At 34.8% G+C, this 72,089-nt stretch overlaps 2 protein-coding genes across 3 annotated transcripts; one reads left to right on the top strand and one right to left on the bottom strand.

Moving 5' to 3' along the window:
* The first annotated feature begins 50,204 nt into the window (after positions 1-50,204).
* Positions 50,205-56,032, top strand: LOC139857640 (uncharacterized). Of its 2 annotated transcripts, none has more exons than XM_071846468.1 (12): positions 50,205-50,318; positions 50,405-50,483; positions 52,127-52,214; positions 52,356-52,466; positions 52,791-52,922; positions 54,132-54,264; positions 54,408-54,446; positions 54,528-54,602; positions 55,054-55,113; positions 55,445-55,509; positions 55,603-55,693; positions 55,843-56,032. In XM_071846468.1, the coding sequence occupies exons 1-12, from the start codon at positions 50,232-50,234 to the stop codon at positions 55,885-55,887; spliced, it is 1,005 nt and encodes a 334-aa protein (XP_071702569.1). In that variant the 5' UTR covers positions 50,205-50,231; the 3' UTR covers positions 55,888-56,032. The 2 variants fall into 2 exon arrangements, with proteins under 2 accessions (XP_071702569.1, XP_071702561.1); XM_071846460.1 differs by having other exon boundaries at positions 52,356-52,505.
* Positions 56,033-56,444: 412 nt separating this feature from the next.
* On the bottom strand, positions 56,445-57,611 carry LOC139857655 (protein C2-DOMAIN ABA-RELATED 7-like). The gene is made up of 3 exons (XM_071846478.1): positions 57,277-57,611; positions 56,961-57,056; positions 56,445-56,839 (listed from the first exon to the last, which is right to left on the bottom strand). The coding sequence occupies exons 1-3, from the start codon at positions 57,385-57,387 to the stop codon at positions 56,555-56,557; spliced, it is 492 nt and encodes a 163-aa protein (XP_071702579.1). The 5' UTR covers positions 57,388-57,611; the 3' UTR covers positions 56,445-56,554.
* Positions 57,612-72,089: the final 14,478 nt, after the last annotated feature.

Below are 72,089 nucleotides of genomic sequence, written 5' to 3'. Positions count from 1 at the left end.
GTCGGGTGGTTTGGTTAGGCGGAGATATATATAAGGCTCGCCGAAAACCGACACCCGGGGCTCAAGATGCAACCCGATGAACTTTTGATTTAAAACTTATGGTTAATTATTAAACTTATGATATAAATAATGAATTTCATTATCATTTAATTACTTATGATATAAAAAGTAATTATTAAATTTTAAGACTTATGGTATATATTTATTATATCATTTAATTATTACTTATGATTTAATTAACATTTTAGTTAAACTTATGATTAATAATACTTTTATTATTAATGGAAAATACTTATGATAAGTATTAAACTTATATTATAAGATTATTATTATAAGACTTATAATAAGGACTAATTAATTATTTAATTATTATAAGGCTTAGTTATTATTTAATTATAATTTAATTATTAAATACTTATGATTTAATGATTATAATTAGAAACTTATGATATGATTAATAATTCATTATTAATTAATAATACTTATGATATGATTTAAAATTTATTATTAATTATTAATTAATAATACTTATATTATGACTAATATTTAATTAATTAATTAAATACTTATGTTATATTAATTATATCATTTAAACATATATTAACTTTAATATTTCATTTTAATTTAATTAAACTTATGTTATGACATAATTAGACATATTTAACTTTAATAAACATTATAACTTACATTATTATTACAACTTACACTTTTAAAATTAACGTTGACTATGTTTGACCAAGGTTAACTTTCGGTTGGCTTTGACTTTCAGTTGACTTTTGTTGACTTTCTAATTAAGGAAACTTTCCTAACTTATAAAATTTCCTAAAATAGCAACTTTCTAAATTTGGAAACTTTTCAAAAATAGAAACTTTCCAAAAATAGAAACTTTCCAAAAATGGAAACCTGCTAAAAATAGAAAGTGTGTGTCCTTAAGCTGTTCCGATCAAACCGATGCATGCTGAGTATTGTTCTATGACTACTTGCAACATGTACAATAGCTATCATACTAAGACTTGACCTAAGTTAGTTATTTATAGGTCGGCGTTGTGATCATTCCTGATCACTGTACTTCATTTGCTGTTCGCTTATTTGTGTTGGTTACTTCGTTACTATTATGGTGAGTTATAGTCCCGTTTTTACATACTTTTCAAAGTATATTTTTGGGATGTGATTACATGCATTTTATTTCACGTTTAGACACAAGTGACAATTAAATTTAAATTATTCATTGTGAGTTGGACAAAAATATTCCCTAGTCTGGTAACTGTAATCATTGGTTTCTACAACGCGAATCCTACGGATAGATCTATCGGGTTTGACAACCCCATTTCAAGCTAGTTGAAATGTCCCGTTCTTATTGATTAAAAACGTTCCATATTAATTGATTTCGTTGCGAGGTTTTGACCTCTATATGAGACGTTTTTCAAAGACTGCATTCATTTTTAAAACAAATCATAACCTTTATTTCATAAATAAAGGTTTTAAAAGCTTTACGTAGATTATCAAATAATGATAATCTAAAATATCCTGTTTACACACGACCATTACATAATGGTTTACAATACAAATATGTTACATCGAAATCAGTTTTTTGAATGCAGTTTTTACACAATATCATACAAACATGGACTCCAAATCTTGTCCTTATTTTAGTATGCAACAGCGGAAGCTCTTAGTATTCACCTGAGAATAAACATGCTTTAAACGTCAACAAAAATATTGGTGAGTTATAGGTTTAACCTATATATATCAAATTGTAACAATAGAACACAAGATTTCATATTTCAATACACATCCCATACATAGAGATAAAAATTATTCATATGGTGAACACCTGGTAACCGACATTAACAAGATGCATATATAAGAATATCCCCATCATTCCAGGACACCCTTTGGATATGATATAAATTTCGAAGTACTAAAGCATCTGGTACTTTGGATGGGGTTTGTTAGGCCCAATAGATCTATCTTTAGGATTCGCGTCAATTAGGGTGTCTGTTCCCTAATTCTTAGATTACCAGACTTAATAAAAAGGGGCATATTCGATTTCGATAATTTAACCATAGAATGTAGTTTCACGTACTTGTGTCTATTTTGTAAATCATTTATAAAACCTGCATGTATTCTCATCCCAAAAATATTAGATTTTAAAAGTGGGACTATAACTCACTTTCACAGATTTTTACTTCGTCGGGAAGTAAGACTTGGCCACTGGTTGATTCACGAACCTATAACAATATATACATATATATCAAAGTATGTTCAAAATATATTTACAACACTTTTAATATATTTTGATGTTTTAAGTTTATTAAGTCAGCTGTCCTCGTTAGTAACCTACAACTAGTTGTCCACAGTTAGATGTACAGAAATAAATCGATAAATATTATCTTGAATCAATCCACGACCCAGTGTATACGTATCTCAGTATTGATCACAACTCAAACTATATATATTTTGGAATCAACCTCAACCCTGTATAGCTAACTCCAACATTCACATATAGAGTGTCTATGGTTGTTCCGAAATATATATAGATGTGTCGACATGATAGGTCGAAACATTGTATACGTGTCTATGGTATCTCAAGATTACATAATATACAATACAAGTTGATTAAGTTATGGTTGGAATAGATTTGTTACCAATTTTCACGTAGCTAAAATGAGAAAAATTATCCAATCTTGTTTTACCCATAACTTCTTCATTTTAAATCCGTTTTGAGTGAATCAAATTGCTATGGTTTCATATTGAACTCTATTTTATGAATCTAAACAGAAAAAGTATAGGTTTATAGTCGGAAAAATAAGTTACAAGTAGTTTTTGTAAAGGTAGTCATTTCAGTCGAAAGAACGACGTCTAGATGACCATTTTAGAAAACATACTTCCACTTTGAGTTTAACCATAATTTTTGGATATAGTTTCATGTTCATAATAAAAATCATTTTCCCAGAATAACAACTTTTAAATCAAAGTTTATCATATTTTTTAATTAACTAACCCAAAACAGCCCGCGGTGTTACTACGACGGCGTAAATCCGATTTTACGGTGTTTTTCGTGTTTCCAGGTTTTAAATCATTAAGTTAGCATATAATATAGATATAGAACATGTGTTTAGTTGATTTTAAAAGTCAAGTTAGAAGGATTAACTTTTATTTGCGAGCAAGTTTAGAATTAACTAAACTATGTTCTAGTGATTATAAGTTTAAACCTTCGAATAAGATAGCTTTATATGTATGAATCGAATGATGTTATGAACCAATAGTACATACATCTAAAAGCTGTGTATTGTACGAGTACGAATACGGGTGCATACGAGTAGAATTGTTGATGAAACTGAACGAGGATGTAATTGTAAGCATTTTTGTTAAGTAGAAGTATTTTGATAAGTGTCTTGAAGTCTTTCAAAAGTGTATGAATACATATTAAAACACTACATGTATATACATTTTAACTGAGTCGTTAAGTCATCGTTAGTCGTTACATGTAAATGTTGTTTTGAAACCTTTAGGTTAACGATCTTGTTGAATGTTGTTAACCCATTGTTTATTATAACAAATGAGATGTTAAATTGTTATATTATCATGATATTATGATATATAATATATCTTAGTATGATATATATACAGTTAAATGTCGTTACAACGATAATCGTTACATATATGTCTCGTTTCGAAATCATTAAGTTAGTAGTCTTATTTTTACATATGTATTTCATTGTTAATACACTTAATAATATATTTACTTATCATTTAACATAATTAACCAAGTGTATCAATATCTTAATATGATTCATATGTACCTAGTAAGACGTTGTTATAACGATAATCGTTATATATATCGTTTTCGAGTTTCTTAAATTAATAGTCTCATTTTTTATGTATATAACTCATTGTTAAAATACCTAATGAGATACATACTTATAATAAAATCATGTTAACTATATATATAACTATATATATGTCATCGTATAGTTTTTACAAGTTTTAAAGTTCGTGAATCACCGGTCAACTTGGGTGGTCAATTGTCTATATGAAACCTATTTCAATTAATCAAGTATTAACAAGTTTGATTGCTTAACATGTTGGAAACACTTAATCATGTAAATAACAATTTCATTTAATATATATATAAACATGGAAAAGTTCGGGTCACTACAGTACCTACCCGTTAAATAAATTTCGTCCCGAAATTTTAAGCAGTTGGAGGTGTTGACGTATCTTCTGGAAATAAATGCGGGTATTTCTTCTTCATCTGATCTTCACGCTCCCAGGTGAACTCGTGTCCTCTACGAGCATTCCATCGAACCTTAACAATCGGTATCTTGTTTTGTTTAAGTCTCTTAACCTCACGATCCATTATTTCGACGGGTTCTTCAATGAATTGAAGTTTTTCATTGATTTGGATTTCGTCCAACGGAATAGTGAGATCTTCTTTAGCAAAACATTTCTTCAAATTTGAGACGTGAAAAGTGTTATGTACAGCCGCGAGTTGTTGAGGTAGCTCCAGTTGGTAAGCTACTGGTCCGACACGATCTATAATCTTGAATGGTCCAATGTACCTTGGATTTAGTTTCCCCCGTTTACCAAATCGAACAACGCCTTTCCAAGGTGAAATCTTAAGCATGACCATTTCTCCAATTTCAAACTCTATATCTTTTCTTTTACTGTCCGCGTAGCTCTTTTGTTGACTCTGGGCGGTTTTCAATCTTTGTTGAATTTGGATGATTTTCTCGGTAGTTTCTTGTATTATCTCCGGACCCGTAATCTGTCTATCCCCCACTTCACTCCAACAAATCGGAGACCTGCACTTTCTACCATAAAGTGCTTCAAACGGCGCCATCTCAATGCTTGAATGGTAGCTGTTTTTATAGGAAAATTCTGCTAACGGTAGATGTCGATCCCAACTGTTTCCGAAATCAATAACATAAGCTCGTAGCATGTCTTCAAGCGTTTGTATCGTCCTTTCGCTCTGCCCATCAGTTTATGGATGATAGGCAGTACTCATGTCTAGACGAGTTCCCAATGCTTGCTGTAATGTCTGCCAGAATCTTGAAATAAATCTGCCATCCCTATCAGAGATAATAGAGATTGGTATTCCATGTCTGGAGACGACTTCCTTCAAATACAGTCGTGCTAACTTCTCCATCTTGTCATCTTCTCTTATTGGCAGGAAGTGTGCTGATTTGGTGAGACGATTAACTATTACCCAAATAGTATCAAAACCACTTGTAGTCCTTGGCAATTTAGTGATGAAATCCATGGTAATGTTTTCCCATTTCCATTCCGGGATTCCGGGTTGTTGAAGTAGACCTGATGGTTTCTGATGCTCAGCTTTGACCTTAGAACACGTCAAACATTCTCCTACGTATTTAGCAACATCGGCTTTCATACCCGGCAACCAAAAATGTTTCTTGAGATCCTTGTACATCTTCCCCGTTCCAGGATGTATTGAGTATCTGGTTTTATGAGCTTCTCTAAGTACCATTTCTCTCATATATCCAAATTTTGGTACCCAAATCCTTTCAGCCCTATACCGGGTTCCGTTTTTCCGAATATTAAGATGCTTCTCCGATCCTTTGGGTATTTCATCCTTTAAATTTCCCTCTTTTAAAACTCCTTGTTGCGCCTCCTTTATTTGAGTAGTAAGGTTATTGTGAATCATTATATTCATAGATTTTACTCGAATGGGTTCTCTGTCCTTCCTGCTCAAGGCGTCGGCCACCACATTTGCCTTCCCCGGGTGGTAACGAATCTCAAAGTCGTAATCATTCAACAATTCAATCCACCTACGCTGCCTCATATTCAGTTGTTTCTGATTAAATATGTGTTGAAGACTTTTGTGGTCGGTATATATAATACTTTTGACCCCATATAAGTAGTGCCTCCAAGTCTTTAATGCAAAAACAACCGCGCCTAATTCCAAATCATGCGTCGTATAATTTTGTTTGTGAATCTTCAATTGTCTAGACGCATAAGCAATCACCTTCGTTCGTTGCATTAATACACAACCGGGACCTTGCTTTGATGCGTCACAATAAATTACAAAATCATCATTCCCTTCAGGCAATGACAATATAGGTGCCGTAGTTAGCTTTTTCTTCAATAACTGAAACGCTTTCTCTTGTTCATCCTTCCATTCAAATTTCTTCCCTTTATGCGTTAATACAGTCAAGGGTTTTGCTATTCTGGAAAAGTCTTAGATGAACCTTCTGTAGTAACCAGCTAGTCCTAAAAACTGGCATATGTGTTTCGGAGTTTTCGGGGTTTCCCACTTTTCAACAGTTTCTATCTTTGCCGGATCCACCTTAATACCTTCTTTGTTCACTATGTGACCGAGGAATTGAACTTCTTCCAACCAAAATGCACACTTTGAAAACTTAGCGTACAATTCTTCCTTCCTCAATACTTCTAACACCTTTCTCAAATGTTCACCGCGTTCTTGGTCATTCTTTGAGTAAATAAGTATGTCATCAATGAAAACAATGACAAAGTTGTCAAGGTATGGTCCACACACTCGGTTCATAAGGTCCATGAACACAGCTGGTGCATTAGTTAAACCAAATGGCATGACCATAAACTCGTAATGACCGTAACGTGTTCTGAAAGCAATCTTTGGAATATCATCTTCTTTCACCCGCATTTGATGATACCCGGAATGTAAGTCAATCTTTGAATAAACAGACGAGCCTTGTAGTTGATCAAATAAGTCGTCGATTCTCGGTAGTGGGTAGCGGTTCTTGATGGTAAGTTTGTTCAACTTTCGGTAGTCGATACACAACCTGAATGTACCATCTTTCTTCTTGACAAACAAAATAGGAGCTCCCCACGGTGATGTGCTTGGTCGAATGAAACCACGCTCTAAAAGTTCTTGTAATTGGCTTTGCAGTTCTTTCATCTTGCTGGGTGCGAGTTTGTAAGGAGCACGAGCTATTGGTGCAGCTCCTGGTACAAGATCTATTTGAAATTCAACGGATCGATGTGGGGGTAATCCCGGTAATTATTTCGAAAATACATCGGGAAATTCTTTTGTGACGGGAACATCATTGATGCTCTTTTCTTCAGTTTGTACTTTCTCGACGTGTGCTAGAACAGCATAGCAACCTTTTCTTATTAGTTTTTGTGCCTTCAAATTACTAATAAGATGTAGCTTCGTGTTGCCCTTTTCTCCGTACACCATTAAGGGTTTTCCTTTTTATCGTATAATGCAAATTGCATTTTTGTAACAAACAATCTCTGCTTTCACTTCTTTTAACCAGTCCATACCGATTATCACATCAAAACTCCCTAACTCTACTAGTATCAAGTCAATCTTAAATGTTTCGCTAACCAGTTTAATTTCTCGATTCCGACATATATTATCTGCTGAAATTAATTTACCATTTGCTAATTCGAGTAAAAATTTACTATCCAAAGGCGTCAATGGACAAATTAATTTAGCACAAAAATCTCTACTCATATAGCTTCTATCCGCACCCGAATCAAATAAAATGTAAGCAGATTTATTGTCAATAAGAAACGTACCCGTTACAAGCTCCGGGTCTTCCTGTGCCTCTGCCACATTAATATTGAAAACTCTTCCGCGGCCTTGTCCATTCGTGTTCTCCTGGTTCGGGCAATTTCTAATAATGTGGCCCGGTTTTCAACATTTATAACAAACTACATTGGCGTAACTTGCTCTGACACTACTTGCTCCGCCATTACTCGTTCCGACACCATTTGTTCCTTTCGTTCTGTTAACCCCTGGTCCGTAGACCTCACACTTCACCGCGCTATGACCATTTCTTTTACACTTGTTGCAAAATTTGGTGCAGAACCCCGAGTGATACTTTTCACACCTTTGGCATAGCTGCTTCTGATTGTTGTTGTTGTTGCGGTTGTTATTGTTGTTGGGATGATTGCTGTAGTTGTTGTTGTTGTTGTTGTTGTTGTTGTTGTTGGGCCATTTTTTGTAGTTGCGATAGATGTTGCGATTGTTGGGATAATTGTTGCGATTATTATTGTAATTACTGTTGTTGTTGTATTGGTGATTATTATCACCGTTTTCCTCCCACTTTCTTTTGACTTGCTTCATTGGCCTCTTCAGCCGTCTGTTCTTTAATTCTTTCCTCAATCTGGTTCACTAGTTTGTGAGCCATTCTACATGCCTGTTGTATGGAGGCGGGCTCATGTGAACTTATATCTTCTTGGATTATTTCCGGTAATCCTTTCACAAACGCGTCGATCTTCTCTTCCTCATCTTCGAACGCTCCCGGACACAATAGGCACAATTCTGTGAATCGTTTTTCGTACGTGGTAATATCAAATCCTTGGGTTCGTAACCCTCTAAGTTCTGTCTTGAGCTTATTGACCTCGGTTCTGGGACGGTACTTCTCGTTCATCAAGTGCTTGAATGCTGACCACGGTAGTGCGTACGCATCATCTTGTCCCAGTTGCTCTAGATAGGTATTCTACCATGTTAACGCAGAACCTGTGAAGGTATGCGTAGCGTACTTCACTTTGTCCTCTTCAGTACACTTACTTATGGCAAACACCGATTCGACCTTCTCGGTCCACCGTTTCAATCCGATCGGTCCTTCGGTTCCATCAAATTCTAAAGGTTTGCAGGCAGTGAATTCTTTGTAGGTGCATCCTACACGATTTCCTGTACTGCTAGATCCAAGGTTATTGTTGGTATATAGCGCAGCTTGTACTGCGGCTATGTTTGAAGCTAGAAAAGTACGGAATTCCTCTTCATTCATATTCACGGTGTGTCGAGTAGTCGGTGCCATTTCCTTCAAAATAGTCAAATGGAACAAGTTAATCATACAGAATATTAAGAGTAGTTAATAGTATTTCGTAGCATAATATGAACTCATTTATAAAAGCTTTTCCTTCATATTAGCATTTTATAAGTTTAAATTCGGGTAGTACCTACCCGTTAAGTTCATACTTAGTAGCTAATATACAATTCAACTACTACAATTCTATATGAAAAACTGATTATAATAATATTTCGCGTTCAAACTTTTATACAATATTTTACAAACTTACAAAACCGCTTATTTTACATAAAGCATGAAATATAGCACACAATAACTTTGATACAAGATAGTTGTGAAGATAATTCTAGCTAGTACACAAGTCGTTCAACAAAGGCAATAAAGACACGTAATTCATACGTCCAGAAACAAGTCATGCATTCTGGTTTTACTAGGACTACTTCCCATCCTTGGTCTTGTGGAACATAATCGTTATGGTCGTTGATAAGACAGCATGTTGTAACGTTGTCAAAGGGACGAGGGTTACGTAATGACCAACAGTCTCGTAATAACCTAAAAACCTCATTTCTTACCCCAATTACCGACTCCGTCACTTGTGGGAACGTTTTGTTTAATAGTTGTAGCCCGATGTTCTTTTTCTCACTTTGGTGAGAAGCGAACATTACTAACCCGTAAGCATAGCATGCTTCTTTATGTTGCATGTTAGCCGCTTTTTCTAAATCAGGAAGTCCTATATTCGGATACATTGAGTCAAAATAATTTCTTAACCCGTTGCGTAAAATAGCATTTGGGTTCTCCGCAATATATGCGTCAAAGTAAACACATCGTAACTTATGGGTTTCCCAATGTGATATCCCCCATCTTTCAAACGAAAGTCTCTTATAAACCAAGACATTCTTGGAACGTTCTTCGAATGTCTTACAAACTGATTTTGCCGTAAATAGTTGTGCCGAAGAATTCTGACCGACTCTAGATAAGATTTCATCAATCATGTCTCCGGGTAGGTCTCTTAAAATATTGGGTTGTCTATCCATTTTGTGTTTTTATACTGTAAAATAGACAAGAGTTAGATTCATAAAAAAAAATACATATTAATACAAGCAATTTTTACATATATCATAAAGCATAAGCACACTATATTACATATATTATACCACACGAATACAACTATCTTATTCCGACTCGCTCGTTTCTTCTTCTTTGGTTTTGGTTCGTTTTGCCAAGTTTCTAGGGATATATGATGTTCCCCTAATACGAGCTATCGTTTTCCACAACGGTTTAGAAAAACCTGGTGGTTTAGAGGTTCCCGGGTCATTGTTACAACTTAAGGGCTTCGGGGGTTGACGATACATATAAAGTTCATCGGGGTTGGAATTAGATTTCTCTATTTTTATGCCCTTTCCCTTATTATTTTCTTTTGCCTTTTTAAATTCAGTTGGGGTAATTTCTATAACATCATCGGAATTCTCGTCGGAATCCGATTCATCGGAGAATTGGTAATCCTCCCAATATTTTGCTTCCTTGGCGGAAACACCATTGACCATAATTAACCTTGGTTGGTTGGTTGAGGATTTTCTTTTACTTAACCATTTTATTATTTCCCCCACCGGTTCTATTTCCTCCTCCGGTTCCTCCTCTTCCGGTTCTGATTCTTCTTCCGGTTCTGATTCTTCTTCTGGTTCTTCTTCGGGAACTTGTGAATCAGTCCAATATATATTCGACTCTTCGTTATTATTAGGTGAGTCAATGGGATTTGTGCTAGAGGTAGACATCTATCACACAATATCAAACATGTTAAGATATTAATATATCACATAATATATACATGTTAATAATATATAGTTTTCAACAAAAATGTTAAGCAATCATTTTTAAAGAAAACACGGTCGAAGTCCAGACTCACTAATGCATCCTAACAAACTCGATAAGACACATTAATGCAAATTTTCTGGTTCTCTAAGACCAACGCTCGGATACCAACTGAAATGTCCCGTTCTTATTGATTAAAAACGTTCCATATTAATTGATTTCGTTGCGAGGTTTTGACCTCTATATGAGACGTTTTTCAAAGACTGCATTCATTTTTAAAACAAACCATAACCTTTATTTCATAAATAAAGGTTTAAAAAGCTTTACGTAGATTATCAAATAATGATAATCTAAAATATACTGTTTACACACGACCATTACATAATGGTTTACAATACAAATATGTTACATCGAAATCAGTTTCTTGAATGCAGTTTTTACACAATATCATACAAACATGGACTCCAAATCTTGTCCTTATTTTAGTATGCAACAGCGGAAGCTCTTAGTATTTACCTGAGAATAAACATGCTTTAAACGTCAACAAAAATGTTGGTGAGTTATAGGTTTAACCTATATATATCAAATCGTAACAATAGACCACAAGATTTCATATTTCAATACACATCCCATACATAGAGATAAAAATCATTCATATAGTGAACACCTGGTAACCGACATTAACAAGATGCATATATAAGAATATCCCCATCATTCCGGGACACCCTTCGGATATGATATAAATTTCGAAGTACTAAAGCATCCGGTACTTTGGATGGGGTTTGTTAGGCCCAATAGATCTATCTTTAGGATTCGCGTCAATTAGGGTGTCTGTTCCCTAATTCTTAGATTACCAGACTTAATAAAAAGGGGCATATTCTATTTCGATAATTCAACCATAGAATGTAGTTTCACGTACTTGTGTCTATTTTGTAAATCATTTATAAAACCTGCATGTATTCTCATCCCAAAAATATTAGATTTTAAAAGTGGGACTATAACTCACTTTCATAGATTTTTACTTCATCGGGAAGTAAGACTTGGCCACTGGTTGATTCACGAACCTATAACAATATATACATATATATCAAAGTATGTTCAAAATATATTTACAACACTTTTAATATATTTTGATGTTTTAAGTTTATTAAGTCAGCTGTCCTCGTTAGTAACCTACAACTAGTTGTCCACAGTTAGATGTACAGAAATAAATCGATAAATATTATCTTGAATCAATCCACGACCCAGTGTATACGTATCTCAGTATTGATCACAACTCAAACTATATATATTTTGGAATCAACCTCAACCCTGTATAGCTAACTCCAACATTCACATATAGAGTGTCTATGGTTGTTCCGAAATATATATAGATGTGTCGACATGATAGGCCGAAACATTGTATACTTGTCTATGGTATCTCAAGATTACATAATATACAATACAAGTTGATTAAGTTATGGTTGGAATAGATTTATTACCAATTTTCACGTAGCTAAAATGAGAAAAATTATCCTATCTTGTTTTACCCATAACTTCTTCATTTTAAATCCGTTTTGAGTGAATCAAATTGCTATGGTTTCATATTGAACTCTATTTTATGAATCTAAACAGAAAATTTATAGGTTTATAGTCGGAAAAATAAGTTACAAGTCATTTTTGTAAAGGTAGTCATTTCAGTCGAAAGAACGACGTCTAGATGACCATTTTAGAAAACATACTTCCACTTTGAGTTTAACCATAATTTTTGGATATAGTTTCATGTTCATAATAAAAATCATTTTCCCAGAATAACAACTTTTAAATCAAAGTTTATCATAGTTTTTAATTAACTAACCCAAAACAGCCCGCGGTGTTACTACGACGGCGTAAATCCGATTTTACGGTGTTTTTCGTGTTTCCAGGTTTTAAATCATTAAGTTAGCATATCATATAGATATATAACATGTGTTTAGTTGATTTTAAAAGTCAAGTTAGAAGGATTAACTTTTATTTGCGAACAAGTTTAGAATTAACTAAACTATGTTCTAGTAATTATAAGTTTAAACCTTCGAATAAGATGGCTTTATATGTATGAATCGAATGATGTTATGAACATCATTACTACCTCAAGTTCCTTGGATAAACCTACTGGAAATGAGAAAAATAGATCTAGCTTCAAAGGATCCTTGGATGGCTTGAAAGTTCTTGAAGCAGAATCATGACACGAAAACAATTTCAAGTAAGATTTCCACTCGAAATAAGATTGTTATAGTTATAGAAATTGAATTAAAGTTTGAATATGATTATTACCTTGTATTAGAAAGATAACCTACTATAAGTAACAAAGGTTTCTTGATCTTGGATGATTACTTGGAATGGATTTAGAAAACTTGAAAGTAAACTTGCAATCTTGGAAGTATTCTTGATTTTATGAAACTAGAACTTTTGGAATTTATGAAGAACACTTAGAACTTGAAGATAGAACTTGAGAGAGATAAATTAGATGAAGAAAATTGAAGAATGAAAGTGTTTGTAGGTGTTTTTGGTCGTTGGTGTATGGATTAGATATAAAGGATATTTAATTTTGTTTTCATGTAAATAAGTCATGAATGATTACTCATATTTTTATAATTTTATGAGATATTTCATGCTAGTTGCTAAATTATGGTTCCCACATGTGTTAGGTAACTCACATGGGCTGCTAAGAGCTGATCATTGGAGTGTATATACCAATAGTACATACATCTAAAAGCTGTGTATTGTACGAGTACGAATACGGGTGCATACGAGTAGAATTGTTGATGAAACTGAACGAGGATGTAATTGTAAGCATTTTTGTTAAGTAGAAGTATTTTGATAAGTGTCTTGAAGTCTTTCAAAAGTGTATGAATACATATTAAAACACTACATGTATATACATTTTAACTGAGTCGTTAAGTCATCGTTAGTCGTTACATGTAAATGTTGTTTTGAAACCTTTAGGTTAACGATCTTGTTGAATGTTGTTAACCCATTGTTTATTATAACAAATGAGATGTTAAATTGTTATATTATCATGATATTATGATATATAATATATCTTAGTATGATATATATACAGTTAAATGTCGTTACAACGATAATCGTTACATATATGTCTCGTTTCGAAATCATTAAGTTAGTAGTCTTATTTTTACATATGTATTTCATTGTTAATACACTTAATAATATATTTACTTATCATTTAACATAATTAACCAAGTGTATCAATATCTTAATATGATTCATATATACCTAGTAAGACGTTGTATATCGTTTTCTAGTTTCTTAAATTAATAGTCTCATTTTTTATGTATATAACTCATTGTTAAAATACCTAATGAGATACATACTTATAATAAAATCATATTAACTATATATATAACTATATATATGTCATCGTATAGTTTTTACAAGTTTTAACGTTCGTGAATCACCGGTCAACTTGGGTGGTCAATTGTCTATATGAAACCTATTTCAATTAATCAAGTCTTAACAAGTTTGATTGCTTAACATGTTGGAAACACTTAATCATGTAAATAACAATTCCATTTAATATATATATATAAACATGGAAAAGTTCGGGTCACTACACTAGTCGCGCTAGCAATTTATAATCGGAATGTTTAGTATTTCGTATTTTGTTGTAGATACACTGTCCAGTGTATATTATTATTGTGTTTGGCAAGGGTAAATAAAAGGTTAAGTGGTTACCAGGTGGCTCATTGATAATGGAATAATGTTTAATGTTTTCTAACATTTTTAAATCTTGTGGTCTAAAGTTTATTCAATTATTTAAACCTATAATTCACTCAACCTTTGTGTTGACAGTTTACTCGCATGTTTTCACAGGTACTTGAGTTTATGTGATCCTTCTGCTGTGTTTAGAAGAGTCTGCATGCATTTGGGCAGATGTTAATGAAACAATTTATGAAACTTAAGCTTGCATTTTGATTTTGGATAATTTAAATTGTGGGTTTGTTGACAATGTTTTGTGTCAACTTTGGTTAATTAATATGTTGGGTTACTTTTAAACTACATATTTTGGTATGCTTTCCTTTTTGGGAAACTTTTGAAATAAAAGAATGCAATGTAATTTGTTAAATTCATTTAAGTTTGATCAAGCTGTGGGACCAAGTGACGGAGCCGTTAAGTGTTTTGACGGGGCCATCACAATATCCATTATATATTTAAGTTATAAACAAAAATTCATATAGGGATAACAATGGTTCAAGTATGGATCGCGTGAGCTTATATTCATATCTATATTCATTTATATTTTTAAATTCATATCTACATTTATGTTCATTTAAATATAATTCATTCATTCATATCCATAATATATTGGATTAAGGGAGTTAATTGATATCTCATGAATATTCAAAATAGTTAAAATATTCATAATATGAAATGAAACTATCATAATTTGTTTAACAAATAAGTGTACAACATCTAATATTAAAGTATATTTAGAGAAATGTGTAATCGTTGTCATAAATTTAACAAAACATGTTACAATTATAAGTAATTATATTATATGTTTTTAACTAATGATACCGCAGACCGCAGGCGCAATGAGGCATGCATGCGTGTTAACTCGCATACTGCATGCGGATTCGTATCGAATGCCTTTGTTCTCTGTGCAGCGGTTACTTGGTTATCAAGTTAATATCTTTTCCATAATTATATCCGAGATTCGGGGGAGTTAGTTATGGAAAGGATTGCAACAATCGTAGTCGGTTCTAGAATTAGGGTTTGCCTATATATACCATCCCTAATTATCATTCTAGGGGCATCGTCACATTACGTAACTACCATCTGCCACACGCCTTACGTAATTAAGCATCATTCTTCATCTCTTCAAGGTTAACAGGTTAGTTCTTCATTAAGCTAGCACCTACAACCTTATTTGGGGCCTTCTGATCATCGATCGCTGTCGAAAGTGGACTTAATCACTTGGCCACCCCGCCGACATCATCATGTGGGCCAGGGTTATTCACGGTAGCCGGACTGGAGAGCCTTGTTCTAAGATCCTTAAACCCCACTAACGCATTGAGCAGGCATGTTAAACCCAATGGTAAAAATATGCATGATCAAGTGGTGTTTTCATTGAGAGTCGAATTAGTTCAAGACTGTTTAATTGCTTTCTCTTTTAAAAGGTTTTAAATTATAAGGCTTATTGTTCACGAAATTTTTTGAATTTTTTCTTTTAACAGTATCATGACTTTCGGGGACTCGTCGGAACGTACTCAAACGGATAATCAAAACACACCATCTGGTAGTCAGCATATGCAGGCTATGACTACGGGGGCGGGATACACGCCATATCTTTCACCTGTATCCAGCGAGCCTTTTCAGAGGTATAAGCCGATATATCCAGATGGGATTACACCGCCAAGGGCAAACTCGCCAGTTACCACCACGCGGTTGGATTTTTCCGCAGTAGATCCAAGGGTCATCTTGGTAGGCACTAGCGGTGAAACAGTAGGCCCGCACGTCGTATGCTGCGGCTAGGTACCTATTTATAGTACCACGGTTTCAATCCCTCTGCAGACGCATAGTGTTCAGCAGAATTCATCGTTTACACCGTTGCAACCTTGGCAACCACCGCGTCCAATTTCGCAGTTTTTGACTCCTGCGGATGCGCAGGCATTACTTAATAGTTGGGTGTTCGGTGTCATTCCGGATGCCAATTCTCATTGGACGCCAATAACCGCAGAACAGCAAAGCACTGCATACGGTTGGGCTTATAGCGGCATATCCTCAGGTCTCGCAGGCATTTGCGCCACAGGTTTCGATACCTTTTCAGATACCCGTATACTCTACGCCGGCAAGCCTGCCTTCTTTTCTAAATCAGCCTTGGTTGTATTCGCAGATGCCAGGGCAGCCCTGGCAAAATATTCAGGGGCAAGCGAATCTCGCAAGCCAATTTATGCAGGCAGCACCTCCTGACATGGTTCACCTGTTTTCACAACCTGATTTTGTTCAGGATATGATGAGGCATTTCTTCGCAGGGCTCAGAGGTGACCCTGTTAAACCACCTTTTGAGCTACCAACAACTTTTGATAAGTTTCCTCCGCATATAGCTACATATCCGTTTCCATCTGCGCCAAAGATACCTCATACGTTAGGTACTTACAATGGCTTAACTGATCCAGATGACTTCTTACAGCGTTTTGAAGGCGCAATGCGCACTCAGGGTTGGGTGGATCTGGTTGCGTGTCAGATATTTCCAATGACACTGCAGGGTATTGCTCGTGAATGGTTTAATAAACTGCCGGAGGGTAGTATAGCCTGGTTTATGGATCTGCGGATGAAATTCTTGCTGCAATATCAGAATCAGAGGCCACGCAAACGCACTCATATCGAATGTCATGATATTGTGCAGAAACCCAAGGAATCTTTGGGTGAATTTCTCACAAGATATACTAATGAGTGTCTGCGCATACCAGATCTCAAGCCAGAGCAACAGATTTCCGGACTCATACATGGTATAAACTCAGAATGTCATCCAACGCTGGTAAGGCGTCTGCATCATACGGTCCCAACAACTTATGCTGAGGCGCTTAATGAATGCCATGACTATATACGGAGTGGCAAAGATAATGATATTCCAACAGCTAGTTCACGCAACGAGAGGAAAGACGATGATGATCGTTCGCGTGATCAAAATCGTGGCAACAACTCTCGCGGAAGGTATCCTAGCGGTGGTCCTATTAGGAATGATAAAGGGAAATCAAGTGGCAATTATCGAAACAATAATCAGCGCGGCATCAATAATCAGAACTATGCGCTGCTTAAAAGTTTGTCTAAAACGCCAAAAGAAATTTTGGAAACCGAACCAGTGTGCGCAACCTTTGCGGTTCCAACTCCGCTTACAGAATTTGGTAAGCGGGATAAAACAAAGTATTGCGAATTCCATGACGATTACAGGCATGACACTAATCGATGCAAAAACTTGATGGAACGAGTGCTCGAGGCACTACGCGCAGGTAAATTGGATCACCTAAAACCACCTAAGAAGGACAAGGGAAAATCCGCAGAGGAAGGTTCGAAGGCTAAAACTTTCGCATGGCAAAAAGTTGATAAAGCAAAAAACGCGGACTTAACCATTAATATGATTGACGCAGAGAAAGTTAGCCAGGGGAGAAAATACAATGATCATCATGACTGGGAACTTCTCCCAATCACGTTTCCTCCTGTAATGTCAATCGACACAGTTAACGAGCCCATTATCATCAAGTGTTTCATCCCTACTTGCGGAGTACAAATTAAACGCATGCATGTTGACACCGGGAGTGGCGCTGACATTATGTACGAACATTGCTATCGTTTCCTTCCTGCAGAAGTTAAAACGCAGCTACGCCAGTCTGATATTACGTTATCTGGTTTCTCTGGAGAAAGCTCATGGCCGATAGGGCGGATAGAGCTGATGGTTGAGCTTGCGGATGACAGGAATCCACAGATGGTCAGACATGAGTTGGTTGATTTTTATGTGGTTCGATCGACTTCGCGTTATAATGCACTACTAGGAAGAAACTTCATACGGAGTTTTAACATTATACCATCAGTGGTGCATGGCTTGATTAAGTTCCCTACAATAGGAGGCGTTGCCACGATTGCGTCACATCAAACAACTGAGTTGTGTGGCTTAGTTGTGCCTATAAGCACTCCCATCGTGGGGGAACAACTCGCAAACTGTGCGGTCATAGCAAATCGTTTACATCCGGATAAGCGAATTAAAATCGGCGTAGGTTTGTCAGCTGAAACCATGGCTAAGTTACGTGGAATATTATCCACAAACGCAGATGTTTTCGCGTGGAGTGAATCAGACATGACGGGGGTACCGCGAGACATTGCGGAGCATAAATTGAATGTTAATCCATCACCCACGCCCGTTAGACAAAAAAAAGCGGCATATGGCTCTTGAGCGCAGCGATTGGTTGTGCGCAGAAGTAGATAATCTTGTCAAAGCAAACATCCTGCGGGAGGTGCGGTATCAGACATGGGTTTCTAATCCTGTGTTAGTCAAAAAGGCTGATGGTAATTGGTGGATGTGCGTTGATTTTAAAGACCTTAACAAAGCGTGTCCTAAGGACAACTACCCTCTCCCGAAAATAGACTGGAAGGTGGAATCACTGTCAGGGTTCCGGTACAAGTGTTTTCTAGATGCGTACAAGGGTTATCATCAAATCTTAATGGCTGCGGAAGATGAGGACAAGACTGCTTTCCATACGCCGCAAGGTATTTACTGTTATACGAAGATGCCCTTCGGATTAAAAAACGCAGGCGCAACCTATCAACGGGTAATTGATGCGACATTCAAACACCAAATTGGTAGGAATCTTGAAGCGTACGTCGATGACTTGGTAATTAAGAGCAACACTGAGGAAGAAATGCTCGCGGACATCTTAGAAACGTTTGCATCTCTACGCAGGATAAACATGAAGCTTAACCCCCTCAAATGTAGTTTTGGGGAAAAGGAAGGCAAGTTTCTAGGTCATGTGGTGACAGCGCGGGGAATCAAGGCGAATCCCAAAAAGATTGAAGCCATTGATAGTTTGCCATCTCCGAAGACAAAGAAAGACGTGCAGAGTCTAACCGGGAAGCTTGCGGCGATCACGCGGTTTTTGTCAAAGGCCGCAGAGCGACAATTGCCATTCTTCAATACTTTGAAGAATTGTTTAAAGAAAAAAGACTTTATATGGACTCAGGAGGCAGAGTCAGCCTTTCAGGAGATGAAGAAGGTGCTCGCAGAATTACCAACACTCACTGCACCAATAACAGGAGAAACGCTTACGCTGTTCCTTGCGGCATCAAAAGAAGCAATCAGCTCGGTTCTTATCGCAGACCGCGGAAAGGTAATCCATTCCCTTTTACTTGTGAATTATTTATTTCGTATACAATTAATGCTGAGGTTTTCTCAGACGCAAATGCCGGTATACTTTGTAAGCAAGACGCTGACATCAAGCGAAGTAAACTATTCACCAATAGAAAAGCTAGTATATGCACTGGTCCATACGGCGCGGCGTTTGCGCCGATATTTTCAAGCACATCCAATTGTGGTTCTAACTGATCAACCAATCAAAAAGGTTGGTACATGCCTAATTTGCACCAATGTCCGGGGTTACCGCATTGATTAACGCAATCATTTTTCTTTCAGGTGTTGTACAAGCCTGAGATTTCTGGCCAAATGGCTAAATGGGCAGTCGAGTTAGGAGAGCATGAAATAAATTTTTCTTCGCGAAGCGCGGTTAAGGGTCAAATACTTGCGGATTACCTTGCAGAGTTACCTGCGGATGTCGATGCATCAGCAGAACATCAAGATACGCCTGCACCAACTTTGTCACCATGGGAGTTATATACTGATGGTGCCTGCAGCGCAGCGGGCGCGGTGCGGGTGTAATTTTAACAGGTCCAGATGGTGAAGAGCATACATATACGCTACGGTTTAATTTTGCTGTTACGAACAACGAAGCAGAATATGAGGCTCTGTTAGCAGGTATGCGCATTGTGCATAAATTGAATGTTAAAATTCTGCACGCTTATGTGGATTCAAAGCTAGTGTGTAGTCAAGTCAGCGGGGACTTTGAAGCGCATGACATTGCCATGCAGTAATATTTATCGCTTGTTCATAACCTCGCTGACCAGTTTGAAGCTTTTCAAATCTCCCACATAATGCGGGGGCAAAACAAGAAAGCGGATGCGCTTAGCAAATTGGCTGCTTTGGCTTTTGATCATCTGGGGAAGAAAGTTCTTATAGAAGAACTGCATGTGAAATCCATTGTTATGATGCCTTTGGTAGCACCTGTTGAGGAATCCAGCTCAACACGGATGACACATATTATTGCTTTCCTGCGGGATGGCACATCACCTGCGGATTCCGTTGAGGCGAAGAAGGTCCGCACCAAGGCACCACTGTATGCCCTTGAGGGTGACGTCATATATCGGAAAAATTATTTAGGGCCGCACTTAAGGTGTATTGGTCCGAAAGAGGCAGAGGAGGTTATACGCGAGGTGCATGAAGGTGCATGTGCTCTTCATTCGGGGCACAGGTCTATTGTGTCAAAAATTATGCGGCTAGGTTATTATTGGCCCACTATGTACGCAGATACCGCGCGAATAGTGAAGAAATGCGAATCTTGCCAAATACACGCGCCTATCAGCAGGGCACCTGCGCATCCTATGATACCGGTCTCCTCACCATGGCGATTCTGCAAATGGGCAATTGACATAGTCGGACCATTTCCAAAAGGCCGAGGTAATATTATCATTTATTTTATACCATATGCTACTTATGTCAGTATCTTACGCATACTCTGCATACGCAGGAAACATTAAATTCTTGATTGTTGCAATCGACTATTTCACTAAGTGGGTTGAAGCGCGACCGCTGGCAACAATTTCGGGAAAAAGGGTGCGAAATTTTGTATGGGAAGACATTGTTTGTCGATTCGGCATACCAAACGAAATCGTTAGTGATAACGGTACACAGTTTGCGGGGGATCCTTTTCATAGTTGGTGCACAGAGCTTAATATTAATCAAACTTTTACTTCCGTTGCGCATCCGCAGGCGAATGGCCAGTGCGAAGTCACCAACCAGGATATAGTGGCCGGAATCAAAGCTAGATTAGGCCATGGCAGAGTTGGTTGGGTGGATGAACTACAAAAAGTTTTGTGGGCGCATAGAACTACACTAAAAGCAAGCACTGGTGAGACTCCATTCAGTTTGGTCTACGGGTCCGAAGCTGTTGTGCCCGCAGAAATTGGGGTACCACCGTTCCGCATACAAAATTTTGACGAAGAAAATAATTCAGAAACTTTGCGGGAAAATCTTAATCTGCTTGAAGAACGCAGACTCTCTGCGGCGGTAAACGAATCCAATAATAAATAGAAAATTGCAAAGTATTACAATCAGCGTGTGCGTTCGCGCTCTTATAAGTGCGGGGACTTAGTTTGGCGTCAGAATGACGCAAGTCATGCGAAGGATATTAGGAAACTGGGCCCCCGATGGGAAGGCCCATACAAGGTAGAAAAAGCAAGCAACACCGGGGTATACCATCTCGAGACATTAGATGGAAAACCGGTGAAACGCACTTGGCACGCGACATTGTTGAAAAAATGTTATATGTAGCTGGATGGACTTGATCACTCCAATGTATTTTAGCGCATTATTTTTTCTATGTATTTTCCGTCCATTTGGATGTATCGCAGTTGTAATCATTATTAATGCCAATTAAATATTTACTCGCGCATACTTTTGATGTGTATTTCTCTTTTTTGTATGCGTTTCCTGCCTACTTAAGGGGTGTCCTCTAGCCCCCGCGCGGCAGAAGCCTGTTTGGTTACAAGGCTAGACATTAACGGAAGGTGAAGGGAATTGGCTTTCTCCTAGCCAAGCGCCACGCAGACTAGATGGCTGCCAAGTCGACTTAAAATTACAAGCATTGGTTTGCTTGTGCGCAATTACTCTCGCATTGGTTTGCGTGAGGAACTCTTAAGTATAAAAACATTGGTTTGTTTTTAGTTGCGTTGCTTACCATACAGCTAAAGTGCACCTCTAGCACATGACAAAGCAATAACGCAGTAGCTTTTGAGTATAAATTATTACACGGTAAAATTGCTAAAGTATTGGTTTATTTTATGCGGAACCTGCGTATGCGCATTAGTTTTGGTTAACTATTCGCATAGGCATGCGGTTCATCCTTTGTTTTGATTCGCGATATGTAAACAAAATAATACACCACGCATGCAGATCACAAATATATACAAATAAAATTAAGTCATTACAAATTACAAATTGTAATAAACGCCTGCCCTACACGGGACTTACGGCTCAAGAATTGATTTTACAATTGCCTGCCTAAATCATAGGACCTACGGCACAAGCAATTAGAAGATACAGCTAAAATTCTTCCTTGAGAAACCAGTCAACTGGCATGTTCGGGTCTGCAGCAAAAGCGTTGATCAAGGGGATTGGGATGGTCGTGATGGCATCTTCGGCTCTCAAGATTTCGAAGATTTTCTTTAAATTCCTTGAATTCCGGAATTCAATTGCGACTACGTCAAAATTTATGGAAAATCTCCATTTCTTCATCTCGATCTTTTGTGATAGCTTCATTCGTACGCTTCGATTAATCGAATCATTTTATCCATATTACTCAATGATGATAAAACTCTATTTATCAACTCATATTCGTCATGAAAACATTTTTATTGTTAACCATGACCACCTCACTCAAATTTTGGGACGAAATTTCTTTAACGGGTAGGTACTGTGACGACCCGGGAATTTCCGACTAAATTTAAACTTAATCTTTATATGATTTCGACATGATAAGCAAAGTCTGTAATGTTCATGTTTCAAAAACTTTGACCTGTGTTCATATATTCACTTGACCTTTGACTATTCCCGACGATTCACGAACAACTAAATTGTAAATAGATATATATAAATTTATATGAAATATTATTTGAAATAATATATGATTTATTTGTTGGAAATAAAAATATAAAATAATATCAGTATATTTAATATTATTAATTTAATATATTATATATAGATATGCACATAATTATATATATATATATATATATATATATATATATATATATATATATATATATATATATATATATATATATATATATATATATATATATGTATGTATATGTATATTATAAAAAGAAATATTCTATATTGTAATTGTTATAATCAATGTCAAATAATAATAATAACATATAATAATTATTATTTAAAAAGTATATATATAAATAAAGTATATAGAATATACATTTTGTGATTTCGAAGTTATTTAATAAACGACATTAACGCTCAATTGTCATGCGATAGATAGTAAAAGAGTTAAAAAGAAACTTATGTGATTTTAAATTAAACGGTGATCTGAAAATGAGTTTTATAAATTATAGGCTTAGTAAAAATGTATTTAGGAGCTATTTATTAAATTTTAAAACTTTTTATATTTTACTTGGGGTTGGGAGTGTATACTTAATGTAATTTTTATTTGATAGTTAATGACTGAATTTTTTACCATAATGACTAAAATAAATAAATATAATTACTGTAAAAATTTAAGAATTTTTCGAAGACTTTTTAATCATCACTAATTAGTAATGGAGCACGAAATATCTGTACGGGTAAAAACAGTCGGTAAGAAGACTACAAGAAGTAGCAGCTGGATTCTTATTTGTACAACTGTAAATTTTAATTATATATAATACTTCTGTTCTTTTCCTCTATGTTTTAAAATTGCGAAATCAACAAACACAAACATCCAAATGATGAGGAATAATTCAGAGAGTGGATGCAAATTTTGAGGTCACCATATATTCAATCAATTGAAGACTTGTTGGAAATCATCATTTTTTTTATTTCATTCTCATTATCATATTACAAATCCAATACTTATCAGCTCTCTCTCAAAACCATTCCTGTTTCTATATTTTTCGTGAACCTTAAGAAAAACCACACAAACACTACTTGTTTCTTCTTTGGGTTGATTCAAGTCACGTAAACAACCATCAACAAGAATCATCATACAACCACCATCGGTATCCTCCATCATCACCATATCTCTCTCTATCCATCTCTCTCTCCCTCACTATCCTAATTCTTCATGAACTTAAAAACCATTATAACCATTAACCCGATTAAAATGTTTTTCTGTTTTATATTAGAACCATCACTGTTTAAAACCATTAAACTCACCCAAGATCATCAACCATAATCATCGAACAAAACCATCACCATAAACTAAACGAGCTACTACGTATCTCTGATTACTATTCCTACGGTTGTGATAATCAAGCCCAAAACTACCAACACCTACATGATATTCACTGTTTCTCGATTTAACCTGTTCTATTCTAGTTAAATACTACAAATTCTCTCTAGCTGGTCTGCTAATCGTTTCTATTTAATGTACGAGCAACACCCATAATTGAAGTAATAACCTGCAACTCCTTATGTTTTCTACTCGGCCAATATGAAACCCGAACACCACCATCTTCAACAAATTATCATCGAACAACACACCTACAATCACTACTGTTGCTATCCGATTCGTTTACTGGTCTACTGATTTCCCTCTCATTTACTGCAACTGAACACCATCACCACCACTTGCCACCACAACTGCTAAAGATCAACCTGCTGTACGATACTTTCGTTGCTGTTCAAAGTCAGTTAACACCTTAAATCATTAAACATTTTTGCTCGAGCTATAGAGAAACCAAACATCACGTTTCTTTTTTTTCTGTGGAGCAGGTAACGAATTTAAAAGAGTTTTAATATACTCACCTTTTAAGTCTTTGTCAAATTGGACATTAGTGGCATTATATATAATGTGTGGGATAGTTTGAAAGTTTATGGACGACACATGAGAATCGAATTGGAATTATTTATATTAAATGAATTTTCTTTTTGCTAGTGGGTTGTAAAGGGTTGGTATGATTGGAACCAAAAAGACATTGAAACTATATATAGACAATGATGAACACGAAAAAGTGATGAACATAATGATTGAAACGATTAGGTGGATAATAGAAAGATGATGATATCGATATGTCTATGATTAAGATTTTATGTGATCGTGATGATGTAAATGGCGATGATGAAATCGAATTATGTTAACGTTAACTGGGAGATGAGGTTAGGGTTAATAGGATCGTATTTTTCTTCATATAATCGATCGACTTATCAGATACAAAGTTAACAGGCTTAAGCTTTTACCAAATGGACCTAATATTAATAAGTTTATTGGACCAAGATCAGTTTAAGTTTTCTGATGGGCTGAGATTCAATTACGTGATCTGTTGGGCCAAATCCCTTTTAGTATTGTTGGGCTGTTATGATCCTAGTTTATTGGGCCAAAGATTTGCTTCTTATTGGGCCAAAAGAGTTAGAGAATGATGTTTAGTATGATGAGATTAGTGTAAGGATGATGGCATACAGTTCATATAAACGCGAAATATTTCAAGTAAATAATAATGGTTCAATGGTTTGGAGTGTGGGTGTTGGAACGAGAGGTCGTGGGTTCGAGCCGTGTCATGGGCAATTATTTTTTGAAAAAGCTTTAGAAAATGGGTATACACTTTTATATTTCATTTTCATTATTATTATTGTTATTATTATTGTTACTAGTGTTATAGTTATTAGTATTATTAATATGATTAAAATCGATACAAGTATTATTATTATTATGATTATGACTATTATTATTAGTGTTATTATGAAAATAACACAAGTTATTATTATTTTCATTAATATTAGCATTAGTACCATTTTTAGTATTATTAGTATTATTATTATTAACAAAAATATTATTAATATGAATATCATTAGTAGTAATGTTATTATCAGTATAATTAAATACAACTTTTTATATATATTAAACATTATTATCTATGTAAAATTATACTTAAAAGTACATTACATATATGTGTAAATTAATTAGTTAACAACCTTTATATAAATATCCATATATAATAAATTAAGTATTTTTAATATATATATATATATATATATATATATATATATATATATATATATATAACTAAATAGATAATAATCATTATCAAATATATATACAAATTAATTACATAAAGTTATAATTATTCGATTACGAGTATATGTTTTAATATATATACGAATGATATAGGTTCATGAATCGAAGGCCAATCCTACATTTGTTCAATATCGTTATATGTATTTTTACTACAAAATACAGTATGGTGAGTTCATTTGATTCCCTTTTACTCTTTACATTTTTGGGACTGAGAATACATGCGCTGTTTTTACAACTGCTTTATTAAATGCTTTTGAAATATATCTTGAACTGCAAATACATGAAATGCTTTTATAAATGTTTGACGAGATAGACACAAGCAAAACATTGCTCGAATGAATTATTATGCAGACAGAAGTTCTGCGGATTATTATTGAATTATGTGGACATGATAATTGCCACCATTGAATTATGTGGACATGATAATTGCCACCATTGAATTATGTGGACATGATAATTGCCACCATTGAATTATGTGGACATGATAATTGCCACCATTGAATTATGTGGACATGATAATTGCCACCAGTTGATATGAATGTTATGTATCGAGAGAATGATTTTATACACAGGTTATGTGTATGTTATTTTTGTGCACAAGATATGTGTACGGTTACTAAGATTTATGAAAAATGGTTGCGTACACGAGAAAGGTGTACTGTATTTAAAAGATATCGCATGTACATTACAGGTGGGTGTAGGATTCGGGCCCATTTGTACCATGCAGCATTTAAATCTTGTGGTCTATCAAAATGATGAATTTTATTATTTTATGATAAACTTATGAACTCACCAACCTTTTGGTTGACACTTGAAAGCATGTTTATTCTCAGATATGAAAGAAATCTTCCGCTGTGCATTTGCTCATATTACATGGAGTCGTTCAAGGCATATAGAGGTCAGAACCTCGCAATGGGACCAACTGTTGAAGACTTTGTCCAGATAGATTAAGACGGGTCCTTTCAGTTGGTATCAGAGCGGTGGTCTTAGTGAACCAGGTCTTGCATTAGTGTGTCTAACTGATAAGTCGTTAGGATGCATTAGTGAGTCTGGACTTCGACCGTGTCTGCATGTCAAAAGTTTTGCTTATCATTAGTGTCGAAAATTATTTGCTTATCATCCTTAAAGTCTAGACACGTCTTACTGCCTCTATTACATAGACAGTGTATAGATAAATTCATATCTTGTCGTATCTATTATTGTTACCTCTGCCTGACAGCTTCCGTAGATTCCTCCGTAACTTATGGGATTTTAGTATTATATATGCATATGTAAACTATGTATTGCAGGGTACTAATCTACATCCTATAATCTATTTCTTATCAAAAATCCTTCATCTGATTGTACGAGATGAATCCCTCAACCAGTTCGAGTCCCTCAGATTTCGATAGCTATTCTGATAGTTATTCCTACAGCTATTCCGACATGGATTTCACCTAAGCTCCGAAAGCAGTGTCACCATAATGAATCAACCAATTATCCACCTCCAATTCATCTGATGAGTTCTAGTCGATTTAATCAATGGAGACGAGAAGAAGGCGATACTTTACATCAACCAAATTTCTCTTGGCGATGAACCTGAAACACTTACCGGCGAACCTGTTCGAAACACCATTTTCACATTCATTTCTAGAGTATCTCGCCACGATTATATTCTATCTAAAATTCTAAACCTTATTCATCCGCTTGTTCCGACCGACAATCATTTTGGAATAATAGAAGAAGTCAACGAACTTCGCGCTCGAGTAATAGTTTTGGAGAATATGGTGCAAAACGTACCAGCTTCAGCAACATCACTGGCATCAACAGTACCACCAACAACACAAGTTTCAACATCACATGCCCCAATATCTCATTCTGTACCTCGAGTATAATCATCGTTCTACGTATCGTTCTACATCAATTATCTTCGTTCGACATGACGATTATGTAATCTCTAATGTCTTAGAGATTATGTACTCTAGTTCTAACGATAAATCAAATGAGATTAATATCATATTAACTCATTAAATCCATGACTACATCTGAAGTAAATATATATGTATATATATTTTCATAAAGATTGTAATTAAAAGTCTTGTGTACAAGCTGTTAATGGTGAAAATATTTTAACGGGTAGGTAATACTTGAGGAATATTTAAATTTCACATTAATAAGTACACTGTACATTCTTCGAATCTGATTCAACAGTCATTTACTATCCTATTTACAACCACCGATATACGTATCCGTTCACCAAAGAATAACCATTTTCATCCAATTTCATATTTGGATTTTGATTTACCAGAATCCAACAAGTGGCATAATGAAGAAAACATTGGACAAAATAAAATTTGTTAGAAACAAATAAATTAACTATGAGAAATTTTGTTAAGAATCCACGCTAACTGTTCCTAGCTAACTGTTAATTCCGTATTACTTTTTATTTATCGCAATTTAATTATCGCAATTTTATTTATCGTCATTTAATTTCTGTTATTTTACGCACTTTAAATATCGGGACACGTATACAAGGTTTTGACATATCATATCGACGCATCTATATATATTATTTGGAATAACCATAGACACTCTATATGCAGTAATGCGGGAGTTAGCTATACAGGGTTGAGGTTGATTCTACAATAATATATATAGTTTGAGTTGTGATCGAGTCTGAGACGTATACGGGTCACGATACGTAGTAATTAATTCAAATATTATATATTAAACTATATATGAATTATTGGACTGTAACTGTGGATTAATAATATTGGACAATTAAAAAAAATTAAAATATTGATTATAACATATGAAACTAAACATTTCTTCAAGTTTGCCACTTGATTTCATCTTAAACCTCGTTTGTATCTTGATGATTACAATCTGAGTTCAAACCTTTCATGATTCTTGAAAACACCTCAATCGAGAGGATGAACCAACCGAACTTCATCAACGGAAGAAAAGATTGACGCATATAGTTATGCACCTGGAAAAAAAAACTCTCGGAACCTGAGTAAACGTTTAACACATATCTGTTCTAGCTCCTTTGGCGTTGTTATTACCGAAAATAACCTTGCAATCTCTTTCCAAATTAGCCAATTTTGTCACAGCTCCAACAAGTCAACTTCGATTTTTCGTTCGAAACAACCTTATTATAACCTCGATATATAAGATTGCCTGTGGTCATCATTACCAGAGAACCTTTTATATTCCACCACATTAGCAGTAAACTTACCAGCAACATCAATGAATTTGGACTTTCCGAAAAATCATTATATTCATTGAAACCCCATTGTGTATTCATCTATACCCTGTAACAATAATTGCCATACTAATTACCGAGAATCAACAATCAGTATTTCGAATCTCGTAGCCTTTCTACATCAATAGTTATATGTATACATATAACAATTATCTCCTAGAATCACGATTTTCAATTCTGAAATTTTGAAAAGCACCCAGCCTAAGAATCAATACATTGAACTTTAAAAAAAAAAAACTGAATGAAGCAGTAGAAACTGTAGGCAACCGTAAACGACCTTAATCGTCGAAAGTTTGATGATAAAGAATAGTATGTTGGAAAAGCTCAGAAAAAAATTGGAACTGGAAAACAGATTGTGCAAACCATGAAGGAGGCCGTGGATAAATCACAAGGGCTAAACTTGTACATAAAGAATCCAGATGATTCTGTATCCGATGAAATCTTTAGAAAATATCCTACTCCGAAGTCATGTTAAAATCTTGCGGAAAATCTTTCTTCATCAACCTTCGAACTTAGAAATTCCAAAATATCATCATAAATATCTTCGATATTTTTGAGGATATTTTCATAAATATTCTTGTCCGAAATTAATTATCTCTTCCTACTATCTATATTACATCATAAAGGAAACCATTTTAGTTTCTAAATTTCTTTAAAATTCAAATTTAAAGTATGAATGTTTTTGAAGTAGTGTTGGGAACTGATGCATGAGTTAGTATAATATAATGACACTTGATCAACGTGATTATATTACAATAAGTCATGCTGAGTTTCTAATGGAATGTGATGATTCACAGATCATAACGTCATCATGTGCCATGTTACATAACTCTTTCATTATGCTTAACTTCTGAACATGTCAAGAAAGTATATTCTTGATAGTTCTATTCTCATTGATTCTGGTAATCTGACAAATCTAATCGTGCTAATACATTTTTTTTTCTTATTTAGAACATGATGTTTATCCGAAATTCCATACTTACGAATTCTGGACTGTTACTCGCTTTACTAGAGGTCGGGAGGATAATAAAAAGGCAAAGAGCTCCAAAATATAAGAGAAAATATAAAGCTCAATAACAACACGGAAGTTACAAACCGTGAATATTAATAGGAATAGCAATACAAAGACACGGCATAATTAAGAATAGTATCACCCCAAGGTTATATTGAAAGTAAACAGATTTTTCTGGTGGAAGATTGAAAAGAATGATGACAGAAATGATAAATAGGAAAATATTAGGGATTAGAACTGGACTAAACATTTCACAATCTTTTGGATGTATGAACTAAGAAAGAAAGTATAGGAATGGTGAGAATAATGGAACGGAGGAGTTTAATTTATAATGGAAATATCAAACAGAGTAATCGAGGCAGATCACTCTATTTAATTATAGAGATCTTAATCTCCTTATTCGCCGAAGAATCAAATCTCTCAAGATTTCGAAGATTTTCTTTAAATTCCTTGAATTCCGGAATTCAATTGCGACTACATCAAAAGTTATGGAAAATCTCCATTTCTTCATCTCGATCTTTTGTGATAGCTTCATTCGTACGCTTCGATTAATCGAATCATTTTATCCATATTACTCAATGATGATAAAACTCTATTTATCAACTCATATTCGTCATGAAAACATTTTTATTGTTAACCATGACCACCTCACTCAAATTTTAGGACGAAATTTCTTTAACGGGTAGGTACTGTGACGACCCGGGAATTTCCGACTAAATTTAAACTTAATCTTTATATGATTTTGACATGATAAGCAAAGTCTGTAATGCTGATGTTTCAAAAACTTTGACCTGTGTTCATATATTCACTTGACCTTTGACTATTCCCGACTATTCACGAACAACTAAATTGTTAATAGATATATATAAATTTATATGAAATATTATTTGAAATAATATATGATTTATTTGTTGGAAATAAAAATATAAAATAATATCAGTATATTTAATATTATTAATTTAATATATTATATATAGATATGCACATAATTAAATATATATTGTATATATATATATATATATATTATAAAAAGAAATATTATATATCGTAATTGTTATAATCAATGTCGAATAATAATAATAACATATAATAATTATTATTTAAAAAGTATATATATAAATAAAGTATATAGAATATACATTTTGTGATTTCGAAGTTATTTAATAAACGACATTAACGCTCAATTATCATGCGATAGATAGTAAAAGAGTTAAAAAGAAACTTATATGATTTTAAATTAAACGGTGATCTGAAAATGAGTTTTATAAATTATAGGCTTAGTAAAAATGTATTTAGGAGCTATTTATTAAATTTTAAAACTTTTTATATTTTACTTGGGGTTGGGAGTGTATACTTAATGTAATTTTTATTTGATAGTTAATGACTGAATTTTATACCATAATGACTAAAATAAATAAATATAATTACTTTAAAATTTTAAGAATTTTTTGAAGACTTTTTAATCATCACTAATTAGTAATGGAGCACGAAATATCTGTACGGGTAAAAATAGTCGGTAAGAAGACTACAAGAAGTGGCAGCTGGATTCTTATTTGTACAACTGTAAATTTTAATTATATATAATACTTCTGTTCTTTTCCTCTATGTTTTAAAATTGCGAAATCAACAAACACAAACATCCAAATGATGAGGAACAATTCAGTGAGTGGATGCAACTTTTGAGGTCATCATATATTCAATCAATTGAAGACTTGTTGGAAATCATCATTTTTTTATTTCATTCTCATTATCATATTACAAATCCAATACTTATTCGCTTTCTCTCAAAACCATTCCTGTTTCTATATTTTTCTTGAACCTTAAGAAAAACCACACAAACACTACTTGTTTCTTCTTTGGGTTGATTCAAGTCACGTAAACAACCATCAACAAGAATCATCATACAACCACCATCGGTATCCTCCATCATCACCATATCTCTCTCCATCTATCTCTCTCTCCCTCACTATCCTAATTCTTCATGAACTTAAAAACCATTATAACCATTAACCCGATTAAAATGTTTTTCTGTTTTGTATTAGAACCATCACTGTTTAAAACCATTAAACTCACCCAAGATCATCAACCATAATCATCGAACAAAACCATCACCATAAACTAAACGAGCTACTACGTATCTCTGATTACTATTCCTATGGTTGTGATAATCAAGCCCAAAACTACCAACACCTACATGATATTCACTGCTTCTCGATTTGACCTGTTCTATTCTAGTTAAATACAACTTCTCTCTAGCTGATCTGCTAATCGTTTCTATTTAATGTACGAGCAACACCCATAATCGAAGTAATAACCTGCAACTCCTTATGTTTTCTACTCGGCCAATATGAAACCCGAACGCCACCATCTTCAACAAATTATCATCGAACAACACACCTACAATCACTACTGTTGCTATCCGATTCGTTTACTGGTCTACTGATTTCCCTCTCATTTACTGCAACTGAACACCATCACCACCACTTGCCACCACAACCGCTAAAGATCAACCTGATGTATGATACTTTCGTTGCTGTTCAAAGTCGGTTAACACCTTATATCATTAAACGTTTCTGCTCGAGCTATAGAGAAACCAAACATCACGTTTCTTTTTTTTCTGTGGAGCAGGTAACGAATTTAAAAGAGTTTTAATATACTCACCTTTTAAGTCTTTGTCAAATTGGACATTAGTGGCATTATATATAATGTGTGGGACAGTTTGAAAGTTTATGGACGACACATGAGAATCGAATTGGAATTATTTATATTAAATGAATTTTCTTTTTGCTAGTGGGTTGTAAAGGGTTGGTATGATTGGAACCAAAAAGACATTGAAACTATATATAGACAATGATGAACACGAAAAAGTGATGAACATAATGATTGAAAGGATTAGGTGGATAATAGAAAGATGATGATATCGATATGTCTATGATTAAGATTTTATGTGATCGTGATGATGTAAATGGCGATGATGAAATCGAATTATGTTAACGTTGACTGGGAGATGAGGTTAGGGTTAATAGGATCGTATTTTTCTTCATATAATCGATCGACTTATCAGATACAAAGTTAACAGGCTTAAGCTTTTACCAAATGGACCTAATATTAATAAGTTTATTGGACCAAGATCAGTTTAAGTTTTCTGATGGGCTGATATTCAATTACGTGATCTGTTGGGCAAAATCCCTTTTAGTATTGTTGGGCTGTTATGATCCTAGTTTATTGGGCCGAAGATTTGCTTCTTATTGGGCCAAAAGAGTTAGAGAATGATGTTTAGTATGATGAGATTAGTGTAAGGATGATGGCATACAGTCCATATACGATATATAAATATAAATACGAAATATTTCAAGTAAATAATAATGGTTCAATGGTTTGGAGTGTGGGTGTTGGAACGAGAGGTCGTGGGTTCGAGCCCTGTCATGGGCAATTATTTTTTGAAAAAGCTTTAGAAAATGGGTATACACTTTTATATTTCATTTTCATTATTATTATTGTTATTATTATTGTTACTAGTGTTATAGTTATTAGTATTATTAATATGATTAAAATCGATACAAGTATTATTATTATTATGATTATGACTATTATTATTAGTGTTATTATGAAAATAACACAAGTTATTATTATTTTCATTAATATTAGCATTAGTACCATTTTTAGTATTATTAGTATTATTATTATTAACAAAAATATTATTAATATGAATATCATTAGTAGTAATGTTATTATCAGTATAATTAAATACAACTTTTTATATATATCAAACATTATTATCTATGTAAAATTATACTTAAAAGTACATTACATATATGTGTAAATTAATTAGTTAACAACCTTTACATAAATATCCATATATAATAAATTAAGTATTTTTAATATATATATATATATATATATATATATATATATATATATATATATATATATATATATATATTAAAAATACTTAATATATATATATATATATATATTAAAAATACTTAATATATATATATATGTATATATATATATATATATATATATATATATATATATATATATATATATATATATATATATATATATATATATATAACTAAATAGATAATAATCATTATCAAATATATATACAAATTAATTACATAAAGTTATAATTATTCGATTACGAGTATATGTTTTAATATATATACGAATGATATAGGTTCGTGAATCGAAGGCCAACCCTACATTTGTTCAATATCGTTATATGTATTTTTACTACAAAATACAGTATGGTGAGTTCATTTGATTCCCTTTTACTCTTTACATTTTTGGGACTGAGAATACATGCGCTGTTTTTACAACTGCTTTATTAAATGCTTTTGAAATATATCTTGAACTGCGAATACATGAAATGCTTTTATAAATGTTTGACGAGATAGACACAAGCAAAACATTCCTCGAATGAATTATTATGCAGACAGAAGTTCTGCGGATTATTATTGAATTATGTGGACATGATAATTGCCACCATTGAATTATGTAGACATGATAATTGCCACCATTGAATTATGTGGACATGATAATTGCCACCATTGAATTATGTGGACATGATAATTGCCACCAGTTGATATGAATGTTATGTATCGAGAGAATGATTTTATACACAGGTTATGTGTATGTTATTTTTGTGCACAAGATATGTGTACGGTTACTAAGATTTATGAAAAATGGTTGCGTACACGAGAAAGGTGTACTGTATTTAAAAGATATCGCATGTACATTACAGGTGGGTGTAGGATTCGGGCCCATTTGTACCATGCAGCATTTAAATCTTGTGGTCTATCAAAATGATGAATTTTATTATTTTATGATAAACTTATGAACTCACCAACCTTTTGGTTGACACTTGAAAGCATGTTTATTCTCAGGTATGAAAGAAATTTTTCGCTGTGCATTTGCTCATATTACATGGAGTCGTTCAAGGCATATAGAGGTCAGAACCTCGCAATGGGACCAACTGTTGAAGATTTCGTCTAGATGGATTAGGACGGGTCCTTTCAGTTGAAGGGTAGTGCAGATAGCTGGTCGCGGAACTCTGCAGGAAATATTTGTTGCAGGAAGGCAGATTGCTCTGCGGCGTTCTCGACGGAGGACTGGGTGAGTTGGCTCAAGTTGGCCAGGCGGAAGCTGCCGCGAGGTGGAGTCGGTACAGAATCGGAATCAAGATGAATCACCTTGTCTTTTTATGTGGCGGTGGAGTGTGGTGTATCTCCTCAACATGCTCTGCATAGGGGTAACACGTTAACGCTTAAAAATTAAGTGCGGTATTTATACAAACGAGGTGACGCTTACCAGTAATGGGGGGATGTAGGTCTGCGGATGTTGGATCAACGGGAACAAAGTTGTCGTTCCGCATGTCCTCCACCTGTTCGGGAGTAAGTTTCTTCTTTTTCTGCTTGGCTTGGGTGGTGTCGGCAGCCTTGCGTTTGTTGCCCGAGGTGGCAGGTGCTGGCCCCTCATTCTCGCCAGTCTTTTCCTGCTCAAGCAGCTCATTGACATTTTGTTTGCGGAAAGAAATGGTCGCGATGTCCTCCGCAGTGAGCACCTTCTTCATCTTCATCTCTGCAAACATATACGCAATATCAGAACCTGTACGAATGCGCTAGTGGTTTTATATATTTATATACATTTGTGCTAATCCTACCCTTGCCATTCGGTGCGACAATGGCCGTATGCAGATTCTCCCAAGGCCAGTGCGCGGATATGTTTCCTAACTGCAACATCACATTCCCATATGAGCGGTGCACGAGTTGTGCGTTAGCACACTCCGCTAGCAGCTTCGTTTCTTCATCATCAAGAGCGGGGATATTATTCACATCCTTGGCCACGCTTTCGCAGCAGATAAGTGTTTGCGGAAAGTTGGCCCCAACTACAGTTTGGTCAATGAAAAAGAAAGCTTCTTTCCATTGGCCCGCGTTTGATTTGGGGGTTTTGGTGAAGTTTTGGCAAGCGAAGAAAGTGAACCAAGACTTGTGATGATTCGCTAAGCGGTATAGGTGACAGAACACCTTCACTAAGGGAACCTTATTGAGTGCAGCGCACCACATCTCAAACAGCACAATTTTTCCTATCGTGTAAGGGTGTAATTGCCCTAATCCTATGCCGAAGTGATCTAAGACACCTAAAAAGAAGTCGAAAGGAGGCACCCTAAAATTACCATGCTTAAACGCATGCTCGTATATGGCTACCTTCTTCTCCGGCGGTTTGTGGACACGCTGAGTAGACAAGGGTGGCACCGGATTGTACTGTGCTAGGGGTGGGTACTGTTTAACTAAGGAATCGATATGCTTCTGCTCTATAATAGACACTACGCTATCTACATAAGTCTCGTTAGCTTTAGTCATTTTCTGTAGAATGAATGAAGAATGACTAACCTTTCGAAGTTGGCCGGAATATTCGGGATTTGATCGAAAACGAAATCGGCAGTGTATTGAAGAAGCAAATGGTAGAAAAGTAGAAATGAGGGTGAAGTGCCGTCTATTTATAGTGAAGAAGGCTTGGGGTGAAACGGTCTCATCCTGGCTGTACACGTGTAACGCAATCAACGGATAACATTTTCTTTACGCGCGTGGATGACAATATGGTATGATTAACTAGGGGCGCGTGGTCTTACGCGCGACTGTCAACTGCCACTTTCTGTCTTGTCAGCCGAATGGGTTTCTGCGACAGTGACAGGCATTTAATGACATCGAGGCGCACGCGGAAAATTCAATGCTAGACGTTTTCTTGTCTTTTCCTTTTTCGCTTAATAGTTTGATATTATATGTTTTGCGTTATATAACATCAAACTGGGGGGACATAATGATACCGCAGACCGCAGGCACAATGAGGCATGCGTGCGTGTTAACTCGCATACGGCATGCGGTATGCAGATTAGTATCAAATGCCTTTGTTCCCTGTGCAGCGATTACTTGGTTATCAAGTTAATATCTTTTCCATAATTATATCCGAGATTCGGGGGAGTTAGTTATGGAAAGGATTGCAACAATCGTAGTCGGTTCTAGAATTAGGGTTTGCCTATATATACCAACCCTAATTATCATTCTAGGGGTATCGTCACATTACGTAACTACCATCTGCCACACGCCTTACGTAATTAAGCATCATTCTTCGTCTCTTCAAGGTTAACAGGTTAGTTCTTCATTAAGCTAGCACCTACAACCTTATTTGGGGCCTTCTGATCAGCGATCACTGTCGAAGGTGGACTTAATCACTTGGCCACCCCGCTGACATCATCATGTCAGCCAGGGTTATTCACGGTAGCCGGACCGGAGAGCCTTGTTCTAAGATCCTTAAACCCCCACTAACGCATTGAGCAGGCATGTTAAACCCAATGGTAAAAATATGCATGATCATTAACTAATGTTAAGTATAATTTATAAGATTCTTACTTAGTTTATCACGTGATTTGAGTTATCACAGTTGATAATCTTATGTGGCGTTCTTCTTAAATTATTTTCTAAAAATTCCATTCCCATGTGGCATAATATAATTTAAACAAATTACAATTAAAATATTTAAATAAATATATATTATATATTTAAGTTATAAATAACTATCCATATAGAGATAACAATGGTTCGGATATGGATCACGTGAATCCATATCCATATTCATATTCATTTAACTTTTTATACCCATATCCATATCTATATCTATATCAATATCAATATCCATGTCCATTTAAATATAATAAATTCATCCATATTTATATCCGTCAAACTAAGCAAGTTAATCTATACCATATGGATATTCAATATTAATTAAAATATTCATATTATGAAATGAAATCATCAAAGTTTTTAATTTAAAACTCTAAACTAACATATGGTAGTGATAAATCCAACGAGAATATTGATAAATTCACTCATTATGTGCATTGACAGATTGTACTATACAAACAAGCAATGAATAATACAAGTGGATTTATCAAAATCCTTTTTGAATTTATCACGAACCAATAACTAATCATCAACTTATATTTTTCAATGTCCTGCATCACACGGGCTAAAAACTTAGTTTATATTATAAACCTAAATAATATACAATACGTACAAACACGATAGGCCATCAATGCTTTCAGTGACTATGAGCCCGAAACACTTTGTCTTACAATGACCATACACTATGCACACTCTCACAAAACAGAAATTACACGAATACAAGAGCCATTCTTCACACAAATTATTGTAGCGACGCTATCTGATATGATCTCTTATTTCGTTTTGGTTGTTTCTTTGTATCTCTCAATTTGATGGACACTTTCATTTTGATATAAGTGTCGCGATTTTACAAAGTTTTTGTTATTTTGAAAAAAAAAATAGCATCATTTTTTTAAAGGCGTAATAAAAAGGTATCATTGAATAAACATTATCTATATATTCATTTAGAATTAATGAATTGACACTGTTCATTTGTCAATTTTGACTATTCAAACACCCATTTGTTCGAGTTGTTAAATACATAAGTTCCCGAAAATTGCATAAATTTAATGAATGCTTGGATGGTTCATTGTTAGAATCCACTTTTTACATCTACCAGTCCCAGGTTCGAATCCTTGGGCTATGTTTCTGAAAAAACTTATGTCACTTATCAAATTATTAGGCAAATGGTAATTGGTCATAGCGTAGCGGGCTGGCCCAATTACTTGTTTTTAAAAAACAATAATACTGTGTTTTCAAATTTAGTAGACCACAAGATCCGGATCAGCCCGCACGATGCGACGGGGCCTTTCCAGTTGCATACTCATATTTAACGTAGCATTATGTGTTTACAGAATAAAAAATGCGTTGCTTGTAACATCCCGCCTTTTTCCGTTATACTATTTTAAACTTCGTTATATGTTTATAACATCTCCCGTTAATACACGTTTTAAATTATCTCGTTTAGGTAATTCACGCACCCGTTTCCAAAGTTGAGGGACTAAGTTTGACAAAGGAGCAAAGAGGTGACTAGGTCAAAGAGTCAACACTCTTCCTCCTCCATTCATTATTTCTTTTCTTTTTCCATTTTTCTCTAATACTTTCACAAATTCTCTCAAACACCATTTCAAAGATTCATCATCTAATCAAAATCTAGCAAGCTTCAATCTAAACTATTTACATATTTAGAATCCTTGCAACTTCCTCTTCGGTTCCATACCGATTACATCTCATTTGGGTAACTTTCTAAAATCACTAGATTTTGTGTTCTTGATGTTTTTAACTTATAAAGTTGTTAATTAGTGTCTATGGCTCAAGTCTAACATGAATATATGATTTATATGTTCGATTTCGTTATTTGAAGTAACTAGTTTGAATATGAACTTTGGTGTGTTTGATTCGATGATTTGGTTGTTTGAATGTTGTTAAATGTTATAAATGCATGTATTAAATGTGTTCCTAGTATCACTAGCTTCAATTTGATGAGTAGGTTGTTTTAGAAAACTTCATAAACATGATTAGTGATTTTGATGTTGTTGGTTAGGGTTTGATAGAATTTAATGTGAACATTTAATGCTTTGAATGACATGAAATGTTATTTGTAAGTGTTAGGTTGTATTGTATGCTTGATATCCTTCGAAACGGCATATCATTCATGTAAATTGGTTGCCGAATCATCAAATTTCATTTATGAACTTGAATGCATTTAATGAGGAGTTTTGAATGTGATTTTGGTTGTTGTAAAAGTAAATGTGATTGTTGAAATGTGTTTAGTTGTTTTCCTTGTCAAAATACCTTTCTGATGATACAAGATACATGTTTTGGTTGTTTGCGGGGCATAAATGGTGATTGTTTGAAGTTAGGTTCGTGCATAAAACTTAAAAACTGCCAGATTTCTCTGCACAGGTAATGGCGCGGCGCGCCATATACCCGCGCGGCGCGCCAAAGTGGTCTGTCCAACTTTGTCAATTTTCGAATAATGTTTGCTATGCTATGCACCTCCAATTCACATGTAACTTGTTCTAACATGCTCATATATGATTAAAAACCTCAGAAAGATAGTTCGGGACCCGACCCGAACGTGTTGACTTTTTCGTTGACTTTGACCGACCAAAGTTTGACTTTTTGTCAAACTTAACCAAATGATTATGCAACATTCCTAACTTGTTTCTATACTTGTATCTTGCATGAAACTTGACAAATTGATTCACATGCTACATAATCGAGTCGTAACGAGCCATAGGACTAATTGAACATCTTTGACCAATCGTGACTATCGTTATTGATACAACCTATTTGTTTAGGTCAAGACTAGCATTATTCTTTGCACACGTTACTTGTCGAAGTACTTATTTACTCTTGCGCTCAAGGTGAGATCATAGTCCCACTTTTACTCTTTTGAACTTATATTTGGGATGAGAAAACATAAACGTTTCTTCTTAACTAAGTGAACACAAGTACAGGAAAACAAACATTCTACATACGAGTTTAGAACGAAAGCCTCAATTCGATTATCATTAGTTACACTTGCAGGGTGTAAGTGTAGGCGTGAACTTATGTTGTATGGCCATATGGGTTTGACAAACCCTCATCTTGTACGGTTCGCTACCGTCTACGGATGAAATATATTTTCGAGAAACGGTGTTGTTCTAGCACTATTAATGGGGTTCAACGGACGGAAATGTTAAGCCTTGATAATTGGGTGCTCGTGAATATTAACTTTTAGAATGTATTACTATTTATCATTGATGTAAATCTTGTGGTTCGACTTACTTTTACTCACTTACTTACTCAAACCTATGATTTTCACCAACATTTTTCGTTGACAGATTTCTATGTTATTCTCAGGTCCTTGAACATTAGGTGATACATGCTTCCGCACTTTCTTTTTGATACTTGCTTTGGATGTCGAGTATACTTGCATATCGTGGAGCGTCCTTTGACTACTTTAAACTGTGTCGCACGTGTTTCATTTGTACTTTAAACATCGTTATGTACTAGATATGGAAACTACTTTTGTAAACTTTGAAACATCCACACTTATGAAATGAATGCGACATATTTTCGGTCAAACTTTGTCTTAAAGACTTATGACCATGTAATGGGGCCTACGTAGATGGCGCCGTCAAACATGATTTGGTCGGGTTGCTACAGATGGTATCAGAGCATTGGTTGTAGGGATTTAGAGTTCATTGGTGTCAACCCCGAGTCATAGGGTACATTAGTGAATCTAGACTTCAACCGGCATATAGACTCGAAGTAGGAATTACTTGACTACTTGTGCATTTATACTCGAACTCTTCTATCATATCTAACTCATATTCGATCTTGATCTTACGTTGATAAATTTTATTGACGCGCCACCTTGACTATATGAAGTAATGTCGAATGCACATATGAATTAGGGTAATATAATTTCCGGGATTATATTATGGTGACTCATATGAACATTCCGACATTTTAACATAAAGAATTTAAGGCGAGTCAAGGATAATTTTCTCTCTGTCTTTATTCCATATCACGGTTAGTATTATTTAGAATACTAACCAACGGTATTCTTTTGTTTTTGAAGGAACAATGCCTCCTCGTCGTGTGCCACGCCATGAGACTCCCGAACAAGCTCTACAACGAATGATAGCCACCGCCGTAGAGGCGGCCATGGCCGATCACTCCACCAACAACAATAACAATAACAACAACAACAACCAAGGAGCCGGTAACTCTAGCGAAGGGTGCTCCTACAAGGCTTTTATGGGGTGCAAACCTCACACTTATGATGGAACCGGGGGACCGGTTACTCTTACTCGATGGTTCGAACAAACGGAGGCCGTCTTTAGCATAAGCGGTTGTCGGGACCAAGACAAGTTCAAATACTCCTCTCACACTTTCGCCGGTGTCGCCCTCACATGGTGGAACACCTATATACAATCGGTGGGTACCGATGAAGCTCATGCCCTCTCTTGGGCCGATTTAAGGGAAAAGATGATTGTTGAATATTTCCCTCGCGAAGAAACCCGAAAGCTCGAACAAGAGCTAAGAACTTTGAAGGCGATTTGAAACGATCTCAAGGCCTACAACCAATGCTTCGTCGAACTATCCTTGATGTGTCCTAATCTCGTGAACCCCGAATCTCAAAGGGTTGAACTCTATATGGACGGTCTTCCAAAGAGCATCAAACAAGGTGTGATGTCCTCCAAACCCGTTAATCACCAAGCCGCTTTGAACATGGCCCGCCAATTGATTGAAACGGTTGATGAAATCGTAGTGCCGGCTCCTAAGGCCGAAGACAAATTTGGTGGCAACAAAAGGAAATGGGAAGCCACTCTATCAAGCAACTACAACAACAACACCTTCACCAAAAAGCCTTTCACCAATGACGGCAAGAAAGGTTATGCCGGAACTCAACCTTTTTGCAACAAATGTCACAAGCACCACTCGGGTGAATGCGGCAAGCTAATTTGCCACCGGTGCCAAGGAGTTGGTCATAAGGCCAACAATTGCACAAGCGCCGCCCCCATCGCTCGAAAAGGGCCCAATCCTCCAAAAACGGTCACTTGTTACGAATGTGGCCAAACGGGCCATTATAGAAATGCATGCCCGAAGAAGAAAGATAACCCCAATACGCGCGGCCGAGCTTTCAACATCAACACCGAGGAAGCCCGAGATGACAATGAATTAGTCACGGGTACGTTTCTTCTCGACAACACTTATGTTACTTGTTTATTCGATTCGGGTGCCGATAAATGCTTTGTATCCAAGACTTTGATTCATTCTTTTAGCACTCCACCACTCCCACTAGATATCACTTATACCATTGAAGTGGCCAACGGGAAACTATTAAGTGCCGACACATATTACCGGGGGTGCACATTAAACATTTTGGGTAATGAGTTTGAAATTGACTTGATACCCATGGAACTAGGAAGCTTTGATGTAATAATCGGTATGAATTGGTTAGCCAAAACGAAATCTCACATCCTTTGTGATCTTAACGCAATCCGAATTCCTATCGAGAATGGTGAACCTTTGATTGTTTATGGTGAAAAGAGTTGCACTGGACTCAACCTCGTTTCGTGCATTAAAGTTAGAAAACTACTCTGTAAGGGTTGCTTTGCGATCCTTGCTCACGTTAAGAAAGTCGAATCCGATGAGAAGCACATCGATGATGTGTCAATTGTTAGTGAATTTTCCGATGTATTTCCCGACGAATTGCCGGGTCTTCCACCTCATCTACCGGTTGAATTCCAAATCGATCTTATTCCGGGAGCCGCACCCGTAGCTCGTGCACCATATAGACTTGCTCCATCCGAAATGCAAGAATTGCAAAGTCAAATCCAAGAACTACTTGATCGTGGTTTGATCCAACCTAGCCATTCACCTTGGGGCGCTCCGATTTTGTTTGTTAAAAAGAAAGACGGATCCCTACGAATGTGCATTGATTATCGTGAACTAAACAAATTGACGGTTAAGAACCGATATCCTCTTCCTCGCATCGATGACCTCTTTGATCAACTACAAGGGTCTTGTGTATATTCGAAAATCGATCTCCGTTCGGGTTATCATCAATTAAGGGTTAAGGGGGAAGATGTCTCCAAAATCGCTTTCCGGACTCGTTATGGTAGTTATGAATTTCTCGTAATGCCTTTTGGTCTCACTAACGCACCGGCGGTGTTCATGGATCTTATGAACCGCGTGTGCAAACCGTATCTTGACAAATTCGTTATCGTGTTCATCGATGATATTTTGGTCTACTCAAAAAGCGAAGAAGAACACGAGAAACACCTCCGACTTGTGCTTGAACTTTTAAGACAAGAACAACTCTATGCCAAATTCTCCAAGTGTGAATTTTGATTGAAGGAAGTTCAATTTCTTGGTCATGTTGTAAGTGATCAAGGTATTAAAGTCGATCCATCAAAAATCGAAGCCATTAGTAAATGGGAGACTCCTACTACTCCTACTCACATTCGTCAATTCTTGGGTCTCGCCGGATACTATCGTAGATTCATCAAAGATTTCTCTTTGGTCGCTCGTCCTCTAACCGCGTTAACTCATAAGGGAAGAAAATTCGTTTGGGCAACCGAACAAGAATCTGCATTTCAAATTTTGAAAACGAAGCTAACCACCGCTCCTATCTTGTCACTTCCCGAAGGCAACGATGATTTTGTTGTGTATTGCGACGCCTCGAAACATGGTTTTGGGTGTGTGTTGATGCAACAAACGAAAGTCATTTCTTATTCTTCTCGACAACTCAAAATTCATGAACAAAACTACACGACACATGATCTCGAACTCGGGGCCGTTGTCTTTGCACTAAAAATGTGGAGACACTATTTTTATGGAACCAAGAGTACTATCTTTACAGATCACAAAAGTCTCCAACACATCTTCGATCAAAAGCAACTAAACATGTGATAACGAAGGTGGATTGAAACCTTAAACGATTACGATTGCGAGCTTTGTTACCATCCCGGAAAGGCAAATGTAGTAGCCGATGCCTTAAGTCGAAAAGAAAGAGCGGTGCCTCTTCGTGTACGAGCTTTAAACATTACCATTCACACAAACCTTAATAGCCAAATTCGGGTAGCCCAAGATGAGGCTCTCAAGGATGAAAACGTTTCACACGAGCTCTTGAACATTCTCGTCTCTCGGTTCGAAACTAAGGAAACCGGACTCCGATATTTCGGTGGAAGGATTTGGGTGCCTAATTATGGGGACCTACGAAGTCTTATTTTAGATGAAGCCCATAAGTCACGATACTCGATTTATCCCGGTGCCAATAAGATGTACCACGACCTTAAAGAACAATATTGGTGGCCGAACATCAAAAGGGACGTAGCTACTTATGTTTTCAAGTGTTTGACATGTTCCAAAGACAAAGCCGAACACCAAAGACCGTCCGGATTACTTCAACAACCCGAAATCCCGCAATGGAAGTGGGAAAGGATAACGATGGATTTTATCACCAAACTACCAAAAACGTCGGGCGGCAATGATACCATTTGGGTTATTGTTGACCGTCTCACCAAATCCGCACACTTCCTCGCTATGAAAGAAACAGACAAAATGGAGAAACTTGCACAACTTTACATCAAGGAGATCGTAGCCCGACACGGTGTACCTTTATCGATTATCTCTGACCGAGATGGCCGTTTTGTTTCTAGATTTTGGCGTACCTTGCAAGAAGCGTTGGGAACGCGTTTAGACATGAGCACCGCATATCATCCTCAAACCGATGGACAAAGCGAACGTACAATTCAAACCTTAGAGGACATGTTACGAGCTTGCGTGGTTGATTTTGGAAAAGCTTGGGACAAGCACTTACCTCCCGCCGAGTTCTCTTACAACAATAGTTATCACGCGAGTATTAAAGCCGCACCTTTTGAAGCGCTATATGGTCGAAAATGTCGTTCACCTCTTTGTTGGGCCGAGGTAGGCGACGTGCAAATCACCGGACCCGAACTCATTTACGAAACCACCGAGAAGATCGTTCAAATCCGAGATAGGCTTCGGACGGCCCGGAGTCGTCAAAAGTGCTATACCGATAAAAGACGCAACGACCTTGAATTTCAAGTCGGTGACCGAGTGATGTTAAAAGTTGCACCTTGGAAGGGTGTAATCCGTTTTGGGAAACGCGGGAAGCTAAATCCGCGGTATATTGGTCCTTTCGAAATCTTGGAGCGTATTGGAACCGTTGCTTATCGTTTAGATCTTCCGCCTTAATTGAACTCTGTTCATCCTACCTTCCACGTATCTAACTTGAAAAAGTGTCTTGCCGAACCCGATATCGTCATCCCTCTCGAAGAACTTACTATTGACGACAAGCTTCATTTTGTGGAAGAACCGTTAGAAATTGTGGACACCTCCGTCAAGACATTGAAACAAAGCCGAATCCCGATTATCAAGGTTCGTTGGAATGCTAAAAGAGGACCCAAGTTTACTTGGGAAAGGCAAGATCAGATGCAAAAGAAATACCCTCACTTGTTCCCGGTTCCGGAAACACAAGATTCCGAGGAAGAAACCACGACTACTACGCCTACTTAAATTTCGGGACGAAATTTCTTTTAAGGAGTAGGTAATATAACATCCCGCCTTTTTCCGTTATACTATTTTAAACTCCGTTATATGTTTATAACATCTCCCGTTAATACGCGTTTTAAATTATCTCGTTTAGGTAATTCACTCACCCATTTCCAAAGTTGAGGGACTAAGTTTGACAAAGGAGCAAAGAGGTGACTAGGTCAAAGAGTCAACACTCTTCCTCCTCCATTCATTATTTCTTTTCTTTTTCCATTTTTCTCTAATACTTTCACAAATTCTCTCAAACACCATTTCAAAGATTCATCATCTAATCAAAATCTAGCAAGCTTCAATCTAAACTATTTACATATTTGGAATCCTTGCAACTTCCTCTTCGGTTCCATACCGATTACATCTCATTTGGGTAACTTTCTAAAATCACTAGATTTTGTGTTCTTGATGTTTTTAACTTATAAAGTTGTTAATTAGTGTCTATGGCTCAAGTATAACATGAATATATGATTTATATGTTCGATTTCGTTATTTGAAGTAACTAGTTTGAATATGAACTTTGGTGTGTTTGATTTGATGATTTGGTTGTTTGAATGTTGTTAAATGTTATAAATGCATGTATTAAATGTGTTCCTAGTATCACTAGCTTCAATTTGATGAGTAGGTTGTTTTAGAAAACTTCATAAACATGATTAGTGATTTTGATGTTGTTGGTTAGGGTTTGATAGAATTTAATGTGAACATTTAATGCTTTGAATGACATGAAATGTTATTTGTAAGTGTTAGGTTGTATTGTATGCTTGATCACCTTCGAAACGGCATATCATTCATGTAAACTGGTTGCCGAATCATCAAATTTCATTTATGAACTTGAATGCATTTAATGAGGAGTTTTGAATGTGATTTTGGTTGTTGTAAAAGTAAATGTGATTGTTGAAATGTGTTTAGTTGTTTTCCTTGTCAAAATACCTTTCCGATGATACAAGATACATGTTTTGGTTGTTTGCGGGGCATAAATGGTGATTGTTTGAAGTTAGGTTCGTGCATAAAACTTAAAAACTGCCAGATTTCTCTGCACAGGTAATGGCGCGGCGCGCCATATACCCGCGCGGCGCGCCAAAGTGGTCTGTCCAACTTTGTCAATTTTTGAATAATGTTTGCTATGCTATGCACCTCCGATTCACATGTAACTTGTTCTAACATGCTCATATATGATTAAAAACCTCAGAAAGATAGTTCGGGACCCGACCCGAACGTGTTGACTTTTTCGTTGACTTTGACCGACCAAAGTTTGACTTTTTGTCAAACTTAACCAAATGATTATGCAACATTCCTAACTTGTTTCTATACTTGTATCTTGCATGAAACTTGACAAATTGATTCACATGCTACATAATCGAGTCGTAACGAGCCATAGGACTAATTGAACATCTTTGACCAATCGTGACTATCGTTATTGATACAACCTATTTGTTTAGGTCAAGACTAGCATTATTCTTTGCACACGTTACTTGTCGAAGTACTTATTTACTCTTGCACTCAAGGTGAGATCATAGTCCCACTTTTACTCTTTTGAACTTATATTTGGGATGAGAAAACATAAACGTTTCTTCTTAACTAAGTGAACACAAGTACAGGAAAACAAACATTCTACATACGAGTTTAGAACGAAAGCCTCAATTCGATTATCATTAGTTACACTTGCAGGGTGTAAGTGTAGGCGTGAACTTATGTTGTATGGCCATATGGGTTTGACAAACCCTCATCTTGGACGGTTCGTTACCGTCTACGGATGAAATATATTTTCGAGAAACAGTGTTGTTCTAGCACTATTAATGGGGTTCAACGGACGGAAATGTTAAGCCTTGATAATTGGGTGCTTGTGAATATTAACTTTTAGAATGTATTACTATTTATCATTGATGTAAATCTTGTGGTTCGACTTACTTTTACTCACTTACTTACTCAAACCTATGATTTTCACCAACGTTTTTCGTTGACAGATTTCTATGTTTTTATCAGGTCCTTGAACATTAGGTGATACATGCTTCCGCACTTTCTTTTTGATACTTGCTTTGGATGTCGAGTATACTTGCATATCGTGGAGTGTCCTTTGACTACTTTAAACTGTGTCGCACGTGTTTCATTTGTACTTTAAACATCGTTATGTACTAGATATGGAAACTACTTTTGTAAACTTTGAAACATCCACACTTATGAAATGAATGTGACATATTTTCGGTCAAACTTTGTCTTAAAGACTTATGACCATGTAATGGGGCCTACGTAGATGGCGCCGTCAAACATGATTTGGTCGGGTCGCTAAATTGCTGTGGGTGTGTTATGTATGAAAGATAGCCCGAAATATTTAGTGTTTTTTAAAAAAGGTCTGTTTCCTGTATAGCCAGTTGCGTTGTGTTCGTAAAATTATTTCGAGTTAAACGGTCATGGCAGGATATGAATTTATTTAACTTTTTATCGTGTAACTTTTTATTTCGTATAGCTAGTTGCGTTCTGTCGTGTAACTTAACTTTTTATCGTTTTAATTTATTTAACAACTACTTAAGTATTATATTTGATATCTTTAAAATATAGAACGAAACCAATGCCGCTAACAACGCACATGCTATAAGGATTCAAACCAAAACTCCCAAGTCGGATATGAAAATAAACAGATGTATGCATATAAATCTAGGTTACATCCCTCTACTTCCAATTAGTTTTAAAGTACTAAAAGACTTTTAGGCTTATATTTTAGGACATGCTGTTTGGGATATCGATCTTATCAGTGGTATCAGAGACTATAGCCTAGACGTGATGGACAACACAGTGGGCACACCCCTGAGCGCACAACGACGTGGTGCACCTCTCGGTCACTCAAAACGATGAGTGAACCTAGCTATCTTTCGATGGGAGACCTAAGAGAGGGACTTAAATTTGAGGGGATGTTTGTAAGGGTGAAAATCAACGTCCCACATCAGATATAGGAAAAAATAAATGTATACATATAAGTCACATGCAACCTCCCTCTACCAAAAGAGACATTTTAGGTTTATATTGTAACAAATAATTGTTTGGGGTGTTGATTTTATCATATGTCATTGTAATCATTTTTCTGCAACAACGTGTGAATGCTTTAGTGCTCGTTTTAAATCAATTTTAACATAATCTCATAATCATATACAGTACTTATGTTCTGTTAAACACAAATAGCTATGAAAATTTTATTCACTACTAAACATAACATGTACTTTTACTCCGTCTTTGGTTATCTAGAGAAGATAATCTATCTATTCTATCTAATAAATGGGAGTTTTAGGTGAGGTCATGATATGCTTCTATAAGTTGTAATATTTGCTATAAGTGATGTACCATTCCAATTTGATGATGTCATAATTTTCTAATTTATATTTTTATATATTTGGCAACCCTCTACAATGTTCAACACCTTAAGGCTACACAACTTTTTATATAGTTATTAAAAAAAAAAATCAATATCTTTGAATATATTTTTACTACAACACGACACTAATACTATAAACATTTTATAATAAATTAAAAGAGTATATATTATGAATATTTAAATTCAATTAACTAAACCAAATACGAAGTAATAAATATTTATTAACGGGTCAATAACGTTTATATTATAATGTAGATTTTTTTTCGCCAAACCCTGAATTCACGGGTCAATGAACTATAGTTGATTTTAATTTTTCTGATATATATATATATATATATATATATATATATATATATATATATATATATATGTATGTATGTATATATCGATAAAGAAAAATTAGAGTGAAAGACTGAAGTGACAAACTCGTAAAAATGTCATTGACAGTGATGACATCAGCAACCTTCAATCCTCTCTCTTATACCCATCATACCCTTTCCCCAATTTCCAGCAATTTCCCAGTAATTACTCTAATTAATTTCCAATTATGTGCTGTCAATCGGCAATTTTTGATTCATGTATGAAATGGGTGTTATTGTCTTTGCAGGTATTCAATTCCCCTTTGCGCTATAAAACTTCAAGGATTCTAGCTTTTATTCCACATGCTGTTACCTCACAAGACCAAGGTATTCTGAAATTTAGGATTAATTGGCAATGTTGTTTATATGTGTTAGTGTTAGAATACTTGTGTAGTTTGATTTTGTACCAATTAGTGATTAGAATTAGTAAAAATCATCCTTTTTGTCATTTTGATGTGGTAAATTAACAGCTTACTTTCTCAAATGTTACATATTGGTCGCCCTTGAATGTGAAAAATGTACACTTTTTACCAAGATTAATGACTGAATTGATACATATAGATAGTTGGATAATACATTGCTGTTAGATGGCATTACCCCTTCTTTTGTGTTTCTCTTTATTCAGTACGTAAAATTTAAACTGGTTATCAATGATAGTGTTATCTGAAACTATATTGCTGCTGTTTTTTTTTTTTTTTTTTTTTTTTTTTTTGGAAAAGAAAGACTTTTATTAATGAGATGAGTACAAACAAGAGCAAAGGCATTGCCTAAGCTACCTAAACTCGAACAATACAGACCCCGAATAGACAGATGACACAAAACAAAATTGAGACCACGAAGAGATGAGATGCAAAGGTTGCAACTCAGGATATACACATTCAGGAATAACTAAATATGAACTTGGATTATGAAGCCACGTATGCCACTCGATCTTTTTTCCTCTCGACCTATTAGAAATCCATTTGAACGACTTGATTTGTATCTCATTTCATTTAGAGCAACCGGGGCGTTCCAATTTTTGCCTTGAAACACCTTATTATTTTGGTTTTTCCATATGAGATACGCACATGCCCACTCGGTAGCTTGCCAAACTTTCTTTCCATAACTCGTCATCGAACTAGTACCGTTTCCATGGAATATTTCTTGTAAACTGAAGGATGTAAAAGATCCTAGATTCCACCACTTAAAAACTCGATCCCAAACTTCCAAGGCGGGTCGACAAAAAATAAGTTTATGGTCAACAGATTCCATATCATCATCACAAAGCACACAACGCACACTATGGAGATCCACGCCTCTTTTGTCAAGTTCGAGTCTTACAGGTAGTCTCTCTTTTTTTGCTCGCCACACGAAGATCTCTTTTTTTTTTTTTTTTTTTGGTACGAGGTTGTTCTGAACAGTGCGTTGGTTCAAAGTATTAGAGCCCAGAATTTGTTTATCGATTTCCAAAGTTAAAATCTTCACCTTGAATACACCGTCTGTAGCCATGGACCATCGCCATTTGTCACTTAACCTGCGATCACAACTAACAGCATGTTCAGGTCTTCAAACTCGCCATATGCTCGACCAGTTGGGTGTCTTCTCCAGTTCCAAACCGTGCCATCTTCAATCAATATGTCTTTAACCGTGATCTCTGTTGATTGCTCGAGTCTATATAGCCTCGGAAATACGTTGCATAGTTTGTATTGCCCGATCCAATGTTCACGCCAAAAAGATGTAGAGCCACCATCACCAATTATATTGTTGAAAGAGCCTTTGAAGTGATCTTGTAAGTCTTCAATTGCGTTTCCTGCTAAGACAATATTACGCCAAACACCTAGTGACGGAAAGTGAGAATTATCACTTCCGGGCAATATGCCACCACAAGAACCATAAATACTACGATTAACTTTGGTCCAAAGTGAGAATTAGACTATATTGCTGTTGTTTGCCGTATACTTAATTTGTTTTATCGACTTAATTATGAACAGGATTTTTGGATCCTGAACTACATTCTGTACTTCAGTTGGCTACAGGCTCTGAACTATATGAAGTGGAAAGAATTCTTTTTGGAACAAGGTGTGATCTTTTCACCTGTTATATGTTCGAATCTGATTATATTATAGTCTAATTATACAATTAATCATAAATTCTATACGGTGATATCTATATATCTTTCTATGATTCTAATACTGATGATAAAATCCTTTTTCACTCCAGTTATTTTAGTCCATTGTTGAAGTCCATATCAAAACCACTCAGTATTGATTATGTCATGATTGAGGAAGACCCCGAAGAGAGAGACTATTTTATTAGTATTTTGGAATCAAGGTTCTTCTTTCTTGCTGCTGATGCTCGATCTTCTTTGAGGTTCATAAATAACTTTATTCACGTCTTAGACTCATATTAATGGATATTATGTAATTTGGTAATGGAATTAAGAACAAGATGTAAATATATTTTGTTCATGCACTTCGGGAGTGGTTTGGATGTGCGTTTCCAAATGATTATTTTGTCTTCAATAACCATGATTAGATAATGTGATTAATATCTACCATACCTTAAACGCGCATCCAAACACGCCAAGAATGTTAATGTTTTGAGTATGTTATGATATATATCCTCTAATTAATTAAATCCATTAAATTGGAACAGGGGCTGGCGACCAACATATAGGAATGTCCTGCTTGGCGTGAGAAAAGAATTAAAAATACCATGTTCAGCGAACCTATCAACTGAAGATTTGGAAGTAGAGATTTTTCTTCATTTGTTGCAGGAATATTCAAGGTATGGTAGATTTTTAAAAAACTAAAGCCTTTCGAAATGCTTTTTAAAGAATCAAGATATTGCAAGTACACGTACTAATTTTGTAAAGTGGTATAACAGGATGAGCAACAAGACATCTTTTGTATCATACGTGTAATTTACAGTTAAAACTACTCCTTGATGATTGTTTTGGTGCAGTAATGGGAAATTGAAAAGGGTTTTATTTATTTATATATTTATTTATAAATGATAACGTATAATTGGTTTAAATTAGTTGTATAATTCATGTCATGTGTTTGAAATCCCTCTTGGTCCATGGTTGGTCTCAAAATTCATCTTTTATGCCTCAGTTTCAAAATTTGCAAAATTTTCCTATTTTATTCATTTATTGTAAATTGCCTGAAGTACAAGCGTAGACGAGAATTTCAATACTTTGGGTTAGGTAATATTTAGGGACCGTGGGAAATACAGTAGTATATCTATGAATGACGCCGCTTTTCTAAACAATATCTATGAATAACTCGATGTACGTGAGTAAATTCATCCTGAAATATTTTTGTGATTCTCTCCATGTGTTTGTAGTAGTATTAACTAGAAAAAATTCGACCGCGCGTTGCTGCGGTTGTGTTCGACGCGCGGTCGAATTTGGATATACGTTGTTTGGTACCTAATATATCTAGTAGGTTGGGTTGTTTGTTGGACGTGTATGTATATGTATGTAAAGCTTTTTTAACGATGTCCGTTTCGCGTATAGTTAGTCGCGTTGTGTTCGTAAAATTATTTCGAGTTGAACGGTGATCTCGGAAAAATTTAACTCGCACTGAGCGAGAATATAGGGCCCGTTATTTAGTGTTTTTTAACGATGTCCGTTTCGCGTGTAGTTAGTCCCGTTGGGTTCTTGAGATTTTTTAGAGTTGAACGGTGTTCTCGGAAAAATTTAACTCGTACCGAGCGGAAAGATATGCCTCTCTGAAAAACCGGGTGGAGTTTATTAATTAAAATATGAATTTTACATTTTGTATCCCTGTTTTGGGGGGTGAATTTGCATGTTGTTAAAACTTGGGGGGGTAAAATTTATTTTTTCCATTTGTGTTTTTTTTTGTCGTCTGTATTTGGGAATTGGCCCAAAACGGCCAAAATCATGGCAGCTGTTAGTATATATGTAAATGTATGCGAGTATTTAGTGTCTTTCATCAAACATCATACACAACCAGTTAAAATTGTTTGCAGTGAAGGTTTAGGAAGCTTTAATAATGCATCTGATAGTGAGAGTAGTTTAGAAGTTGGCCTAAGTTCGTGGAAAGTGCAAGCTTCTACTGCTTTAGGACGCGGTGCTGACGAGTTCATTAAAACGATTCTCAAGGTCTTATAGTAATTACTTCACATTTTCTTCTTCTTAAGATTATGTTTGCTTAATAATGTTGGATTATGTCCAATGTCAATTCAAGATTATGTTTTGACCAAGAATTTTATAACATAGGTTAATTGGTGATAATTGTCTTGTAGGGTGGAGGACTGCTTACGGTGGGAAGGCTATATAAACTGGTAAGGATTAACGATAAATACTTATTGATTATCGATAAATAAATAAGTTGAAGAAATGAGCAAAATTTGTTTCGGTGATAGATATCGTGTAAATTATCTGGTAAGGTGTTCAGGGAAGCAGCCAACTATCAAATAAAAAAGGAGGTTCTCAAGGAGGTAAAAACTTGATTGAATTTTTGTCAAAACTATACTTTTCTTTATGCATTTTTTAAATTAACTTTTTATTTAATGAAGAATGTCAATCTTCAAAAAAGATGGTTTAGTTTAGTCTCATAAGAGATCGAAGCATTTAAATTGTTACTTTGACATGAAATTATTATTATGACATATGAATGCCCATAACTAATTTTATGAACTTGCTATTCCATTAAGTGTAGAGACTTTCCCTTTTAACTAGTATGGATGTAGAAAAATGTTATTTACAATTCTTGCTAAACGTAGTTACTAAATTATGCTCTTTTTTATTAATTCCTCTGTCACCTGGCTCAGTGTTACTACAAACAAATAGTTCATTGTTGTGTTTGATTGTTATAAATCCCAAAAGTTATAAAATTTTCTGTACATAGCATATGTATCACTTTTTTTTTTATGTCTTGATTGTTTTCAGGGTGGACGCTTGGCAGCTATCAACTTGGAGTCTAGAGCAGCTTTACTTGCAGCAAAACAGGCAAGTGAATACCGTAAATTAAACTTCGAGTAGAAATTTTCTTGATTTGGCTCATACTTTTGCGTGCATTCACTTTTTCTTTTTAAATTTCTGGCATCTTATTTGGAAACATCCAGTTCTAATTAAATTACCAGTGTCTTTCTATGTTAATATAAATAAATTTGTACCATTGTTGCTTGCAGATGGTTGCACATACTTGCAAGTTGCAACTCTTCTTTTCTAGAGACAGCCTTTTTGTTATTAATATGATATTGCTAGTGGCAGGTGATTGTTATAATTTATCGATTAACAAATATTTACTAATGATTATCTTCATGGTCATCGTGAACAGGGGCTAGCAGGTGCTGCATCCCGATATCTTGGTGTTAGGAGCATAATGGTGTTACTTGGTCCAATGTATGTGCTTTTCTCGTTTACACTATTCGTCTATTTGGCTTTAGCCTATATTTCACGTGGTTTATGAATTATAGTTTATTGAAATTGAAATAGGCTATGGGGAACATTTCTAGCAGACATTGTTATTCAAATGCTTGGTACTGACTATGCGAGAATCTTGCGTGCAATTTATGCATTTGCGCAGGTACACCCTTTTCAATATACTACGGAGTATTATCTTAAAATAAAAGGAGAACCTTTTTCACATATGGTTAATTATTACATTGATTGAGGGTTAACAACATTAAAAAAGTCGATTTTTGATGTTATTTTGTCACTCTTTCTGTGCTCCAGATCAGAATCTCACGAACATACAAGTTACCATCTGATAGCAGCTGAGATTAGCTCCTTTTTATCGTGTTGTCTTGTGTCATTATTTGTACATATATATTTGTAGTTTGAGATGTAGTAATATACACACGTGTTATACAGTTGACCCATCATCATCAATATAATTATGTTTACGAGTTCATTTGACAATCATTTTGTATTCGTCACAAAATGTTTTTTCGATTTTCTGGACTCAATAATATTTAGGAAGCATGCTACTTTACTCGGCATTTTATGGATAAATACTTAAATCTTTGTTGGTGTTTCATCGAGCAACTACAAAACTCTAGTGGCGGATTCTGGGATTGGTGGTCACACTGATGTTACCGGTAAAACCCCCAAAAAATTTCTAGTAGACGACTTATTTCAATGGTGTCACACAAAAAAAAATTACACTATCCACAGTTATCACTTTTTAAAATTCCAAAAAAAATCACTACATCACATATTTCAATAGTTTCCCGTGCAACCACTGATCACATACCGACAAAACCTATTGTTTTAGGGTATAAATTGTTCCCATTTTGTTAAAAACCAAAAAAAAAAAAAAAAAAAAAAAATCCCATTTCACAAAGCAAAAGGCAAAACTGTTGTATAAATAGGAACACAATAAGAAGCATTATCATTACAAATGTTGTACATGAGAAACGATTAGATTGCACTCACATGCTAAATCTTAGTGAGGAAGATCAATCCAATGCAGTTCGAGTTCAATTTCACCACACTCAACGTTCCGCAATTTAAGAAGCATATTTTGAACGACGTTACCATCTTGCCAAATTATACAACTTTCTTCGGACAAACAATTTGAACCAGAAGGCTTAATCCTCTTTAGAGTAGTACCGTTTGGTACAGAGTCAGGTTCTAGATTCATCTTTTGTGTCTCGAGAAATGGTTTGATGTCAAATTCCGCATCTCCCATTTCATCATCCCTAGTAAACGTGTCATGATCGTACACCAACTGTAATAACCATATGAATCAAGAGATGTTAAACGTGTGACGATACTAAAAATTTAATAGTAATAGAAATAGGAATAGTAATAGTGTTTATTATCAAAGTATGAGTGTTAGTAATACATACCAATTCAACTGGCTTATCTGGATTTTCGATTGAAAGAGTTAAATCTTCATTCCACACAGGGTTGAGGTTTCTATCAATTATGTGAGTTTTTAGTCTCTATATTAAATAAAAAACAAAATTAGTTAAGTTAGTTATGTGGAACAACATACATACAGACATACAGGTTCTAATCTATCATATCTAATGATTATATAAGGCGCATATTCAAAATATCAAGATCCATAACTTATAACAAATATATGGGATTTTCTATATATGTACGCATTTCTATTGAAAGTGTTTAAAATATGAAACAGATCAAAGGTGAAATATTAACCTGTTCGCCTAGGATGACAATGCAATAAGGATCGCTAGAACGAAAATCACGAATTGCAAGATTTATACCTCTTTTAATTCTAATTCTAAGAAGACCTAACAGATTATCCATTACACAACAAGATCTCCAAAACTTGGTTTTGAAATCTCTCTCTCCTAAAACAGCCCATACGCTTGATTATCCAAAACTTCAAAACAAAAATAAAACAGGTGACAAATTATGAGAAACACATACAAATATATTGATATTGGAATGAAATGAAATGGAGGGATTGTTTAATCTCTGGGAATTTTTTTTTTTTTGGAGGATTAGGAGGATATGCGTTTGGTTTTCTTTTCTTTTCTTCTTTTTTTTTTTTTTAAAAAAAAGCGAGGTAGTTTTGTTTAACACACGTGTGGTTGTTTGTTACCACCAATTCTCATTCCTTTACTCATTGCATATGTATAATATATAGGGTGACGATATGTACACAATCTATTTTTTTTATATACACAACTATCATGTTTTACAGTGTTGTACAGTATAACACTGTAATGCATAATGATTGTGTACACAACAAAAATAGTTTATGTACATATCACTACCCTAATATATATATGTAAGTCTTATACATATCATTGCTAATATTATTTCATCTTTTAAAAACTTGCGTACACTTACGAATTCACGAAATTAATAATTAAAATTGGCAATTTATATGATGGTCTGGTGGCGGTCTAGTTATCCAGTGGTGGTCCGGTGGTCATGTGGAGATCCAGTGGTAGTCTGGCATTCAGGTCGTGATCCGATGGTGGTATAGTGATCTGGTTGTCCGGTGGTGGTGATTGAGAACTAATTGGGTTTGTTTTAAATCAGCAATTGAGATTCAAATAAACAAATCAATAGTTAATATGAGGATCAAGACAATTATGACATCATTACTAAAGCGGTTAAGTAGTTATGCTAATCGAAGGGTACTTTTAAATGCGATTGTGCTTTTAAGTCGAAGAAAATGAAGAAGGTGATTTAGGCCGAGCTGAGGTTATTCAACATCGGCGATATTTGATTTTGTTACTTTAGTGAATTTTTCTTTAGTTGTTTTTTGTTTTTGGTTCTAAGGCGACTACTTAGCTTTGTTCGTAGATAGCTCTTAACCTTCCTATGGCAGTTAGTTTTAGGTTTCTTTGTTTTCGTGGTTATGGTTTGGGTTTGTATTCTTGTTTGGGGAGCATACCGCACTGGTCATGGGTTCAATCTATGTCTGATGTCGCTTTAAGCATGAGTTACGCGATTTTCCTCTCACATGTTGGCTGTGAGACTGGTCGGTGTTGTAGTGACCCGAACTTTTCCATGTTTATATATATTAATTGAGATTGATATTTACATGATTAAATGTTTCCAACATGTTAAGCAATCAAACTTGTTAAGACTTGATTAATTGAAATATGTTTCATATAGACAATTGACCACCCAAGTTGACCGGTGATTCACGAACGTTAAAACTTGTAAAAACTATATGATGACATATATATGGATATATATATATATATATATATATATATATATATAGTTAACATGATACTATGATAAGTAAACATATCATTAAGTATATTAACAATGAACTACATATGTAAAAACAAGACTACTAACTTAATAATTTTTAAACGAGACATATATGTAACGATTATCGTTGTAAAGACATTTAATGTATATATATATATCATATTAAGAGATATTCATACATGATAATATCATGATAATATAATAATTTAAAATCTCATTTGATATTATAAACATTGGGTTAACAACATTTAACAAGATCGTTAACCTAAAGGTTTCAAAACAACACTTACATGTAACGACTAACAATGACTTAACGACTCAGTTAAAATGTATATACATGTAGTGTTTTAATATGTATTTATACACTTTTGAAAGACTTCAATACACTTATCAAAATACTTCTACTTAACAAAAATGCTTACAATTACATCCTCGTTCAGTTTCATCAACAATTCTACTCGTATGCACCCGTATTCGTACTCGTACAATACACAGCTTTTAGATGTATGTACTATTGGTATATACACTCCATTGATCAGCTCTTAGCAGCCCATGTGAGTCACCTAACACATGTGGGAACCATCATTTGGCAACTAGCATGAAATATCTCATAAAATTACAAAAATATGAGTAATCATTCATGACTTATTTACATGAAAACAAAATTACATATCCTTTATATCTAATCCATACACCAACGACCAAAAATACCTACAAACACTTTCATTCTTCAATTTTCTTCATCTAATTGATCTCTCTCAAGTTCTATCTTCAAGTTCTAAGTGTTCTTCATATATTCTACAAGTTCTAGTTACATAAAATCAAGAATACTTTCAAGTTTGCTAGCTCACTTCCAATCTTGTAAGATGATCATCCAACCTCAAGAAATCTTTGTTTCTTACAGTAGGTTATCATTCTAATACAAGGTAATAATCATATTCAAACTTTGGTTCAATTTCTATAACTATAACAATCTTATTTCAAGTGATGATCTTACTTGAACTTGTTTTCGTGTCATGATTCTGCTTCAAGAACTTCGAGCCATCCAAGGATCCGTTGAAGCTAGATCCATTTTTCTCTTTTCCAGTAGGTTTATCCAAGGAACTTAAGGTAGTAATGATGTTCATAACATCATTCGATTCATACATATAAAGCTATCTTATTCGAAGGTTTAAACTTGTAATCACTAGAACATAGTTTAGTTAATTCTAAACTTGTTCGCAAACAAAAGTTAATCCTTCTAACTTGACTTTTAAAATCAACTAAATACATGTTCTATATCTATATGATATGCTAACTTAATGATTTAAAACCTGGAAACACGAAAAACACCGTAAAACCGGATTTACGCCGACGTAGTAACACCGCGGGCTGTTTTGGGTTAGTTAATTAAAAACTATGATAAACTTTGATTTAAAAGTTTTTATTCTGAGAAAATAATTTTTATTATGAACATGAAACTATATCCAAAAATTATGGTTAAACTCAAAGTGGAAGTATGTTTTCTAAAATGGTCATCTAGACGTCGTTCTTTCGACTGAAATGACTACCTTTACAAAAACGACTTGTAACTTATTTTTCCGACTATAAACCTATACTTTTTCTGTTTAGATTCATAAAATAGAGTTCAATATGAAACCATAGCAATTTGATTAACTCAAAATGGATTTAAAATGAAGAAGTTATGTGTAAAACAAGATTGGATAATTTTTCTCATTTTAGCTACGTGAAAATTGGTAACAAATCTATTCCAACCATAACTTAATCAACTTGTATTGTATATTATGTAATCTTGAGATACCATAGACACGTATACAATGTTTCGACCTATCATGTCGACACATCTATATATATTTCGGAACAACCATAGACACTCTATATGTGAATGTTGGAGTTAGCTATACAGGGTTGAGGTTGATTCCAAAATATATATAGTTTGAGTTGTGATCAATACTGAGATACATATACACTGGGTCGTGGATTGATTCAAGATAATATTTATCGATTTATTTCTGTACATCTAACTGTGGACAACTAGTTGTAGGTTACTAATGAGGACAGCTGACTTAATAAACTTAAAACATCAAAATATATTAAAAGTGTTGTAAATATATTTTGAACATACTTTGATATATATGTATATATTGTTATAGGTTCGTGAATCAACTAGTGGCCAAGTCTTACTTCCCGACGAAGTAAAAATCTGTGAAAGTGAGTTATAGTCCCACTTTTAAAATCTAATATTTTTGGGATGAGAATACATGCAGGTTTTATAAATGATTTACAAAATAGACACAAGTACGTGAAACTACATTCTATGGTTGAATTATCGAAATCGAATATGCCCCTTTTTATTAAGTCTAGTAATCTAAGAATTAGGGAACAGACACCCTAATTGACGCGAATCCTAAAGATAGATCTATTGGGCCTAACAAACCCCATCCAAAGTACCGGATGCTTTTGTACTTCGAAATTTATATCATATCCGAAGGGTGTCCCGGAATGATGGGGATATTCTTATATATGCATCTTGTTAATGTCGGTTACCAGGTGTTCACCATATGAATGATTTTTATCTCTATGTATGGAATGTGTATTGAAATATGAAATCTTGTGGTCTATTATTATGATTTGATATATATAGGTTAAACCTATAACTCACCAACATTTTTGTTGACGTTTTAAGCATGTTTATTCTCAGGTGATTATTAAGAGCTTTCGCTATCGCATACTTAAATAAGGACGAGATTTGGAGTCCATGCTTGTATGATATTGTGTAAAAACTACATTCAAGAAACTTATTTTGTTGTAACATATTTGTATTGTAAACCATTATGTAATGGTCGTGTGTAAACAGGATATTTTAGATTATCACTATTTGATAATCTACGTAAAGCTTTTTAAACCTTTATTGATGAAATAAAGGTTATGGTTTGTTTTAAAATGAATGCAGTCTTTGAAAAACGTCTCATATAGAGGTCAAAACCTCGCAACGAAATCAATTAATATGGAACGTTTTTAATCAATAAGAACGGGACATTTCAGTTGGTATCCGAGCGTTGGTCTTAGAGAACCAGAATTTTGCATTAGTGTGTCTTATCGAGTTTGTTAGGATGCATTAGTGAGTCTGGACTTCGACCGTGTTTACTTGAAAAATGATTGCTTAACAAATTTTGTTGGAAACTATATATTTTTAACATGTGAATATTATGTGATATATTAATCTCTTAACGCGTTTGATATTATGTGATAGATGTCTACCTCTAGAACAAGTCTCATTGACTCACCTAATAATAATGAAGAGTCAAATGTAAATTGGAATAATTCGTGGACTGATTCACAAGTTCCCGAAGAGGAACCGGAAGAAGAATCGGAACCGGAAGAAGAATCGGAACCGGAAGAAGAATCGGAACCGGATGAAGAAATAGAACCGGTGGGGGAAATAATAAAACGGTTAAGTAAAAGAAAATCCTCAACCAACTGACCAAGGTTAATTATGGTCAATGGTGTTTCCGCCAAGGAAGCAAAATATTGGGAGGATTACCAATTCTCCGATGAATCGGATTCCGACGAGAATTCCGATGATGTTATAGAAATTACCCCAACTGAATTTAAAAAGGCAAAAGAAAATAATAAGGGAAAGGGCATAAAAATAGAGAAATCTAATTCCAACCCCGATGAACTTTATATGTATCGTCAACCCCCGAAGTCCTTAAGTTGTAACAATGACCCGGGAACCTCTAAACCACCAGGTTTTTCTAAACCAATGTGAAAAACGACGGCTCGTATTAGGGGAACATCATATATCCCTAGAAACTTGGCAAAATGAACCAAAATCGAAGAAGAAGAAACAAGCGAGTCGGAATAAGATAGTTGTATTCGTGTGGTGTAATATATGTAATATAGTGTGCTTATGCTTTATGATATATGTAAAAATTGCTTGTATTAATAAGTATTTTTTTTATGAATCTAACTCTTGTCTATTTTACAGTATAAAAACACAAAATGGATAGACAACCCAATATTTTAAGAGACCTACCCGGAGACATGATTGATGAAATCTTGTCTAGAGTCGGTCAGAATTCTTCGGCACAACTATTTAAGGCGAGATCAGTTTGTAAGACATTCGAAGAACGTTCCAAGAATGCCTTGGTTTATAAAAGGCTTTTGATAAGGCTAAAAAGGAACATATATTTCATAGCAAAATCCCCCAAGAAAGACAAGATTTTAGTTGCAATTGTTCCATTTTCAAGTAATATTCGTTTATTTTAAATAAGTGCGAAGACAAAAGGCGAAAACGAAGATTTGAAGACGCAAAGGTCCAAAAAGCTCAAAAGTACAAGATACAATCAAAAAGGTTCAAATTATTGATGAAGAACGTCTAAAAATGACAAGAGTACAAGTTACAAAACGCAAAGTACACGATATAAAATTGTACGAAAGGGCGTTCGAAAATCCGGAACCGAGGCATGAACCAACTTTCAGCGCTCGACGCAACGGTGTAAAAATTACGAGTCAACTATGCACAAGAATAAAATATAATATTTAAATAATTCATAATAAGAATAATATTAAATAATAAAAAGTTGTTAATTGAGCATAGTTCAGGGGTCATAAGCGAAAATTCAAATTTATAATTTGCCTATAAAGGCGACGTATTACGATCGATAGAGGGAACCTTTTTCGATCATTTTTTCTATACATTTTTCTATCCTAAATCTATATATCGATCCATCTATCTATTATCAATATCTATATTCTATATCTCTATCATAATGTTAACTTAATAAGATATAACAATAATCTTAATTTTAATTTTAAATTATAATAATAATAAGATTTATGATAGAGATCGTTTGAGTGTGTAAGTCGAAATTCTGTCCGTGTAACGCTACGCTATTTTTAATCATTGTAAGTTATGTTCAACCTTTTTACATTAATGTCTCGTAGCTAAGTTATTATTATGCTTATTTAAAACGAAGTAATCATGATGTTGGGCTAATTACTAAAATTGGGTAATTGGGCTTTGTACCATAATTGGGGTTTGGACAAAAGAACGACACTTGTGGAAATTGGACTATTGACTATTAATAATTGAGTGACAACTCATTGGAGTCTGTCGAACCTATCTTCAAATTAATTAACCTAATAATTAATAATGATTATGGTTGTCCTATTTAGTGACGTTCATATGGAATCTGTTATAATCATTTAATTAATCAATTGGGTTGGGTAATTGATTATTCATTCTGATCAAGTGGATGAATTAATATTCATAAACTAATTAAAATAGGGGTGGATTACATACAGTGATAACTGGTGTAATTGTTGACAGAAGTGATAACTGCGTCACAGTTTAAATCCTTAATCAGTTGGAATATTTGACTTCGGGTATAAGGGTAATTTGACGAGGATACTCGCACTTTATATTTATGACTGATGGACTATTATGGACAAAAACCAGATAGACGTATCAAATAAACTAGGACAAAGGACAATTAACCCATGGTAATAAATTAAAATCAACACGTCAAACATCATGATTACGGAAGTTTAAATAAGCATAATTCTTTTATTATATTTCTCATCGTATCTTTATTTACTGTCATTTTATTACTCGCAATTTTATTTACTGTCATTTTATTTATTGTCATTATTTTACACACTTTAATTATCGTCATTTATCTTTGCGCTTAAAATATAGAATCGACAAACCGGTCATTAAACGGTAAAACCCCCCTTTTATAATAATATTACTACTTATATAATTATATATATTTTGTATAAATATAGTTGTTAAAAATATAGTAAGTATCACCAGCTCCCTGTGGAACGAACCGGACTTACTAAAAACTACACTACTCTACGATTAGGTACACTGCCTATAGTGTTGTAGCAAGATTTAGGTATATCCCACTCTATAAATAATTAAAACTTGTGTCATATTTTGTAGTATTTTGTATTAAAAATAATACTATTTCGTACCCCTCACGCTACATCATCAAGTTTTTGGCGCCGCTGCCGGGGACTCGGTGAAACGCTATATTTTTAATATATATTTGTATAAATATATTTATATTTAAGTTTGAAAAAAAAAAAAAAACACGATTATTGAAAGATTGCTTCTTTGGTACTTTTATGCATACTCTTTGGGTGATTATTGCTTCTTTGGCCATAAAGTTGTTATTTTATTGTAATTGAATTTTGAGAACTAGTTGTTTGCTAACCAATGATTTAAAAAAAAAAAAATAATAATAATAATAACTCCACCATCAAAAGTTATATTTTCGGCCAACTTGACCCACTTGTTTCCCCAAGTGGGACTCTTTACTGAATTCTATATCATATAATGTCCACTATACTAGTCACTTGTTAAAATTATTACTTTAAAGGGTCCATCGGTCCATCATTTTAAAGGGTCCATCATATTAATTTAATTATCATAAAAAAAAAAAAAAAAAAAAACATAAAAAAAAAACGTTTTTCAAAAAAAAAAAAATAAAATAAAATAAAATAAAATAAAATTCTGTTGACTCGTGACACACTTTGTATCTACTCCCTTTTGTTTTTTTTTTTTTTTTCCTTTCTACTGGACCACCTCACACTCTTTTATGGTCATAAATAATGATACTTCTTAAATACCTAAACTTGTGGATATATACTATTTAGTCCTTTTGGTTTTATATGTATGGCGTGATTGGCGATCATAAATTTGTAGCTAGATTTAATTGGGTATTCAAATTCAATCAATATTTTTCCAATTTACAATTATATTAATATGCCACGAGACCTCCCCTTCACTTACTCACTTTATTTATTATAATTCTTATTTTAATTTTAATCAACAAAACAAAAGAGGAGGGCATCTAGTTGCTGTGCTTATTATCCCAGTTTCATTTTTAGCAACTAGAAACACACATATAATCTTGCCAAACATTACGTAGTGAGTTATCTTGCCTAATCTTATCATTTTTTTTTTAACAAACACCATTTCGTTACAATAATCATAAGTTATTACTAAAAAAAAAAAGTTATATTTTAAAGACAAAATCTTTAAACTAAATCCCTTTTAGAATATCGTTTAATTTCCTTAATTTAAAATTCCTTTGCTTTTTCGTTCATAGTTAGTTTTAAATATAGTTTTTGGCGTAGTTTATTTTTATTTCTAGATTTTTAGGCTTTGCCGTAAAATCCCTTAAGTACTTTTTCTTTAGATTAAAATTTAGGTGCTTTAGAATTTTGCGACGCCATTTTTCGTGCTACTTTCTTATTTTTCTTATTTTTTTGACGCTTTTACCTATGTATCAATTACAATTCCAATTAGTAATCTCTATTTGTAGTTTTAATTTTAAGATAGTGATCGTTATAAGGTTGGATTAACCGCGTGTTTACAAACCACTCTTCGTCTTTTTCATTTTTCGACACTTTTCGACGCGCAATCTTTTTTTCTCTCTCATTTCTCGCCATTCTAGTTTTTAGGACTTAGAATTTTTTCTACTTCTTCTCTAAATTTCTTAAAATTACGAAAATTTATTTTAAGTGGTTAAATTGATAGACATCAAAATTTTCTGGTTCGTAGTAATAGTTGGATTTGTACGTGGACCGGGTTATTGGAGCCAAACAGTACTCAATTATATTGAGACCAAACGAATCCTGCCCCTCTGCTGCATCTTTTGGCTATTCGAAACGTGGGCAAAATCAGAAAAGTCTATTGATTGGATAACTTATATAATTTTTCTTTCCTTTTTAAAAACTAATAGGATATTCAGTGAATGTACCGAGCAAGACGTTCACCACCTTTTGTACGTTCACCACCTGTAACTCGATCAAGACATTTAGCAAATATAACCGCCGTTGATTTTTCTTTAGAATCGTCATCCAGTCGACCAAGTACTCCAACTCAAATTTCCGACAATCCATCTTTTGAACCCGACTTCACAACTAAGAACCCGGAGGATATTCAAGGACAATTCAGAGATCCTGAACCACTAATTATTCCTCCTGAACCACAAACCGTTAAATCAGAATCTTCTAGTGATTCGAATTCAACAAATTCAAAAATGGAAATAACGGAACCTCAAAGCATGGAAGACCGAATGAGAGCCATACGCACGGGCCAAGGTCACGCCATTAATCAGCCAGGTATTAGAGCATCAGATTTTGAAATCAAAGGACAAATCCTACACATGATCACCAATCAGTGCCAATTTGGTGGTACAACAAAAGAAGATCCAAACGAACATCTTCGAACTTTTAATAGGGTTTGTAATCTATTTAAAATCCGAGAAGTTGAGGATGAAACTATTTATCTTATGTTATTTCCCTGGACTTTAAAGGGAGAAGCCAAAGATTGGTTAGAATCGTTACCTGAAGGGGCGATTGACACATGGGATGTTTTAGTTGAGAAATTTCTTAAAAGATTCTTTCCGGCATCTAAAGCCGTGAGACTTCAAGGAGAAATTGTTACGTTCACACAAAAGCCAAATGAAACTCTATATGAGGCGTGGACAAGATTCGGAAGGATGTTGAGAGGATGTCCTCAACACGGTTTAGATACTTATCAAATAGTACAAATATTCTACCAAGGTGTCAACGTTGCTACACGAAAAGACATAGACATAACAGCTGGTGGTTCCATTATGAAGAAAACCGCAACTGAAGCTTACAAAATCATTGATAACACAGCATCCCACTCTCATGAGTGGCACCAAGAAAAAGATATATATCGTTCATCTAAAGCGGCTAGAGCCGATTCTAGCCCTGACTTTGATTCCGTTTCCGCAAAAATAGATGCTTTCGAAAGAAGAATGGAAAAGATGAATAAAGACATTCACGCAATACGAATCAGTTGTGAGCAATGCGGTGGACCACACTTATTGAAAGATTGTCACATTGAACCAACGATGGAACAACGAGAGAATGTTTCCTATATGAACCAAAGGCCGGGAAATAATTATCAAAATAATTATCAACCGCCAAAGCTAAACTTCAATCGAAATCAAAACATTCTTTACAATCCAAATGGACCAAACAACAACTCGTATAACCAACAAGGTCCGAATAACCAACCAACTCAAAACAACACTTTCAATCAACAAAGACCTAGCTTGTATAAACCGCCACAACAACCCGAAGAGAAAAAGCCAAATCTAGAAGAAATGATGGCAAAGCTGATTGAATCTCAAACACAATTCATTACATCTCAAACCCAAACGAACGAGAGGTTTGATCAGTCATTAAGAACTCAACAAGCTTCCATTTTGAATCTAGAAAAACACGTAGGTACTCTTGCTAGCATGATGAGTGAGAGGGAACAAGGAAAGCTACCGAGTAATACTGAAGTAAATCCTCGGAATGAGAATGTTAATATGGTTTCAACGAATTCTGAAAAACCAGCACCAGAAGATGGGAAGGTTTTAGATGAGAGTAACAATGAAGAAGTTACACCACCACCACCCGAGTATGTAAAGCCAATGGTGGCACCATACAAACCACCCATCCCGTTTCCAAGAAAAGGAGTTGAGTATGAGCAAGTGATAGGTAATAAAGATTGTGATACCTCTAGAAAGAAGAAGAAGAAAAAGAATAAGAAAGTGCAAGAAACAAAAGCCGTAAATATAAACCCGGTGAAGACAGTTCCACCAAAACCTCCACCTAGGGTAGGTGATCCGGGTGAATTTATTGTTCCTTGTCTACTTAGTGATTGTGTCATGTGTGATGCACTAGCAGATTTAGGTGCAAGTGTAAGTGTTATACCTCTTTCCTTATATAAGAGATTAGGTGTAGGTAAGTTAAGTTCAACGGATATGAGTGTTCGACTCTTTGATCAAACCATTAAGCACCCAGTTGGAATTGCTGACAACCTACCCATTCAAGTAGGCAATTTAACCTTTCTAGTCGAATTCATTGTCATTGACATAGAAGAGGACCCAAACGTTCCTCTAATTTTAGGTCGACCATTCTTTGCGTCCACCGGGGCGTTATTTGATGTAGGAAATGGAAGAATGACACTTAAAAGTGGTGACAAATCGATCACCTTTATGATTCGAAAGTCTAAATCTCCACCAGCCAAAATCGTTGAACCAGTAAAAACAATTGGTAAGAACCATGTTGTTTTACCAACTCCAACGGTAATACTTAGCAATAATGAAACGCCTAAGTGTGGGGAAAATGAAGTAACACCTAATGATGACATGATAACAAAGAACCCCGTTGTTGATACGAAATTAAATGATCCCGTTATTAATAGTTCAATGAAGAAACTTTTTAAACGGGCTATTGATGCTAGAAGTAAGGGGAACTTTAAGTTATGTAATCGGTTAGTATCCAATCTGTCGCCTAAAGAAAGGGCGAAGCTAGTTGAATTATGAGATATTACGGAAGAAGCCGGGCACTGGCTTAAAGAAAAAGTCACAGATAGGCAAGTTGATTATGGACCAAGAGAAATTGACAATGAAGTTAATCACAATTTCAACACCACAGCTACCTAAGTGTGGGGAGATTCGAATGTTCTAAAAAGATAATGCTGTCTAAAGTTATTTGTTCTGTTCTCGTGTAGTTCCGAGAATGGAATCCGATTGGTCTTTTCCGCTAGCAGACACTAAAGAACTAGTTTTCTCCCTCCATTCTGAATTTTTGTTTTGTAGGTTTTTTATGAAATTAATATGCCTTTTAATTTAAGTTTTTAAAAACAAAATTTACTTTAATTCATTAAGTTGAAAAAATGATTTCTAAAATTCATCGTGAGTTGAAGACTAGGTCATTAAGCCGAAATTACTTTACCCGAGGGCGGGGCGACAAATTTTGTTATCATTATTTTTAATTTTATTGATTTAAAGTATGCCAAAAATATTATACTTTATAAATTTTTGAAAAGTGGGGTTATAAACCAAACTTCAAAAATATATATATATATATATATGTTTGTATTTTATCTTATGTACAAAACAGGGTAAAACAACGCACTTTCAAAGACTGTCATTAAAGTTCAGCAAAAGGTACTAATTTTGACGACAAGACGCAAAACAACAAATATGATATAACAAATGAAGGAATGAACGATGAGGCGCCATCTATCATTCGACGAGCTTTGTAATTACAAACTCGGTATTTTTAATCACTTTTCTACGCTAATCACCCTCATGAATTTAAATTTAGTCTGATTTCATGCAAATGAGGGCATTGCATGATCTCAAGTGTGGGGAAGGGTTATAAATTCTCTCGGGTTTATACTTGGCTTATTTTCTAAATATTATGAAAATTTTAAAATTTTTTTAACTAAATGAATTCAAAATCATGTTTATACATATTTATGAACGATAAAACTAGGTGTTAATGACGAAATTATCGTTACCTCGGAAAGGACATAAATTGAGAAACACCCTAAAACGATTGAATTCATTTAAAATGGAATAAAGGAGAATAAAAAGGCAAAGAAAGAAACTAAGTGTGGGGAGAATGTACCAAGTTATTCAATTAAAAACTATCTATCACATATCTTTGTACAAGATTATTGCAGGTACTTTTGTTTTGGATGATACTAATCAGTTTTACCCGATTTACTATAATACTTTTGAAAGAAAGATGGATCTACACGATGAATCAATTCCATCATTAAAAGGAAGTAAAGTCTTCCGAAAAAGAAACGCGCTTCTTGATTTAGGTCATGAAGTTGTCGTCTAGACCAGCTGTAGGTTGACGAAAAATCTAGAAAAGTCATCTCTAAAATCAGCAGGAAATCCACGGACCTCAGCATCAAACAGGGTCGCCAAGTGGTCAGACTTATCCTAACCATGAGAGGGTCTGTCTTGTAAAATGGGGAGGGCACCGTGCAAATTAGCTTGATAAGACTAATGAATCAGATCCCCAAAAAGGATAATCTCTTTAAAGATTAAAAATTAGCTTTTAAGACTGATATTACTTAATCCTAGAGATTGACCTTAAAGATTGAGAATTCAAACTCATGGAATTCAATGATATCTAAACTCGAGCTTGAACGAGAAAATATTTTGATCAAAAATACAAACCGATTTGTTTTCTGAAAACCCATTTTCAATGCGTTCATTACCATTGAACGTAAAATCCTAGGAATTCACCTAGAATTCATTAGGTCACCTGAACTAAATCGGGTGTCAACCGTAAGAACGGTGGTTGCATAGCATGGTCGGAGACAGGACCTTGTGCCAGACCGAAAAAATTATAGGATGATCTTTACTATTGCTCCTACCAAGGATAGTTCTAGCATCCGACACGTTTAAAAAGACCATAATCATCTGCATGTCACAGGACATTGCCTTAACAGTTTCTTGTTCATCGCTTTCCTTTACAACCGGACGGTAGTTTACCGAAAGGTAATATACGGAACAAGTAAACTGGATGTGTGCTATTCGATACCGGGATAGCAGTGGATTACACGAGCCTAAAAGTTTTCAGCCAAAATATTGATCCACAAATATATTTTGCAACACCGATGATGGATCAAATCAGAAAACTTGTCTAGAGTAAAATCTAGCTTGAATTTTCAAAAAATCAAATGTTTTCATAAAGATCCAATTTCCTTAAGGATCTACATTTTCATAGTCATGTGGGACTGTAAACCGCCTTTCAAATGTGCACTTTGCTTTGGAAACCAAAAGTAAATCGGCTATTTGATTGCAAGTGTCGTTGACCTAAACCCGAGGCAACTGTGGATGACACACCCACCTTTAACCATGGTTCTATTGTTAATATCATTGTTTATACCGCTCTATCAAAATCACTGATGTACAAAGTGTGAAGAATAAAGAAGTGATTCGTGTGATGTATTATATTATTTCAAGACTGTATTGCTTGAGGACAAGCAACGCTCAAGTGTGGGGATATTGATAAGGCTAAAAAGGAACATATATTTCATAGCAAAATCCCCCAAGAAAGACAAGATTTTAGTTGCAATTGTTCCATTTTCAAGTAATATTCGTTTATTTTAAATAAGTGCGAAGACAAAAGGCGAAAACGAAGATTTGAAGACGCAAAGGTCCAAAAAGCTCAAAAGTACAAGATACAATCAAAAAGGTTCAAATTATTGATGAAGAACGTCTAAAAATGACAAGAGTACAAGTTACAAAACGCAAAGTACACGATATAAAATTGTACGAAAGGGCGTTCGAAAATCCGGAACCGAGGCATGAACCAACTTTCAGCGCTCGACGCAACGGTGTAAAAATTACGAGTCAACTATGCACAAGAATAAAATATAATATTTAAATAATTCATAATAAGAATAATATTAAATA

This window comes from Rutidosis leptorrhynchoides, chromosome 1 (assembly GCF_046630445.1).
Source record: "Rutidosis leptorrhynchoides isolate AG116_Rl617_1_P2 chromosome 1, CSIRO_AGI_Rlap_v1, whole genome shotgun sequence".
Classification (NCBI taxonomy): Eukaryota; Viridiplantae; Streptophyta; class Magnoliopsida; order Asterales; family Asteraceae; genus Rutidosis; species Rutidosis leptorrhynchoides.
Note: the sequence above shows the minus strand (reverse complement) of the source record. Positions and strands in the feature narration are given on the sequence as shown.

Coding starts and splice junctions, on each gene's coding strand:
- LOC139857655 (XM_071846478.1), bottom strand. CDS start 57,387: ATGGATAATCTGTTAGGTCTTCTTAGAATTAGAATTAAAAGAGGTATA. Junction 57,057..57,276: donor TTGTCATCCTAGGCGAACAG/GTTAATATTTCA, acceptor TATTTAATATAG/AGACTAAAAACTCACATAAT. Junction 56,840..56,960: donor CAGATAAGCCAGTTGAATTG/GTATGTATTACT, acceptor TGGTTATTACAG/TTGGTGTACGATCATGACAC.
- LOC139857640 (XM_071846460.1), top strand. CDS start 50,232: ATGTCATTGACAGTGATGACATCAGCAACCTTCAATCCTCTCTCTTAT. Junction 52,215..52,355: donor AGAATTCTTTTTGGAACAAG/GTGTGATCTTTT, acceptor TTTTCACTCCAG/TTATTTTAGTCCATTGTTGA. Junction 52,923..54,131: donor TTGTTGCAGGAATATTCAAG/GTATGGTAGATT, acceptor AATTGTTTGCAG/TGAAGGTTTAGGAAGCTTTA.